Source organism: Cavia porcellus, unplaced genomic scaffold, assembly GCF_034190915.1.
Source record: "Cavia porcellus strain 051 isolate PalLab524CR breed Dunkin Hartley unplaced genomic scaffold, mCavPor4.1 scaffold_22, whole genome shotgun sequence".
NCBI lineage: Eukaryota > Metazoa > Chordata > Mammalia > Rodentia > Caviidae > Cavia > Cavia porcellus.
The window spans coordinates 14,198,763-14,270,851 of record NW_026947505.1 but is presented as its reverse complement, the minus strand read 5'-3'; the positions used below and the strand labels follow the sequence as shown (position 1 = coordinate 14,270,851).

General features: G+C 37.5%; 3 protein-coding genes and 1 pseudogene across 3 annotated transcripts; 3 read left to right on the top strand and 1 right to left on the bottom strand.

Moving 5' to 3' along the window:
- The first annotated feature begins 845 nt into the window (after nucleotides 1–845).
- On the top strand, nucleotides 846–1,917 carry LOC134472190 (trace amine-associated receptor 7a-like; annotated as a pseudogene).
- A 21,847-nt stretch (nucleotides 1,918–23,764) lies between these two features.
- Nucleotides 23,765–24,911, bottom strand: LOC100721461 (trace amine-associated receptor 8-like). The gene has a single exon (XM_013144832.3). It carries the CDS (start codon nucleotides 24,863–24,865, stop codon nucleotides 23,765–23,767), a length of 1,101 nt encoding a protein of 366 aa, XP_013000286.3. The 5' UTR covers nucleotides 24,866–24,911.
- A 16,782-nt stretch (nucleotides 24,912–41,693) lies between these two features.
- On the top strand, nucleotides 41,694–42,759 carry LOC100721742 (trace amine-associated receptor 7c-like). The gene is given in 2 exon segments (XM_013144838.2): nucleotides 41,694–42,062; nucleotides 42,064–42,759. Coding segments are annotated over 2 exon segments (1,032 nt in total). The 5' UTR covers nucleotides 41,694–41,726.
- Nucleotides 42,760–64,659: 21,900 nt separating this feature from the next.
- LOC100719263 (trace amine-associated receptor 7a-like) lies at nucleotides 64,660–65,691 on the top strand. The gene has a single exon (XM_003460827.1). It carries the CDS (start codon nucleotides 64,660–64,662, stop codon nucleotides 65,689–65,691), a length of 1,032 nt encoding a protein of 343 aa, XP_003460875.1.
- The last annotated feature ends 6,398 nt before the right edge of the window (nucleotides 65,692–72,089 follow it).

Below are 72,089 nucleotides of genomic sequence, written 5' to 3'. Positions count from 1 at the left end.
ATCAAAAAGGATCAGGTGACAGGAAATACAGGAGAGAGAGCTGGGAAGGGGAAAAGTGATCAAGATGTGACACTTGTATCACCGATTTCCCTGATGAATGTGTTTATTCTGTATCACAGAATACACTGTATAAATGTATTTAAAAATGCAATCAGTGCTAGAAAGCATGAAGAGCTCATGGAAAGGACTATTAGTGGCAGCATGAGATTCCTTCATAAATATGTCTCGAAAACATAAGGTAATAAAAAAGGGTAATAAAGAATACTTCAGAACAAACAACGTGCTTTCAAATTCTGAGGAATATTGGGACGCATTATTTCCATTTGTGTTGGATGAGCACACCACATGTCATCTGAAAACTGGATGGGCACATACTGGTTTTGGCATTAACATAATAGTTATTTGAAGTGTCTTAATTTCCTCCTTACACTATGGGATTCAGTCTTACCCACACAGGATATTTGCCTTCATTAAGTTACTCTCCTGAGGGAAAAGTCCATTCAGGGCTTCACCTTAGCATTGTTTAATTAAGATAAGACCCCTAATAAAAGGTGGCACTCAGACATGCATCAGGAAGCAGACCATTTCTGTCCCTGAAAATCACTGCACAGGCATGAAAACAGAGGTAAGAAACAGAAAAATTTTTAAATAGCATTGTATGTAATAATGAAATTGGTTATTTGTGAATAAGGAAGGAAATATTTTTATCAGATGAGAACATCAATTAGCTTCTAGATACGGGAATACGTTATAAAGAGGGAACAATTTATGGATATACTTGAAATTACAGACTACTCTATATTTTTTGAGGATTTTTAAAGAAAGGAATTACACAGTGGGCTACTGAAGAGGACAGTTTTCTCAGGCAACAAAAGACAATCATGAGCAGAGATGACCTGACCCCTCCTGGAGCCGTCCAGCTGTGCTATGAAAATGTGAACAGATCCTGTGTCAAGACTCCCTACTCCCCGGGCCCCCGCCTGCTCCTCTATCTGGTCTTTGGCTCTGGGGCTGTGCTGGCTGTCTTGGGAAACCTGCTGGTCATCACTTCCATTCTCCACTTCAAGCAGCTCCACTCCCCAGCTAACTTTCTGATCGCCTCTCTGGCCTGTGCTGACTTCTTGGTGGGGACGACTGTGATGCCCTTCAGCATGGTCAGGTCTGTGGAGAGCTGCTGGTACTTTGGGGACAGTTTCTGTAAACTCCACTCCTGTTTTAATGGCTCCTTTTGTTATTCCTCTATCTTCCACTTGTGCTTTATCTCGATTGATAGATACATCGCTGTCAGTGACCCCCTCATCTACCCAACCCGGTTCACCTCCTCTGTATCTGGCATGTGTATCGCCTTCTCCTGGTTGCTTCCCATTACTTACTGCTTTTCCCTTCTTTACACAAGGGCTAATGAAGCTGGGCTGGAAGGAACTAGTGAGTGCCCTCACCTGTGTGGGAGGCTGTCAGGTTGCAGTCAATCAAAACTGGGTCTTGATAGACTTTCTATTATTTTTCATCCCTACTCTTGTGATGATAAGTGTTTATTCCAAGATTTTCCTTATCGCTAAGCAGCAGGCTAGGAAAATTGAAAGTCTGAGCAATAAGACTGCAACATCATCAGACAGCTACAAAGACAGGGTAGCCAGGAGGGAGAGAAAAGCAGCCACAACCCTGGGCATCGCAGTGATAGCTTTTCTGGTTTCATGGTCGCCGTACTTCATTGATTCTGTCATCGATGCCTTCTTGGGTTTCATCACACCCACGTATGTTTTTGAAATATTAGTTTGGATAGCTTACTACAACTCAGCAATGAATCCCTTGATTTATGCTTTCTTTTACCCTTGGTTTCGAAAAGCTATCAAACTAACTGTCACCGGGAAACTGTTCAGACAGAATTCTTCCACAATAAACTTGTTTCCTGAGTAGGTTCTTGTTTTCAATGAGAGGAAGTGAAAGAGATTCAAAGAGATTTATCAGGGGAAAGCAAATATCATCCACATGCAACTTGATCTCTTAGTGTAAAATAATGGAATTATGTTTCAATTTTACACAAGGGAAACAGGAAAATCAATGAATTTCACCATGTCCTTTCCAAGATGAATAAATTGGTCTCTTTATTTTTGTAAGTATTTAAAAACTTTTATTATAACAGACAGAAACTCCCGCTTTCATAATTCTCTGGAAACAACTCCAAGGTGTCTAGAATGTGAGCCTTTGTTTCAATGAACATTCATGAGCTGATTACGCTCGTTAATTCTGGGGTCCTGGAAACAGAAAATATAGCAAGAAAGATATTTAAATCTTGTAAGCTTTATATGTAAATTTATGAAACATCCATTCCATATATTGGATTGCTTTAGCTATAATAACTCATTTGCTCTATAACAACCTGTGAAGTAGTCAATGTTACTCCTTTTACTGAGAAAACCAAGGGATAAAGAGATGAATTCTCATGTTCAATGTCACTTATTTAGTAATCGGAAATGAATATTCACACCCCAGCAGTCACAGAATGAGTGAGATTCTCCCTAGCTATATTCCCACTTGAAAGGGTGTGGTGTCCAGGCACTGCACATGACTTGCTAAGAGATTTTTTTTCTTTATTGAGACAGGGACTTGCTATGCACTTCAGACTGTCCCTGAGGTCACTCTGTAGCCCAGGCTGGTTTTTGAACCCACAACGATCCTCCTGCCTCAGCCTCCCAAGTTCTGGAATTATAGGCATCATGCCCAGCTTACTAAAGCAAAAACTCTTGTAGAAATTATTTCATAGGAATAGTATGATACTCATAAAGAAAACTTTAAACAAAGTTCTACAAATGTTAACATAAGAGGATATAAGTGTTTTGTTATACATTTTAGCCATATTGAGTCTTGAACCCAGGGTCTATACACTGAACTAGGTCCCCCCAAACCCCCATGCAGTTCCTTCTTTCTTTTTTGTAAATATTCCTTTTGAGACAAAGTCTTGCTAAGTCACTGTTAACCAGGCTGGGATCCCACTTGAAATCTTCCTGACTCAGTCTATCAGAAAGCTATAAGATGTCATCCATCTATACTTCTTCATTAAAACACGTTTTTAAAATAATGTTCTTATTTCACGGGATTTTTTCATCATGAAATTCAAGGGAGAGTCATAAAGTGCAGATAAACTACACTTCAGCTACGGAGGCAGAATTTGTCCACACGTCGAGCAAAACTGTGGTCTTGCTACTTTAAACTAATTGATCATCTGGTTCCACTGAGCTGCTTCATCCCAAGATCGCCACATTCAAAGTCCTTTATGTCCATAAGTATTTTTGAGGTTGAAAATTAAATTTAACTTTCATCTATGAAAACCATATTGTTATTTTGAGTAACAAAGTATTATGTTTATGAATCGTATATACCTTCAGTAGCTGTTTTTAATACCACTTTGGAATTTTTATTTTTCCTTGTATAAAAGTGTGAAACAAAAATATATGGGTTCATTTCTAGTGTCCCTTTTTTTAGGAACCACCTTATTCATCCTATCATATTCGGATCTGCGTTCTGATCGTCCATTTTATATATTTATTTCCTTTAAAAATCCTCCAGAGAATGTCCTTTCTTGTTTATCTTTATGTCTGCTGTAGAAGCCCTCCACTACACATGTAACATTCTTGCCAATAATTGCTTCCTGAATTAAAAGTGTTTTTCTTTTAAATATGGAAGTATTTCAATAAATGTATGTAAGAATATGGATATAGAAATTAAATAATAAGATTCTGTGTAGATCATTATGTTCAAAAATGGTAATCATTATGAAAGTTGAAAAGACTATAGAGGTTAAATTTGCACTATTTTACTGTGAAGAATCATGAAATTGAGCTGATCTTGAACTGTCTTCTGGAAAGAGCCTCCTTCTCTAGGAGTAGGGCATTGTTTATTGAGTTCTGGGACAGAAAAATTCACAATGAATGTTATATTTTCCCACTTCAATTTATCACCCAAACTCACGGTAGACTCACAAAATATTACATGTATTTGTTTCCCATTTGTATTTCTTCATTTGAGAACTGTGTGCTCATCTCAGATGCCCATTTTTGGATTGGGTCTTTGTTTTGGGGGGCATTTTTTTAATCTTTGTATGTTCTACGTAGAAGTTCTTTTATGAGGGACAATTGGCTAATACTTTTCCCAGTTTGAGAGTTTTTTTCACTCTATTGGGGACTTGCTTTGATGTACAAAAACTTTTTAATAAGATGAGATACCATTGCTGATTCTTTCAAGTATTCCCCGTGCAGTTTGGTTTTTGTTCCTGAACTCTCTGCCTACCCCTATGTCTTCACGATTTCTACCTACTTTCTCTTACAGTAGTGTTTCTGTTTTAATATTTAGAGCTTCGATCCATTTTGACTTTATTAAAACCAAAAAGTGCATGATGATAGGTATGGGTCTAGTTTTAGTCTTCAGCAGTGTTTCCTAGCATCATTTAAAGAGGCTATCTTTCATCCAGTGAACATTTTGGCTCCTTTGTCAAAGATAAGAGTATCTTTGTCTGAGTGTGTTTCTAGTTGTGTCTTCATCTAAAGACACAAGTACATCATCAAAAAATCATCCAATAACAAATGCTGGTGGGGCTGTGGGGAAAAGGTAACAATTCTCCACTGTTGTGGAGAGTGTAGTCTGTTGCAACCACTGTGAAAATCAGTGTGGAGATTTATCAAAAAAATACTAGGATTAGAGGTCCCATTCCACTCAGCTATTCCCTTTCTGGGTATTTTCCCAGTATTGAAAACATCATAGCACAGCATTATATGTACACCCATTTTTATAGCAGCACAATTTGCAATTGCTAAATCTTGGAAACAACACGAATTCCCGTCAACCAAGATGTGAATAATAAAAATGTGATTTTTTATAATGGAATACTACTCACCTTTAAAAAAGATAAACTCGAGGCTTTTATAGGTAAAGGGATGCAACTAGAGAGCCTACTCACAAGCAAAATAAATCAGATTTGCATGTGTAAACACTTGTCTCCCTAGTGTGAGAAACTGAAAGAATAAATAAGATCTGAAAGTACAATAGATATCATGAACGGGAAAGAAACTGCTATGATAACTGTACTACTCATTCTATTAGTTCATTGAAAGGAACAATTATTACATATATTATGTGATCAATTTTGCTAGCCTATATATGGTAATCTGAGCAACTATTTTGAAGACAACAATATAATCACCATTGTCACTTTCCTATGACCTTGTTTTAAAATTCTGTATCATTTTTATTGGTTTTTACTTCTCTTAAAATAAAAAAAAATTACATAGAATGATCTGTGCTAGAATGATTTAATCCATCATTTGTAGATGCAGGAAATAGTTTAGTCCATGTAAGACTCTGTAAATATGTGTAGGAGGGTTGGTCACACTTCAGTGGTATCTGGCTATCCACAGTCAAGACAAGCCCTTTCGGGACAGACCAGAAGATCACTCTCACTTTTCTGACAACTGGCCACAAATTAAGCTCTCCTTTCTGGGCTCTACCGGATCTCTTTGCCTTAGATGAGGCTAGTTTGAACCTATAGATTCGTGATGGTCTATTAGCTGTTATTATGATCACACACTGCATTTATTCATATGTTAGTCGTGAAAGATTTCATATTATTTGTATTGTAATATCAGTTATACCTGGGCTTTTCATTCTGTCAAAAAGCCTTTCAAAATTTTAAATCATTTCTCTACTACTTTTCAGGAGCAAGTATACATATGTGAAGTCTGACAAAATATATTACTCATTCTTTTGTTTAGGTTAGCTTGCCTGGGCTACTCTCATTGGAGTTTTTAAAGATTCTCATTTTAAGCTGATTGGAGGACAGTGCTTTAGTTTTTGTTTAATTTATCCTCTATTCCCTAGATAGGCTTTGGATTTGAAGTCTTAAATCAGTGTTATCTCAGTAGAATATTTCTCCAAGATTGCTTTTATTATATTTATCTCTTCTTTCTCACAGATTGCTAATTTTGGAACTCAGAATTTTTCTCTGGTTCTATTAGAGTAGTCCTTCTGTCTGGCCACTTTCTGTGTTGTTGAGATGGTGTGCTTATCTGCTTGGGTTTTTGAATCAGCTTGATATCTTCATCCTTCATATCACCTTTCAGGACATTTCAGTAAAAATTTCAAGAATAAAACTAGGTGCCCTGTTAGATTCATTTTCAGATGGTATACATGGATCAGTGATTTTGACTGCTAAAATATTTAACTGGGAAGTATAGCTTACATTCACTTCTGCCTTCATACCTTTCTAATTGCATTAGGGTACAGAATCTGAAAGGTTCCTAAGTTAGTCATGAAGGATGCAGCTATCTGACAGCCCATGACAAGGCAAAAGAAATCTTTTCAAGGCCATGCAGATAGAGAACCAGGTGGGGGCCTAGGAAGTAGGGAGATTTCACATTTTCGTAGCACATCTGGACAGCTGCAGGACAGGTCAAGTCATCAGCACTCATGACTGTCCTCTGGTGATTGAGAAAACTGTCATCTTCTGTGGCCAATCATGTCATTATAGTCTTCAGAATTCCTCAAAAAATATAAAAAGTATCAATAAGTGTAAGCACATTTTGTCCCTTTCCTTTTTAACTTACTCCATATTACGAACTGATTCATTTCCTCAGCTGATAAAATCATTTCCTTTCTAACATATAACTAATCTTGAGACCACATTTTTAAGGGCAATCAGACACGCATGTTGAAATACCACATTGTTCCTCTTGTGTGAGAAACTGAAAGGGCAAATAAGGACCAAAATGGATCAGAGATATTGAGAAGTAGAAAGAAAATGTTCAAATGGGAAGGAGAACAAGGGGGGAAGAAGGGGAAAGTGAAAGAAGAAAAGAAAAAAAGATGGAAAATAGAAAGAAAAATTGGAAACAAAGCTTTAGTATTTAAGGAGGGGAAGAAAGGTTGAAGGAAGGAGATGGAAATGGGGAAAATACAAGAATCAAGATACATTATGCACAAGTATATATTCCTTGTGATAAATATCATCAATACGTATATCAAAAGCATAACAATAAAATTAAAAATAATATACAACTAGTCAACATTCAATATTAAGTTCAATGCAATGTTAATTACAATGCTATGTATTTCTATTTTTAAAATATTTCTTTTCATTATCTGCTTTTTCACATCTGAGAAGTGTTTGTCTTCAAAAGGAATGGTCTGTCGTCTGATGTATATTTCATTACTTTTTATTAGGGTTCTTATCCTAATTAAAGCTAGGGCAATGTCTAAAGCTCTCTTTTCTCTCAAGAAAGTAATTTAGCTATTGCAAATATTTAAATCCTTTAAGGTTGATTCCCTATAATGCAAAATGAGGCAAGTGATGAGTTTTTATATAACCACTTCAAAAGCAAATTTAAGGCCTTCTAATTTACATAAATTTGATACAAACTTTAGGAGAAATAGAAATTGAAATAATACACATCCTGAGAAACTTTTGCTCAAAATTTAGAAGCCATACTGTTTGTTGTGTGTAGGGAGCCGAGTGACAGGCATTGCTGCCTCGATGTCTCTCTCTCTCTCCTATGGGCATTGCGTCTGCCTACATTAACCATAATCCTCTTCTGCTTACGTCACGTATCCGGATGTGATGGTAACCCTGTTGTATTCATCTGTTTAACCTCTTCCTGTCCCAGCTCCCGCCCTTAGCCTATAAAAGGTGTGATTATTTCCTGAATAAACCGGAAGCTTGATCGGATTACTTCGTCTTGCTTTCGTCTCTCTTTTGTCTCCCCTATGTCTTTTATTTAATCCCCGTTTCCCCTCCAGGAGTTCTGAACTTGTTGATCTGCAGGCCGGATCAAGTGGCGCCCAACGTGGGGCTCCTGGCACGGCGAAGTTAACGAGGGAGCCATTCGAGAGACAGCCGGCTTAAACTGAAAGTGAAAGCAAATTGAACCAGAGACCTTGGCCGAGGAATGAATAAACTGAATCAAGGATTAAAGCTTAAAGCAACAGGACATTAAATCAAGTGCCGAGGGGCTGGGGATTTAGCTCAGCGGCATAAGTACCTGTGTTGCATGCAGGCGGTCGTGAGTTCGATCCCCAGTACCAATAGAAATGAAAAAGACAAAAAAAAAAGAATTATTCTAAATCAAGTGCCGAGACCTGCGCAGACGACTACCCGACGTCCTGCCTGAGTCACGGTGAGTGAACGGCAACCCCATTTCCCTTCCCCGACATGGGTCAAGTATTGAGCGAACACGAAGTGTTTGTCGGAGGCCTTACAAAGGCATGAAAGACAAGAGAGATAAGGGTTGGAACAAAAATTATTGCAGTATTTTCAATTTATTCTAAGGTTTGCCCTAGAGGGTTCTATAGATACCAAGAGGTGGAATACAGTAAGAGATGCTTTAAAAGATTATTATAGAGTTTTCGGTCCAAAAAAGGTTCCTGTGACCACCTTTACATATTGGAATTTAATTTCTGAGCTGCTTGCCCAGAGGCATGCAGACCCTCAGGTTGAGGAGACAGTTGCACTGGGTGAGGCTGCCTTGCGCGACTCCCTTAAATCTACCTCAAAACCGTCCTCAGAAAAATCTGAAGCCTCTGATTTCTCAGATGCAGAGAATGATGGCCTGTTAGAGGTCCTCATACATGGTGATCTGCCACCACTTCCACCTGTTGACATGATCAGCAGGTCCCAGAATGGCAGCCCTCCACTCCCTGTGCCTCCATGGCAAATTGGGGATTCATATAAGCCTTTAGAAACAACCTTAACTCTAAAAAGCTTGCAGCCGCACAACAGCTGGTGCAGGACCAGTTAGATGCAGCCTAACTGCCCTGGAGCAATGGACAGGCAGTCAGAGACGGGCAACTAGGACATGCATGTTAATTCCAATGGCCACCTAAGACAGGCACAGGACCAACTGCTGTTCTGCAAGCCCATGACGGGTAAGGCCTGGTTGGGTTCATGCAATGGGGTCCTTGACCTAAGACAGACTCTGTCCTCACAGGGCCTGCCATACTCTTAATTAAATAATATAAAAAGGGAGGAGATGTAGGGAGCCGAGTGACAGGCATTGCTGCCTCGATGTCTCTCTCTCTCTCCTATGGGCATTGCGTCTGCCTACATTAACCATAATCCTCTTCTGCTTACGTCACGTATCTGGATGTGATGGTAACCCTGTTGTATTCATCTGTTTAACCTCTTCCTGTCCAAGCTCCCGCCCTTAGCCTATAAAAGGTGTGATTATTTCCTGAATAAACTGGAAGCTTGATCGGATTATTTCGTCTTGCTTTCGTCTCTCTTTTGTCTCCCCTATGTCTTTTATTTAATCCCTGTTTCCCCTCCACGAGTTCTGAACTTGTTGATCTGCAGGCCGGATCAGTTGTGGTTAATTATCTGAGATTAGCTTTTCATTGTTTCAAGAACTATTTATTATGAATGACTTTCATGATGACTGTCATTACTATGCCTTCACTTCATGCCTTCTGATATGGTTTTATGTTAATGGAATAGTATACACAGTTTTTTAATAACATCTAGAATACTGTGGGTTTTATTTTAATAGTCCTGATTTACTAAACTAGGAGAGTAGAGTGCAAGTTATTTTCCTATAGAATCAAAGGGAAAGATAAGTTTTCAATGTAAGTAAAATTCACATTACTTTTTTTGTTATTTTGTTTTGTTATTTTGAAGAGAATGAAACCAAATGAGAGAAAATAAATGACGTCAGTCAAAACAAGAGGAAGGACATAATACATGACTTAAAACCAAATTACAACAATGGTTACCATAATGTCTCTTGTTATCTTCAATAGAATTGTCCATATCATCAGGCATAATAAAATTGAACAAAACAGTACAAAACAAAATCAATAAAAACAAAACATTGGAGACATTATAGGATTTCAAAAGAAGATAATAGTCAAACTAGAATGGGAATCATAGTGAATCTTATTGTCTTCAAAGTAGTTGCCTATACTCTCAGACTTGGTATTATCAAACAAAACATATTTGAATAACAGTCAAAAAAAGACAGTAATCAAACAAAACAGATTCAAATAAAATCAGTCAAAACAAGACAGTGAGAGTAATACAGGGCTCCAAATGAAGTTAGTAGGAAGTCAAAAATGGTTATCATAAAAAAATGGTTACCATAGTATATCTTGTTATCTTTGAAATAGCTGTAAAGCCATCAAATCTAGTACAAGTAGACGAACTGGAATGGAATATAACCAAACTAAACAGAGCAATGAAAACAATATGAATTTCAAATCATGACACAAGATTAACAGTGTCCACTGTCTTCCCTTTTTAGACAGTTCCTTCCCTTTCACTTTCACAAGGAGCAATGTAAATTTTGTATCCCACTAACTCCTTTAGTTTTTAGATAAGGGAGGCAACCCACTATTTACTGAAGTGATACTGAACCTTTGTACCCCTGAGCATGATCTCAAGTTGTATCCACTTATCTACAAGAGGCTCAAGTTTTCCTTCCTTATAGCTAAGTAGTTCTCCATTGCATAAGTGTTATGGCTTTTCAACCAATCTGCAGCTGATGGGTGAGGTACTCCCATTTTTTTCCTGGTTCCTTGTCACATACGGCATTATTTTCTCATCTTTGACTGTCAATCTATAAACCCCCTTAACAGGCTAATTATATTTCTTTTATAGAGCATATTGATGGACCCTATCTCTAATCCACTCTGCCTATGTTTTTTTTATTTGTGTATTGAAGCCATGTATAATAGTGATTATAGCAAACCTTCTCTTGCTCATCTCTGACATGCTATTTTTCTGCCTTTGGTTGTCTACTTTTCCCCTCCATTCCACTGCCTGCCCTGTTCAGTGAGCCCCCTCTGCTGCTGTTCCTGAAACCATATTATTTTTTCTTTCTCACTAGAATGTTTGGTATATTTTGTAAGGTTGGATTGGTGGTCATGAACTCCCCCAGTTTCTCTTTGTCATGGAAGCATCTTGTTTCTCTATTAAGTTTCTCAGATACTTTTGCAGGGTACATCAATCTGTGTTCAACATTATTTTCCTTCAGGGCTTGGAATACTTCACTCCAAGCTCTTCTTGATTTGATGGTTTGTGTTGAGAAGTCTGTTGTGATTCTGATGGGTTTTTCCTTTATAGGTAATACGTTTCTTTTCTCTGACAGCTTTTAATATTCTGTTCTTGTGTTGAATTTCTGGAAACTTGATTATTATATGTCTGGGTGTAGATCTATTTTGGTTATACTTGGCTGGAGTTCTGTATGCCTCATATATCTGAATATCATTTCTTTTTCCTATGCTTGGGAAGTTTTCTTTAATTATTTCTGAAAATAGCTTTGTACTTCATTTGTGTTTACCCCTGAAGCTTCACTCACTTTTTTAATTCTTAAGTTATAGATCCTCTTGTCATCTTCCAGCCTTTGTATTGTTACTTCCTGGTTCCTTGTTATTTTTAAGAAATCTTTCCTTTCACAATTGCAAGTTACAAACCTTTCTTCAAGGTTTGATAGTCTATCTTTAGTTTCTTTCAAGCAGTTTTGCGATTTTTCAATGGAGTTTTTAATTTCCTGCTAATCTCTTTGAATCTGTTTCATGTATCATAAATTTTAAAATATTGTTCATTGAAGCTTTCTCTTCTTTTTCTATGCTTTTCTATTCTTCCATCTGTGTCTTCTTGAGAGGTGCTTAGCATTTCTTTTATTATTTTTATTGTATCTACCTTTAATTGTAGTAATATTTCTGTTTTAAGTTCTTTTATAATTTTACAAATATGTTTTTTTTTAATGTCAGATGTTGTTGCTTAAGAAATTGCCAGTGTGAAACTCCTAATCTCTTCTGTGTTTACTTCTCCTGGGTGAGTATTTCTTGGTTGGAAGCCAGAGACTGCCTTTTGTTTCTTTCTCTTGTCATGTTCCTGTTTTCTTCAGAGAAGTCAGTAGTGGGGTCCTGGCACTTCCGGTATTGGTTATAATTACTCTGAAGCATGCTGGCTAGGGATTGCTGCTTTCCTCAAACAGCTGTTGACTTGTGGAGTATAAGCAGGAGCAGGGCAGCTTGTCCCTCCTTTCTGAGCTGGTTAACCACTGGGAGTCTTCACTACATTAGTATTGCTGTTCAGGCAGGGTTGGTTAGGGTTAGTTTTAGGGAAACCTCGGAGTTGGCTTGGATCACACACAGGGGTGAGACTCAGTCCAAGCAATTTTACCAATCTGCTCTGCACTAGCAGTGCCTGAATGAAGCCAGCTCCAGTTCTGGTTCCAGGTTTATACTGCCTTACTCCAAAATGGCGCCTAACCAATCACCCACTACTACAGGAGGACTGAGTCACCCACACTCACCCCAAGCCAGTGTACTTCTCAGGTCCACTGCTCCCCTCTACCACCACATCTTCCCACTGAGGCCTTCATGCTTGCCAACCCCCAGCTACACTGTGACCATGCGTCTCCAGATTCCAGTGGCACTTTTTGCACAGTGAGACCTACTCTGGTGAAAGTATGTCTGGCTACTGCCTTCTGTTACAGTTTTTCTTTTCTTTTCTTTCTTTCTTTTTTTTTTCCCATTCTCTCTGTGGGCTTCAATTTTCACTTTAGTTTCTTCCTGGGATTCAGGGGATCCATTTCTTTCCTTCTGGTCTTCTCCAGAATGCTATATTCCAGCATCTGGCTGTTTGTCTCAGAGAGGCTTTTTACTTTGCTGCTTACTGTTCTGCCATCTTCCCAGAAAGGTCAAATTCATTACTTTTAAGGTTTGCTTGTTATGTGTATTTTTTGACAAGAATTTTCATTGTTTTATTTTGATTGCTTTTATTCTGTTTTGGTTTGTTTGATTTTACTATATATGATAGTAAGGACAGCTATTTTGAAGAAAACAAGAGACATTGTGGTAGCCATTGTTGATTTCCTGTTATCTTGTTTTGAAGTCCTGTATTGCTTTCATTTTTCTATTCTCATTGTCTTTATTTTGTTTAGTTTTATTATCTTTAAAGTAAAAAATATAAAAAAAGAATTTATGGAGTTATTAAAAATGAAATCGTCAAAGAATATTCAGAAGTGGGAACTGAAATATTCCAACATGATTCCATCTGCTTTTAAATTTTTTTTAAATTTTATTTAAGGAAAAAATGAAAAAACAAACAGACAAAGGGTACAAGTTATACAGAATTTCAGAAAAAATAAATAGTAGGAAATCACAAGTTAATAGATTACATATTGTGACCTTAGAAATGTTCAAGTTACAAAATTAAAGCATATAAAGTAGACATTCAAACAGTGAGACTGCAAGTTCTGTTCAATGATCCAACAAAACTTAGTACTATGGTTATCTATCTTATACATTTAAATATACATGCAGTTATATCCTTTAGAGCACTTTGTTTTCCTCTCTTTTATACAATGACAATTACACATTTTGGGTTTTATTACTCCCACAGATCTTATTACCTTTTTTTAAGAGAAAAAAACCAAATGTGAGATAACAAAACACAGTCAGTCAAATCAAAAGGATAGACATAATACATAATGTAAAAAAAAAAAATACAAGGTGATCAACAATGGTTACCCTAATGCCTCTTGCTATCTTCAAAAGAATTGCCTATATCATCAGTTATAATAAAATTGAACAAAACAGTAAAGAACAACACCAATAAAACCAAAACATTGGAGACATTATGGGACTTCAAAAAAAGATAATAGTCAAACCAGAATGGGTGTCATAATGCATCTTATTGTCTTCACAGTTGTTGCCTATACTCTCGAACTTGGTAGTATCAAGCAAGACAGATTAGAGGAAAATCAGTCAAAACAAGATGGTGAGAGCAATACAGGGTTTCAAATCAAGTTAATAGGAAACCAATGTGGGTTACTATAATATATCCTGCTTTTTTATTTCTCCCTTAATTACAAAGATAAAAATAAAAAAGTAAATAATAAAAAAAGGAGAGTGAGATAAAAGAGGACATAACAACAAAACAGCACAGGTCAAAACATAACCATTTAGGCAACATAGTGTTTCACCACCAGATATCCTGACATAAAAGTAGTTACCATAGTGTCTCTTTCCTTAAAATCTTTGGATATAACTTTGTATACTGTAGCATCAAACAAATCAAGACAATGTAAAACCATTCAAGAGAATGACAGTATTACAGGGTATTTAGAACCAACTAACAGAAAATGAACAATGGTTTCTGTATAATCTCCTTGTCTATAAAAGTTTTTGTTTATATTATCACATACACTAAAATCCAGTAAGATACAACATGTTAAGACCGATGGAGACAGAAGAACAAAAGCTTGATGGGACTTCAAAACAAGATGATATTAAATCAGCACTAGCTATTATGATGTCTTGTTTTCTCCAAAATAGCTATTCCTACCATCCAACCTTCTCTGCCTCATTTCTGTTGAGCTCTTTTTCTGTCATTAGTTGTCAGTTTGTCTTCTTCATTTCATTTCTGCTCCATTCATTGTGGCCTCTCAGCCACTGTTTGTGGAACCTTGGTATTTTTCTTTTTTTAGAATGTCCTGTAGTATTCTTTGTAGAGTTGAATTGGTGGTTGCAAATTCCCCTAGTTTCTCTTTATCCTGGAAGCACCTTGGTTTTCCATCAATTTCTAGGGACAGTTGTTCAGGATATATCCATCTTGGCTGGAGGTTATTATCTTTCAAGGCTTGAATTATTTCCCACCATGCTCTTCATGATTTGATGGTTTGTGCTGAGAAGTCTGCTGTAATTCTGATGGGTGTTCGCTTGTAAGTGATCTGTTTCCTGTCTCTGACAGCTTTTAATATTCTGTTCTTATATTGGATTTCTGGAATTTTGAATATTATATGCCTGGGTGTTGTTCTATTTGGGTTGTAGGTGCCTGGGGTCCTGTATGCCTCATACATCTGAGTATCTTTACCTTTTGCTAAATTAGGGAAATTCTCCTGGATTATTTCTGTGAATAGCCTTTGTAGTTCATTTGTTTGTGTCCCTACTTCTTCTTTTACATTCTTAATTCTTAAGTTGATTCTTAATTCTTAATTCTTAAGATGATAAGATCCTCTTATCATCTTCAAGCCTTTGTATTATTGCTGTTTGTTTTCTTGTTATTTTTAAGTTTTTCATTTCATGCTCCCACATTACAAATCTGTCCTCCAGTTCAGATAATCTATCCTTAGTTTCTTTCAAGCTGTTATGACAGCTTTCAATAGAGTTTTTAGTTTCCTGGTAATCTCTTTGAACCTGCTTCACATATTCTATGTTTTCTCTATTTTCTTCATCAAGCAGTTCTCCCCTTTTTTTCTGTTCTTCCACCATCTGTTTTTTCTTGGGCGATGCTTAGCACTTCTCTAACTATTTTACTTATATCTTGCTTTAAGTCATTAAATACTTTACTTTTGAACTCATCTATGAGGCTCCGGAGATATTGCTTTATGTCTATTGGTGCCGTGTCTGATATTGCATGTTTTCTGTCCTCATTCTCCTTTGCATTTACCTTTCCTTGATCAGTGTTCTCAGGATTGGGGGCCAAGGACCCTTTCTTGTTGCCTCCTCTTCCCATACTTTTTGTTCCTTCCATACAAGCATATTTAGGAGGACCAGTTTCTTCTTTTTTGGGTTACAGTTTGTTTGAATCCACTGACTAGGTGTTTCTGCCCACTGCAGTGTACTAGGGAGACACAGACTTGGCAGCCTCTCCAGGGCCCACCCCTCCAGGTCAACCTACTGAAGGCTTCACTGCTAGGGTGCACCACCAGGCACTGGGACCTGGTTTGGGCTAGCCTACTGGGTCTTAATCCATGGCATCACCCAGCCCAAGCACTCTCTACCAATCTCACTTGAGAGGGGAATATGCAACTGAAGTCACTGCAGTGTCCTGTTCCAGCTAGTCTGCCCGATCCCAGAATATCCTCTGTTGGAGCCTCCTAGTATATGGAAGGGTCCCCGTTCCTCTCACTCACTGCAGGTCGATGCAGGGCTCCCTGCCAGTCCTGCTCTGAACTCCATTTGCTGATTCCCACTCTCAGAGCTTTCGTGTCTCTGTCCCTGCCATGCCAATTCAGATGAGGCAGCAGAGGCATAAAATTCAAATCATGGTTTCCAGGGGCACGGTTCTGGCTTCAGCACTGAGATTTTATCTGTTGTGGTTATAGCGCTGGGATTGTATTTTTGGTTGGTTTCTCTCAGCTTAGTTCATTCCTGGGTCAGCAGGGTATCTCCCCTTGCTTAGGACTCCTCACACTGCACCATTCCTGGATTCTAAGCTGGCTATCTCAGAGAGCCTCCATAGCTGCTGTTATCTATCTGCATGCTCTCCTGGAAGTCAACATGATTCCATCTTACCTCTGACAAAATTCCTTTACTCTCAGAAGTCTAAAACTGAACCCATGGTAGTCTTTGATAAGAGTTTTTGATGAATGATTTTTGCATATATTTTAAAACCAGAGAGATAATATTTCTTTGAAAACCTCTTAATTCTGATATTCTGTACTGTATAATATAATGTGAGTTTCACTTTCCTCAACAAATGCAAACATACTCATTCCCGTTAGGATTTGTCAACATTACAAACTTAACTTACACTTTATAAACCACAAAAATAACATGCTCTTATTCACAAGTATGGAAGTGAAAAAAGAATAAACATATTTTCATATTCAGATGAGTAATTTGTTTTTTTCTCTAACAGCAAATTATCTATTAACAGCTTTCTATTTTGTATTTTCAAAAGCATTTTGTCATGTGATTTTGACTGTATGAATTCAAGATGAACAAAATGATGCTTTAAAATATGTACCCAAAGGGTCATTACCTTCTTTTATTAACAATTTCCATTTTCAGGCAATCAGAATTCCTAACATATTTTTTATTATTCTAAATTGTATTGAGACTAACTGTTACCAATAGGTCTCATGTGATTGGTGAGTTTCAGTCCTGTGAAATATGCTGCAGAGTTGTTTACCTATAAGAGCAACACAAATTTCTACAGTGGATAATATTGAATAATCAGCTAAAGGAAATGTGTGAGTGCTAGGAAAGAAAAATTGTGGGTATTTTCCTCATTTGAGTTAATCCTAACATCTGACTAAAGCAATAGCAATCAGAAGAAAGCATCACATCTGACTTTGTCCTTTTCCCTACATCTCGGGTAGCTCTGCTTTGGTTCTGATTCATCTGTGTTCTGCCACATTCTCTTGTCCTTAGCTGAGTGTCCCTCTTGGCCTCCTCTCCCAAGCTCAGGGTAGAAGGACCAATATCCAGACACAGTCTGTATGCTGTACCTGTTCTCATTCCCTCCCAGGTAGTTTACTGAGAACAATTCTGGATAAACAGAAATGATGACTCTAGAATATGCAAAGGAAGCCTAGTGACAGATTTCTCACCTCCCTCATTTCTAGTGTCATCTGAGTTCTGAACTTTTGGCTAGTTCTGCTGTTCTAACTCCTGGTGTTGTGTTAGCTCACCCGTCCCTTCAGTTCCTATGGTCAGGATGAAGCCAGATCACTGTGCTTCACTTGGTTCCACAGTCCCAGGTCTGGAGTGACAGAAACTTCAGCACTGATACTGGACTCTCATCTCTTCTTGCTCTTCCTGCTATTCTGTGTGGAAGCTAACTGAATCCCAAATGTCACACATACTAGTTTTCCCAAGGTCTCTTACACCTAAAATCACAGTACAACCCACGATGGGGGTGATGGCATGTACTAAGCTGATCATCTTGGGAGCTGCCCTTAACCAAAAGATGGTGTGAACTGGCATGTAAATTCTCTTGCTCTGTTCCCAATTAGATGGGACAACTCTAAAGTCTGTGCTGACAGTGGCTGTCAGATTCCCCTGCCAGAGGGCTCTCTCTATGCTGCTGAGGCTCCTCATACTGCCTGATTTCCCTCCCTGGTTTCCCTCCCCCTCCTCTTTCCTTTTCCCCCTGTGTGAGCTTCTTCCATTGGAATTTAGTCTTTGAGTGACCTCCTAGAGGAAATACACTAAGTCATTCTCATTTATGTTCTCTTGGTTGATCACCTGTATCTCAGTATAATGTTTCAATAAATAAAACCTTTAGCCACAAAATTTTATTTAATGTCTCCAACTTTGCTATGGGACACGAACATCAGAACAAATAAAAAGAACCATGTGTTGATTGCTATAGTCGACATATATATGGTTGTAAAGTAAGATCATGATGGATAAATAATTTATCAAGCATACATAGGGAAGTTACCAATAACAGCCCTTCCTGTTGCATATGTTAGCTTGAGGAGAGAGATCAATGGTGAAAGAGAGAAGAGGTCTCCAAAAAGAAAAGTCAGCATGTGCCAAGTATCAGTGATGAGGTAAAATGATTATCTGGCTTGTCAAAATTTTGAGTTTCTCTCACGTGGGCAGGTTGTATGGAAAAGCAGGAGATACATACAAGGTGCTAATACTGATCAACCTACTATGTGAATTGTCAAGGATTCTGAATTCATGCAGAGGTCAGTGTTTTCAGAGATGGAAGGTAAAAATATAGTCCTACTTGTCACAGGTGAAAATGTTCATCAATGCACTCTTAGGTGTGCTACCAATGCAACTGATTTTTTCTGCACTTGCTTAAATTTATACAAAGGGTTGTGTCCGCCAAGAATAGGAAATAAGTTACCTTATGCCAAGTATAAGAAATAAATTTAAGGTTTTTTTTCACCCAGAGTGGCATCCACTTCCTCTTTCTAAGGTCTGCTTATTGGTAGCTACAGATGCTCTCTTTTATTGCCTTATGCAAGGCATTTCTTGAACTCTGAGGAGCAGACATTAGCAGTGTTCTCCCTCCAAGAAAGGGAAGTCTTTCTCCAGCCTGGCTGAGAAGTGAGCCTCCTCTCTTCATACCACAACCTCAGGCTCTGCACCCTGTGTCTGGTGCTGATGGGCTACACTTAGCCTCCTCTTCGTAGCTAAGGAAATAATAAGCAGCAAAAGGATTGCAAGGTCAAAAACTGGGGATCTGAAAACACACTCATTTTCCAGCAGCCAGTGACCCTAAACACTTCATTTTGCTCTCCTTTGTGTTGAAATTTGGCTTTTTAATCACCTCATTTCTGTTTATGTAATGAAAAAACTCTGTCTAGAAGTCTTCTAAACACGGTTCTTCACATTTCTGATATTTCTCAGCTTGGCAGGGGCACTATTTCCATTCTCAACCAGTGTTCTAACCAGGTCCTGGTCAAGATCTTCAATCAGGCTTCAATCAGTCTGGAGTTCAGGTATTTACAGCATGAAGCAGCTGAGAAGACTGGGAAGTTGCTCTTATTTCTATCAGGAAGCTCTGAGCTAATAGAAACTGCCATACATTAATATGAGATTTATTTCCTACAAAAATACTTCATATTCACTCTTCCTTCACTGAACTCTCAAACTTCTATTCCTAAATCTCTTTATTGAGAACACTTCAGTTAATTCTTACTGAGTACAGGAAGGGGAGATGCATCTTGTAAAATGCTGTTGTTCAATAAAAATTTTCAAAGAATTCTTTTTTTTTTTTTTTTTTTTTTTTTTTTTTTTTGGTACTGGATTTGCACTTGCCAGGCAGGTGTTTATGCCACAAAGCTAAATCTCCAGCCCGAAAGCATTCTACCATGTTTCATTACTCAAGCTGTTAATAGATTTCCCAAGTTCTTCACTTTTTCTTGATTTAACTTCTACTTTTGAAGTTTAAACAACATTAAGTTGAATGTAAACATACACAAGGTTTTGTTATGAATTCTACCAATGAATAATTATAAAATCAGTATTTAATTCTAAATTTAAAACATCAGGAAGAAACTGTTCTATTTTCTTGAAAAATATGAAATATTTTACTGAGGAATATGAATACAGTGTTTTCCTAAAAAACCGTATGCCCCATAACCACCTTGGGATAATATAGTCTTTCCTTATAACTTAGCTATAAACATTTTGGATAGTGTTTATTTAAAAAAGAGACAGAAAATTGCACTGTATTATTACAGAAAGTGACAATCAGTTACCACACACTGCAAGAAAAACAATCCCATCTAAAAATAACCACTATTGCAGAAGTTGACCATATGCTCATGGTTAGTCTCACGTTTGCATATCTCCCATCTTACAAAATACATGTGATTCCTGTCCAGACTCTGACATGATTGATGCTGAGGACTCAGAGACCATGTTAAGAGCCCCCAAAAAATGCAACTCAAGGAACAAGCTGCTGAAAATGATAGCACGTAAACCTTACCCCTGGGAAGACATGGGACAAGACATTTAGGGATACAATGAGATTGGAATGTTTGGAAAGAGCTGAAGTTAAGCACCACTGGGAGCTCTTGAAGGAAAAGTACACTTATGATAAAAGAACAGGGAAGAATGAGGAGATTGGGAAATGTAAACTTTGCATCAATAATCATTTAATAAATATATTGCTATCAAATCCCTCAAGATGGTCATTTCATTAAGAACTACCAATCCAAAAGTCATGCTATGCAGCTGAGGTTCCATTTCTCCCATCCGAATATTTCATATTCGTGCACTGTATAATATCTGTCACAATATGCTAAGTTCTCATAATCTCAACAAATTCTTCAATTCCAAATTTAGCCTGACTTAGAAAATAAAATTATGGTTGATGAACTGTCTTTTAGTGCCTGGCCAACCACAGTATGCTTTACTGCTCTCCTAAAACTAGGACAAAATGAAGCATAAGATGAAGAATTTAGAGGTTATTACAGCAGACAACCAATAAAATATCTCATAAACATAGGAAAATGTTATGAAACCCAAAAAATTATTAATGAATGAATTACTCACATATGCTAATCATGAAATAAAAAATATTACACCACTGTAACCTCCAGGTTTTAACTGCATTTCTCTCTTTTAAGTTTCATGTGCTCCTGATAGTAATTCTGTTTTGCTACCTAGAATTTTAATTCTTTTAGCCAGTTTTCTAGTTATTAGAAAATTTTCACTATAAAATTATCAGTGATAGATATTAAATATAATATAAAAATTATAAAGCATAAATTATATTTATGACAGGATGACAACCTCCCATACTGGTAAGTATTGGTTAACTCCTCCAGCTTTTCATCATCCATACCTGTGCTGAACCAGTACTGCAGTCCCCGGGGCAGGAGCAGGGTGACACCAATACTAAGGCCTGCCACAGACACTGTGAACTCAGTGGGGTAGACTAGGAGGTCAGTACCACCCAGATACCTGTCCATGGAAATGAGGCACAGGTGGAAGAGAGAAGAAAAGCAAGATGCCACATAACAGCAACTGTAAAGGGCACAAAATATCATTCCAAAATACCAGCAGCTCTCCATGGACCTGAACATGCTGAAAGGCATCAGAGTCTCTCCCATCAGAGTGTCTCAGCACAGGCCAGAGAGGTGATCAGGAAATTTATTGATGAAACTAATCACTTGAAATGGAAGTTCCCTACCCCTACAGAATTAGCACAGTGTCAAAGAAAAACATCTCAAAGAGAACCAGCCAGAGCCCAAGTGAGCAGGGAGATTTCACAAAGGACCCATTCACGCTCTGGAAGCAGAGCTATGGGCTGTGGTAAGGAAGAGCTGTTTGTATGTGAAGAAGTTCTGTTCTTTTCTAATCACATTATAGAACAGATGTCTTTTTCCAGAGAGGGAGAAGATTCCCTACATTGAATGCTTATGCTATAGTTATTGTGTATTTTCCTTATGCTCTGTCCATCACCATTTCAATTTTTATTTCTGGAACTATGCTTTAATGATCCGTTCAGAATAAATGCTGCATGAATGTTATCATTCGCAATATCATTCTTATTGCTGTGAATAGAACTGAGAAGCAATTTTTTAAGTTCACAAGAATTTAACTTCAAGTACTTCTGCCGCACACTTTGTAGTCTCACCAATGACATCCAATGTTGCAGTTCATTGGTCATCTTTTGCTATCTATTCTGGATTTCTGAGATCTCCCTCTTTGTCAAAATAATAGGATTTGTGATTCACAAATTACCTTTATTACTACGCATACATAAGGCTGCTTGAGAAGTTAATGACAATACCCCGAGAAAATGCCAAATGCCACATTCAAAAGACCTTATAGAGTCTCTGAAGTCCAAAGAGTGAATATGAATAAAGAGAAAAAATACTTATTATGTTGTCTATTTAAATATACTGGTTAGTGCAGAATAGTTTTTGTAACAAAATTTAGCAGGACTATATGAAAAGAAAAATGAAAATACATTGCCACAAATAATACATAAAAATCCTAAACTCATTTTACAAAAAGATGACACATCATAATTGAAGTCTCTATGATGAATTAAATTGTGCTTACCAAAGGAAAACTAATCCATATAAATCATTATTTAACAGACTAAAAACATAACTTTATAATCATCTGGGAAAATGCAGAAAAAATCATTTAATGCAATTTTAAATGTATTCATTTCTGAAAGGAGTCTCTTGGCAAACTGAATACAAGTGTTCTACACATAGAAAGAGCTCCATAAAGAGCAAATCATTCCTGACACAGATACTTACACAAAGAACTCAATATTTCAAAAAAAATTAAGGCTTATTGAAAACCAATAAAAAAAACCCCAATCATTAATTAATGAATCTGCAGATAAATATATGAAAAAAAATATGAAGGTTTATATACCATTACTCCTCTACAATGTGGTTTGTTTATACATGGAACTCTAGATACGAATTTCAAAATATATTTGAATCAATCATGTAAAAAATCCCAGGAGATGAAATATAAAATTATAGCATGCTTTTTTTTACTATTTCTAATGCAATATACTTTATTCGAAGGATTAGCATATAATCCTCAGCCCAGAACTTTCTGAAAAAAATAAAATGCAGAGGTCCTTCCTCCCTCCTCTAGATAATGCTTTCTGCAGGTCAGCTGCTGGTGATAATCAGTCATTTCCATTTTCACTGTATTAAAATGGTCATTGTGACTACACTTTGTCATAGATCTCTCCGCCTGCAAAATTTCTGTAATTAACAGAGGTAGTTAAGGCTGCATTGCTGCTCCCACAATACTTTTTGCACAGCCATCAACATGAGGAGCTTACTCAGTGCCCCACGAATTCCAAGGAGCCACAGACATTGAAGGAAGAGCAGCAAATAAACAGCCTGTTTGGCAGCTTCATCATGACTGAGCTGTTACAGGCTGAGCTGTGGGCTGAGCTGTGTCACTTGAGATTCAAATGAGAAACTCCTAAGCCTCAGCGCTGCAGTCTTTAAAGAGGTAACTAAGTTAAAATGGGATGTGTAGGGTGGGCCCCAATTCAACATGATTGCTGTTCCACAAAGAAGAGATTAGGACTGAGAAACACTCAGATGAAGAGGATGTGAAAAAAGAGCCCCTCAAAACATAACAAAGCTAGGAAACCTTCATCCAGGACATCTAGGTTCTAGAATTCTGAGAATGTTTGAGTCTGTGGTCTGAGCCGCTTGACTGGAGGTAGAGGTTTACAGAAGCCCTAGTAAGCTAACACAGTGTCCCTGGAGACAGAAAAAGAAGAACATTTCAAGGGAAACTAGATGTATCATAAAAGACAACAGGAGATACCACATCTAAAAGTGAGATTTAGAAATCAGCAAATTGGAAGGAAACAAGTGATGTACAAACATTGACACAAGTAACATGCGTAAAGTGCTTTATTCTTGACTAGCAGTGTAGTAAATATCTTTACAATGACTTCATTTTAACATACCCACAACTTTGGTTCTGGCTAATTTTCCAATTTTGAAAGGTGGCATTTCTCTTAGTTCATAAGTTCCTAATTATGAAAATATTCTTTATTTTCTCAACTTAGTGTTTAAACTTATTCTGAAAATAAACTCATTGTTGATGAACTGTCCTTTAAAATTTCCCCACTTAAAATAACTTTTATGGCTTTTCTAAACCAAGGATAAAACAAAGCATAAATCAAGGGATTCATGGCTGAGTTATAATAAGCACACCAGCAGCAAATCTCATAAATATAGGCAGGTGTGATGAACCCCATAAAAGCATCAATCAATGTTTCAATGGTATATGGTAGCCAGGAGATGATAAAAGCTACCACCGTGATGCCCAGAGTTTTGGCAGCTTTTCTTTCTCTCTTGCCTACACGGGCTTTGTAGTTCTCTGAGGCTGATTCTGAGGAAGCACCCACAGTACTCTCAATTTTTATAGCTTGTTGTTTGGCTACCAAAAAAATTTTACTATAAAGGATTATCATAACAAGGGTAGGTATGAAGAATAACAGAAAATCTATCAAAACCCAATCTTGATTGATAACTATTTGACAGCCACCTACACAGTTGAGAGCACTTACTAAACTTTCCATCCCATCATCATTGACACCTGTGTAGATCATGGTCCCAAAGTACACCAGGGGCAGAGTCCAGGAGACAGCAATGCAAATGCCTGACACAGACCCCGTGAACTTGGTGGGGTAGACCAGGGGGTCGGTAACAGCCATGTACCTGTCCACGGAGATGAAGCACAGGTGGAAGAGAGAGGAGTAGCAAAATGCCGCATCACAGCAGCTGTGAAATGTACAGAATTTAGCTCCAAAGTACCAGCAGCTCTCCACGGACCTGACCATGCTGAAGGGCATCACAGTGACTCCCACCAAGAAGTCAGCGCAGGCCAGAGAGGCGATGAGGAAGTTGGCCGGAGAGTGCAGCTGCTTGAAGTGGAAGACTGAGATCATCACCAGGAGGTTTCCAAAGACAGCCAGCACAGCCCCAGAGCCAAAGGCTGCATACAGCACCACCTGGGAGGCAGGAGAGTAGGGAGTCTTCATACAGGACCCGCTCACATTCTCATAGCAAAGCAGCAAAGCAGGGTGGGAGAGGCTGCTGCTCATGGTTCCACTACGTGTGATGCTTGGTGTATTCCTGCCCTCTGCTGCTGGAGGCAATAATAATAAACACATCAGACCGCAGGTCTGGGCAACCACTTTCAAAGACCACCTTATTTTATATACCTTTTCCATTTTAATTATGAAGAAAATAAAAGAAACTTTAAAACTCAGAAAAATCATTTTGTCTTAAAATTGCAAAATTACACATAAACATCTTAGCTAACCCCGTGCTAATCTATGAATTTTTCATCGACCCAGAAATCTCACAATCTGAAGAATTGAAGATAATTTATTTAATACCTGATTTTTTTATTCCTGTGAAGCTCTCTATTGCAAATGATATTTACATATTTGAGAAGTCACCTTTTAAGAGGCTTCCAACTTATAAAATATTTTAGGACACAAGCCAATCAACTTTACTCAGTCTAAACTCCTCATAAGTCCCTACAGTACAAGGTGTGAATCTGGAAAGGAAAATTATAATTGATAGTTGATAATTACAACTAATAAGATCATCTGAGAGACATGTTTTTTTTTTTTTTTTTTTTCTGCTTTGGAGAATCACTTAATTTCCAAAATCAGGAGTTTTAAGTTCAACTATTTTAAAAGAGCCCTAGGGCCCAGCATTGACTCCCTACATAATTTTCAAGGCCCTGAACAATATAAAAATCAACAAAGGAAATGACAGTTTTCCAAAAGTACAGGAAAAATTTGTCATTAAATGTTCTATAGGCTTTAGAAATGCTAAAGTATTTCTGAATATTTTCCTTTTTTTAATGGTCTCCAAGACCTGACACATCTGGCATTTCCTACAGTGTTCCACTTTCTTGGGTACAGAAGTTACTGCAGGGCAAATGAAAACACTGACTGGTGTCTTTATGGTTGATGCCCTCATGGTAGGCCTGCATGTGAACCATCCACTACCAGGTTCCATGCCTATCATCCACCGAACCAAGTATGCCAGGCCTAAGGACAAGGAAGTTCGGGCAGGCATCTGCCTTCCTACACAGTAGCTATCTCAACCAAAGGCATATAGGCAACCCTGGCATGGTTACAACCTCAACACTAGGAGGCACTTGAGATGTGGACTGAGGTGTGCAAATCAGCCCTTGCATTTTTTGTGACTCTATGAGTCTGTGAAGAAGACAATAGTCTGTGGCCAGCCCCAAGGCTGAAAATGGCACCCAACCAACGACTCTCTCCATCCTGCATCCCAGACCTGCACTATAGTGGGAAGAGGATCACAAGTTGGCCAGTGTGGGAGGGAAAGAAAATAGGACCCATACTGGCATGGGTTGGAGAAGCAGGTGGCAAAGAACATATCAGGGAGGAAGAGACTTAGTGTCATGCAGGACTACAAGTGACTCTGGGTTTTAAGTGTCCAGCACACATTCCATTACCCTCTTGATTCATTTAACAGAACACAAGTTCAGAGATAACATCATTAAGAAATTAAGAGATTGTTGGGGCTGGGGATTTAGCTCAGCGGCATAAGCACCTGCTTTGTAAGCAGGCAGTTGTGAGTATGATCCCCGGTACTGATAAAAAAAAAAAAAAAAAAAAAAAAAAAAAAAAGCAATTAAGAGAACCACTACAAGCACCAGGATACAAATCAGCAGTCTATGTGAAGTTAGCAGCCAGAAGCCCATGGAACAATTCTGCCCATTTCACTTCAGATGTGAGTTTATCTTCTCATAACAGGTACTCATTAATGAAGCAAAAAGTAATTGTACAACAGTTGGGTGAGTGTAGGAGCTTCAGGCCAGGTAGTTCTGATAGTTCTCCAGAACTGGTGTTTTGCTTTAACATTATTATCAGGAATTTAGGTAACTGAGAAAAAACATAAAGAACTGAAATAGAGCAGATTTCAGGTCTGGAACAGTATCTAAATTTCATTCTGTAAGGCAATGAACAAGTAGGAGATGATAACGACTTTTGTCTTTCATACCAATATATGTAGGATTTGAGAAACATCATCTGATATTAAGGATTAAGATTTTAAAATATATGAGAATGAATGTAGAAGAGGATGTAAGTATGACACGAAAACAGTCATTCTGTTGATCATGTACCAAATTTTTCTAGTAATGCTTCGTTACCTTCTCTGTTGTTCTAATTCAGTCTTGCTCACTTTCATTCAGTAATCTTGCCTCCCTATTTTCCAAAAATATTATATAGGCAATTTGAAGACTGAAAGCACATAGGCACTTTGACCAACAGAAGGGAAGGCAGGAGTGAGAGGTGATCCTTAGGTATACAACTTATGAAAGGAAAGATAGGTTCCAATGGATTAGGCTTGTAAAGAGTAGAAAAGCAATCCATTTCTGTGTAGCTACTATATTTTTAGCTGATAAAGAAATTAGTTCTGAGACAGGCAATTAAGATTTCTCATGTACTGGTGCTCTTGAAACCATATAAAAGAATGTAATTGCTTTCTGTAACCTGCCATAGAGCCTAGGATATAAAAAATACTTAGTGTGTGTTGGGTGGATTAAACTTTCACATTGAAAATAGAAGGAACTGGAGAAATACTGCATTCAAAATACCATCTGAAAAAGGAAGCATATGAAGAATGAAACAGAAAAACAGCAAAAATAATCCCATAGACCTTGTGGAATTAAAACATGATGCAGTGAATAGCATAAACAAGAGTGTCGAGTGGTACAGAAATGTCAAGTTGAATAAACACTGAGAATTCTTGCTTCACATTAACAAATAGGTTACAAATGGGCATAGTTAAACTTTAGAGGAATGGTGAAGACAAATCTGGATTGTAGTGGCTTCAGATGAATGGGCATGGATAGGGCAGGAAAGTACAATAATGAACAATGCATAACTGTGAGAGGAAGAGAGCTTTATGGGAGATAGCTAGAGACACAGATTTGAGAGCGTCTCTGTTGATTATGTATGTTGCTGAATCCAGATAAAGACTTGTGTGATACTTTATTCAGGGATGCTAAACAAAAATGAACGAAGAATTTGGCACCAAAAATCACACTCTTTTTGAAAAATTTACTGTCAAGCAAGAAAACATTCACACACAGACCAAGGATCTGATGTTAAAAGGAGCAGAAGATGGACAGGTTTCTCACAGTCAGGGGACCATAAACTCCCTGTATTAGGGAAGTGAAGTTTCTTAGCAGTGCTGTTTTCTAGAGAAGGTGGGCTCAATGGTTAGAAAAGCACTGAACCCTGAGGAGATGTCTGAGACACTTGCAGGGCAGCTGCCTTGGGATTATGAATGATTTTTCTTACCTAGTAGTGCTGTACTCAATTATACAGTGCAATGCATATTAAGTAAAATATTCACAGGTTCTGTGGACTATGACTTAATGTATTCAGTGACATTTTTCTGGCTAATCCAAGCATTCACCTGATTCTGCACAATGTAAAGCACATCCCATGGATAACAGAGTCCCATTGCTCAAGTTGCTTTTGCGGTGCACCTGTGCCCAGGCTGTTATATCCTATCTCATATAGAAGATATGAGGAAGAGCATCTTTTATCAGGAAAAACATTAAAAGATAAAACTTTAGATTCTTGCTCCACACCCAGAGTTTAGCAGGAGTGTCAATGATCCCTCACAGAGGAACTCAGCAGGCTGGCAAGTATGTAAGTAAGGCATCCTGCCATCCTGAGGACTTCAGTGTGTCAGTAGGTGTCACTGACACAGTGACACCTCTGCACACACCTAGAGGAGCTCAGTGGCTGGCAGGAGCCTTGGCAATCTCTCCCCCCACCCAGAGGAACTCATCAGCAACTGGGATATCCATAAGACCTTTCCCACATTCAGTACCTTGATGATCCAACAGGCAAACCCTCTCCCCACCTGGAAGAACTCAGCGGACAGGTGAGAGCATGGGTTAGACAGGCAATTAAGAAGCCAGGATTCACCTATCTGACTCCTTGGGAAGAATTCAAATGACTACACTGTGGGACCAGGCATTAACTAGGTTACTAATGAGCATAGTAACTGGGTGAACTTCAGCCACACAGTGAGACCCTCAGACACACATGACAGATGACTCTAATAGGATTGAAAACACTGAAATATAAACAAAGAGGTGTAAATGACAAAACAAAAAAAGCAAAATGCAATCTCAAATGCCCAACCAATCTGGAACAAGTGTGGGAGAAAACAATGTAGAAGACAATGGAAGACACACACTTGAAATTTCTGAAAAGATAGTAAGTGAAGTAAAGAAACAGACCCATGAACCTATAGAAGAAATCAGATCAGAAGTAATATCTTAGATTAAAAAAGAAATGACAAACTTAATTCTTTAATGAAGGAATTGCTTAGCATAGATAGAGAAGACACATATTAAAAAAAAATACAAGACCATAGAAAAATGACAGATACCTGAGTGAACAATGTAGGAGAGAAATAAAAATGCATTAAACAGATTCAAAGAGATATCCAAGAAATTAAAAACTTCATTTAAAGCTGGCAAAACTGCTTGAACAAAACTGAAGACTGGCTTTCAGACCTTGAAGACAGGATCACAGTGAGCAATTACAAAAGGAAAGATCTCTTAAAAATAGCAAGGGACTATGAAATAATAATTCACCAGATCTAAAATGATGCAAAGAAGAATAATGTAAGACTCATAGGTATCAATGAAAATGTAGGAGTCAGGGCAAATGACATAAAAAAAATCTATCTGCAGAAGTAATAGCAGAAAATTTCCCAAGTATGGGAACTGAATCTGATATACAGATAAGGTAGGTATATAGCAGTCCAAACAACCATAACCAAATAAATCTACTCCCAGACATGTTATAATCAAAATCTCAGAAATTCAACACAAGAAGAACCCACAAGATTCAGCACAAGAACAAAATATTAAAAGATGTTAGAGAAAAGAAAAAGATTGTCTATCAAGGAAAGCCAATTAGAATCACAACTGATTTCTCAACACAAGACTTAATGTCAAGAAGAGCTTGGAGTGAAGTATTTCAAGCCCTATAAAAAAAGCTTCCAAACAAACTATCTTTCAAAATTGATGGAGAAATAGGATAATTCCATGACAAAGAACAATTGAAGAAATTCATGTCCACCAAACCAACACTAGAAAGAGAGCTAAAAGATATTCTAGTTGAATACCACAGACATATTTAACTCAAAAAGAAATTCATAGACTGAAAGCCAAAGTATGGAAAACAATATTCCCCAAAAATAACCCCAAAATAGCAGGGATAGCTATTCTCTTTGCAGACAATGTGAACTTCAAATCAAAAATGATCAAAAGAAATAAAGAAGGTCACTACATGCTATAAGGAGAAAATTCAAGAGAAAGAGATAATAATCATTAAATATGTGCACCAAGTATGATAGTACTCTACTATATATGACAAATACTAATAGATATGAAAAATCAACTATGCAGTAACACAGTTGTGATAGGGGACTTTAATACCCCACTGCCATAAAGATATATATCAACTAGACAAAAAGTCAGCAAATAATAGAACTGAACCAAACGTGAACAAATGGACTTAACAAACATTTACAGAGTATTCCCTCAATATCAGAATATATATTTTTCTCAGCTGCACATAGCACATTTTCTAAGATAGAACACATACTAGCCCATAGAACATGCTTAAGTAAATACAAAGCATTTGAAATTATCCCATGCATATTACCTCATTATACTAAACTAAAATTGGGAATTAATGGCAAAAGAAACTGCAAACCTTCATAAATACATGGAAATTAAATAACATCCTCCTGAACAACTAATGGAACACAGCTGAAATTAAAGAAGAAACTGAACAACATCTACAATTAAAATGAAAATGCAGACACAACATACTGGAACTTGTGGAAAACAATGAAAGCAGTCTTAAGAGGGAAACACATAGCAGCGAATTTTCACAACAGGAAATCAGAATAAGTACAAATAAACAACCTAATGCTACCCCTCAATTTCCTAAAAAAACGAGAGCAGGACAAGACCAAAGCTCAAAGAAAGGAGGAAATTACAAGATCAGAGCAAAAACTAATACAATTGAGACTAAGGAAACAATACAAATAATTAAGTAATAGAAGAGTCAGCTCTGTGAAAGAATAAACAAAATTGATAAACTTCTATCTAACCTTATCAAGAAAAAGAAAGAAAAATCTCCAAGCACTGAGGAATGAAAAAGATGAAATCACTAAAGATTCCATGGAAATTCAGCAGATCATCAATATCTATTTTGAAAATCTTTATACATCTAGGCTGGAAAACAGAAAAATTGAGCAGATTTCTAGAAATGTATGAATTAATAACATTAAATCATGAAGATATAAAAATTTTGCATAACCCAATATCAGTTACTTGATATTGCAAACATAACGAAAAACTTACCAACAAAGAAAAGCCCAGGACCTGATGGATTCATGGATTAATTCTACAAGAAATTTAGAGATGATTTAATGCTAATACTCCTCAAAATCTTTAATGAGATTTAAAGGGAAGCAATTCTTCCTAATTCATGCCTGGCGGCAAATATTACTCTAATACCAATACCAGAGAAAGACCCGACTAAGAAGGAAAGTTACAGGCCAATCCCCCTAATGAGCATAGAAACAAAAATTCTCAATAAGATACTAGCAAACAGAATGCAGCAAATCATCAAGAGAATTATACACCATAACCAAGTGGTATTCACCCCAGCGATGCAGGGATGATTCAACATATTCAAATCAATAAACACAATATACATCAATAGAAGCAAAGACAAAAATCATATGGTCATCTCAATAGACGCAGAAAAGCTTTTGATAGAGTCCAGCACTCATTCATGAATTTTAAAAACCCTGCAAAAATTGGAATACATGGTCTCTATCTAATAAAAGCCATCTATGACAAAAAACAGCCAACATCATACTAAAAGTACAAAAACTGAAAGCTTTCATTCTAAAATCAAAAATAAGACAAAGATATCCACTATCATCACTCTTAATTAGTATAGTTCTGGAAATGTTAGTTAGAGCAATTAGATATGAAAAAGAAATAAAAGGAACAAGGATAGGAAAGGAAGAAGTGAAATTATCGTTATTTGCAGATGACATGATACTTTATATAGTAGACCCAAAAACTCCTCCAAAAGACTACTAGAGTTAATAAGCAAATTCAGCAGTATAGTTGGATACAAAGTCAACATTCAAAAATCAATAGCATTCTTGTACATGAACAAAAAACTCACCGAGAGAGAAACAATGGCAGTAACATTCCACAATAGCATCCAAAAAATGAAATACTTAGGAATAATCCAATGAAGGATGTAACAGATCTATATATTGAAAATTACCGATTTGGGCATGGTGGCACACACCTGTAATTCCAGCACTTGGGAGGCAGAGGCAGGAGAATGGTTGCAAGTTCAAGACCAGCCTGGGCTACAAAGTGAGCTCAAGGCCAGACTGAATTGCACAGTGAGACACTGTCTCAAAAAGACAAAAAAAAAATTACAGTACTCTAAAAAAGGAGGTTAAGCAGGATATCAGAAAATGGAAAGATGTCTCTTGCTCTTGGATTGGAACAAGCAACATTGGGAAAATGGCCATACTCCCAAAACTGTTATACAGAATTAATGCAATTCTGAGCAATATACCATTAGCATACCTCACAGATCTAGAGAAAACATTTGTAAAATTCACTTGGAAATAGAAAAGAGTATCAATGAAAATGGGAAACAGTGGAAAGAAGAAGGCATCACAATCCCAGGCTTTAATTTATACTACAAAGCTACTGGCATGCTACTGGCATGCTACTGGCAAAAAAATAAACCATACCTGAGGACCAGTGGAACATATTAAAATATTCAGACAAAACTACTAAGACACCTAGCCACCTTGTCTTTGACAAAGAGATCAAACATGTTCACTGGAAGCAAGATAGCCTCCTTAATAAATGGTGCTGGAGAAACTGGCTTTCCACATGCCAAAGAGTAAAACAAGACAATGTCTATCACCATGCACTAAAATAACGTCAAAATATATCAAAGATCTATATATTAAAACAGAAACACTAAATATACTGGAAGACAAGATAGGTAGAAATTTTGAAAACATAGGAGTAAGCAAAATTTCATGAACAAAACAAAAAACTGCCAAACAATCAACATCTCATCTCAATTAAGATCTCATCTTATTAAAAAGACTTTGCACTTCTAAAAAACAGACCACCAACAGAGTGAAAAGATACCCACAGAATGAGAAAAAAATTTTAGCCAACTGTCCCTTAGACAAAGAATTTCTATCTAGACACATAGAATACTGAAAATAATCAGGCCCCCCAAATTCGAAGACGCAATCCAAAAATGGGCATCTAAAATGAATGTGCACATTTTTGTTAAAGAAATACAAATGGCAAATAAATATATGAAGAAATATTCAACATCACTGGTCACTTGAGAAATGTAAATTCAAATAACTGAGATTACATCTGAGTAAAAAGACATTTAATGAGACATTGAGCATATTTAAGTTTGCACACATAAGAATATGCAAACTTTTTGACAGCAGAAATAATTTACATTAATGAAATATTTGGAGGCAATTAGAAGGCAGTAATTACGTAAAATGACTATGGCAACTAGTAAATGAAGTTTCATGCCATTGCTCAGTGACAGTAGATCTGCCCAGCTGGAGCAGATGTTACAAAGGAATCATACTTGGTCTCTATTTCTAGAAGCCGAAAAAATTAAGTGAAAGATTTGGTTAATAGTACACATAAAAAGATTATGCACACAAACACACACAATAGACAATTATACTACTAATCTCTCATAGTCTCAGAAAGAATCATTTGTGCTTTTATTGTTTGATCATTTTTTCATACCTATATCTTGTAATCTGATCAACTACTTTGAAGATAACAGTATGGAATATATTACCAGTGTTCGTTTCCTCTTATTTTGTTTTGAAATTGTGTCATCATTTTTGTTCTTTTTTTAGTTTTAAAATTTAAAAATACTACCAGTATATAAATATCATATAGATTGCACTATTGCTCAATTACACAGTAAATAATATAATATAAATTCAAAGATAGGTTAAAATTTTTGAAATTTATCACACAGGAAACCACATATATTTGTTATAATCTTAAAATTATGTTTGTTTTCTTTACTGAGTATGTGAAACTTCATAAAAAGGAGAGCAGATACAATATTACAGTTTTCTCTATCTTACTTAAGTATGACTACCCCACATATGCTGATCATAGCTGGCTGGTTACACAAATAATGTTGGTCAGTACCACAGGATAACCTCACTTGCCAAGGTGACAAAATTAGAGTTAGGAACATGTTTCCAAAAAATTTATTTATAGGTTTGGTTAAGTCTATGATATTAGAACTCAGGAGAATATGAACATACACACGAGATCATATTAATTAATATTATTAAAATGAAACTTCATAGATCTAGCCTAAATTTTATTTGTTTTACTTCTAAATTATATTGTTTCCTTAAATAATAAAATATCATGTGTTTACTACCAGTATTTTTAGCAAGGCAAACAGTTCCTCCAAATTGTCTCAGTTTGTGAATTGGAGTTTCAGTTAGTGCAACAATGCTAATTCCTTTATGTACCAGGCACAAATGCAGATTGTCTCTGCCAGAATCTCAAATCATCTGAAACTACTAAATTAATTTTTCAGGTAGAATGTTTTGAAATCTGCAACAAATAACCAGAAATAAAACAGATATGGAAACACTGTAGAAACTAACAAAATACACAAGAAATTATGGGATGCAATATAAGCCACCCTAGGAGGGAAGGTTTTAGCTGTGATGCCCACAGCAGAAAAACAAAAGTAGATCAAATAAACAACTGAATGTTATATCACAAAATCACAGAACAAAAAAAATTGGAATCTAAAAGTAGTACAAGGAAGGCAATTATAAAGCTCAGAGCAAAAGTTAATGAAATTGAGAATAAAAAATCCATATACATGATCAATGAATTGAGGAGCTTGTTCTTCAAAGAACAAACTAAATGGACAAAACCATTGCTAACCTTAACACAAAGGGAAATAAAAAGACCCAAATAATGAAATTATAAATGAAAAAGGTAAAATAATCATAAATGCCACCAGAATCCAGAAGATTATTTGTTAATATTCCCAAGTTCAAAAATTAAAGAATTCACAAATGAATAGATTTATAGATACATATCAAGTACCAAAGTTAAACCAAGAAGTTTTAACTACTCTGACAATACCACTAACAGGCAAATGAAATTGAGGCAGTAATAATAATAACAATAATAATAAAACCTACGAACTAAGAAAAGCACAGGTTCTGATTAATTCACTGCTAAGTTATACTAGGGCTTTAGGGGAGATCTAATACCACTAGGCCTGAAAGCCTTTAATGAAAGGAAGGAGTACCCCAGGAGTCATTCGTGAAAGCTAGCATTATTCTCATTCTAAAACCAAGCAAGGAGGTAAACAAGCAAGAGAGGTATACGCCAGTCTTGTTAATGAACATGGAGGCAAAAACTTGCAATAAGACATTGTCAAGCAGAATCCAAAAAAAACAAAGCTTCTATGTCATAAACAACTAGTCTTCATCCTAGGGATGCAAGGTAGGTTCAACATATGCAAATCAATAATCATATCACATAACCAGAAGTAATGACAAAAATCATATGACTACATCAATAGACACAGAAAGTTTTTTCACAAAATGCAATATTTATTTATGATAAAACACTAGAAAATATATAGAAGGACCTTATTTCAATCTGATGAAAGCTGTTTATGACTAACTTACAGAATCGCATTAAATGAGAAAAAAACTGAAAGCTCCTCCCCGAAACCCAGGAACAAGACAAGGATCTACAGTCTTTCTATTCCTGTTCAATATAGTACTCAAAACTTTAGCCAGAGAAATCAGGCAAGAGAAAGAAATAAAACGGATATGTGTAGGGAAGGGTGAGTCAAACCATTTTGATTCACAAACTACAAGATCACTTAAATAGAAGGCCTAAAAATATTTCACCAAAAGACTCCTAGAGTTAATAACCAAATTCAGCAATGTAACAGGATACAAAATAAATACACGAACATCAATAAGATTCTTGTACATTAATTAATTAACTCACCATGAAATTAGTGAATTATTCCAATAGCATCAAGAAATATTAATACTTAGGAATTAATCTAACCAAGGAAGTGAATGACCTCTACAATGTTCATCAGAGTACTCTGACAAAGGAGGTTGAAAAGGGCATACGATAATGGAAAGACATTCCTTCTTATTTGATAGGCAGATAAAATATAGTCAAATTTGCTATACTTCCAAAACAGATACATAAATTTAACAAAGTGAAATACCCAAAGCATTGCTCAAACAACTAGAGAAAACAACCCCAGAATTCATAAGGAATCATAAGACGCAGAATAGTGAAAGTGATCCTGGCAACAACAACAAAGCAAGAAGCATTACAGCCCAATCTGATACACTGCAGAGCTAGGAGATAAGACACCAGCACAACAGACATGTAGAATAACAGATCAGAATGATGGATGCAGAATCAACACAAGGAGCATTCAGCCATCTGATCTTTGAAAAAGAAACCAAAAGCACACACCAGAGGAAAGATAGCCTCTTTAATAAACAGTGCTGGAAAAACTGACTTTTCACATGCAGAGAATCTATACCAATTGAATCTATATCAATATATCTCACTATATACTAACCTAAAGTAAAAGGGTATCAGAGATCTAGATGTTAACATGGAAGCACTTAATCTTCTGGAAGACAAAATAGACCAATCTTTTAAGACACAGGGATAGGAAAAAAACATTCTTAACAACAACCCAATGGTGCCAAGAAATAGTACCAAAGGTCAACAGTGAGATCATATGAAATTAACATGCATCTACACAGCAAAGGAAGCAACCAACACAGTGAAGAGACAAATCTACACAATGGGGAAAATTTAGTCAAATTCCTCAAACATAGTGCTAAGTCTAGAAATATAAACAGCTCAATTACATTAGACCATATACATTAGACTCAATATGTTAAACTATAGGACACAGTCAAAAAATGAACAACTGAAATGAACAAACACTTCTCAGAAGTAAAAATGAACCATAAATACATCAAAAAATGTTAACATTGTAGGTCATTAGAAACTTCTACAATACTGATATTTCATATACCCAAGTAACAATGGTTATAACCAAGAAATCAAATAATAACAAATTCTGATGAGGCTTTGGGGAAAAAGAAACCCTCATACACTCTTGATTGGAAATGTAAACTAGTACAACTTCTATAAAAATGTTTGTGGGGATTCTTCATAAAACAAACACCAGGAATTGTGTTTAATGCAGCTGTTCCTCTGGGTATTTTACCTAAAGTTTGTAGATACCATACTACAGAGGTACACATATAGCCCTGTTTATAACAGCACAGTTCATAATGATTAAATCTTGGGAGCAAACTATATGTCTATTAGCAGATGAATGAATATGAAAATTTTGGCATTTCTCCTCTACTATGAAGAAAGATAACTTGATTCATTTGTAGGAAAGTGGGCGCACCTGGAGATCCTAATGTTAAGTGAAATAAATCAGATACACAGTCCAAATATCACTTACTTTCTCTTACATGAGAAGCACAAAATATAAATAAAGAGCAGAATCTAAGCTAGATAATGGGAAGCAAGGACATAAATGTTTTCAAATGGGAAAAGGATGAAGAAGTTGGGTATTTGGGAGGGAGTGGAGTGAAAGAGAATGAAAAGAAGACTGGGAAGTGCTATGTACATGTGCCAACCCTTCTCAGGGAATGTAAACATTGTGTAATGCAAACATGTAATAATAAAAAATAAACACTGAAAAAACCTTATTTTAATTATGTTGAAAAGGAGGATAGACTCCAAAACATAAGCAAATACAAGGACACTTCACAGAGAAACAGAACCTACCTAAAGGGATCTCTATAGTGGTGACAGTGTATCTCTACCTTAGCTGATCCATAACCCGCAGTGCAAAAACAATAGATGGAGAAAAAAGCAAGAGAAACACCCTTACAACTCTAATTCCCCAAAAGCTGATCTCATGGACACAAAAGTAGAGAAAGCTACAGAGAAAGAACTCAAAACCTAATGGTCAAAACAGTTGAAGAGATATAAAAGAAACACTTATGCAAATGCAAAATTAACAAGCTCAAATACGATTTAATTAAAGAGATAAGGGTCATACATGTAAAAAGTTCAATGAAATTAAAGAAGAAGCAAACAGTAAATTGAGTTAAGTAAGACAAAAAAAGACATGAATGACCATTTGTAAAAGAATTAGAAAGTATTAAAATAAAAGCAGAGACAGACATGAGAAAATGATTGAGTGTTTTTTCTTAGTACATGATTTCAGTACAAAACATTTACATTGCAAGGCTGGGGTTGGTACCTGTATGTTATGCAGCTTATGCAGCTCTTTTTCATACCCTTTCCCTTCTTCCACCCTCTTCATCTCTTGATTCCCTTAATCAAGAAAGATGTATCTCCTTGTTTCCTATTACCTAGCTTTTATTTTGCTCTTTTTAATAAACTTGTTTTCTATATAACTATTAGAAATCATAGATAGCACATTTAGATTAATGTGACAATAGCTATACTACGGAAATAAAAGACAAGATGAACATAGTAGGGCATAAACAGTAATATCCTAAAGAACACACAATGTGCAATTTCGAGGTAATAGCTACTGAAGACCTAAAAATGACCAAACACAGACTTATAGAAATGATAAAGATGACTCAAAGGTATAAAAAATTATTCATGGAAATCATAAAAAAATGGCCAAGTCCAGGGAAAGGATGCAATATTCGAGTACAGGAGTATCCAGAACCCCAACTAGTTATGACCAGGAAAGACCCACTCCATTCACATTATAACAAAATTTCAACAAAAGGTGACAGTACTAAAATCCTTAAAAGAAAAACAATGTAATTTATAAAGGCAAAGTCATCAGAATAAAGGCCAGCACAAATCTAAAGAAACTAGAGAAGATTATTCAATATTAAAAAGAAAATAATTCCTATCCCAGATCTCTATATCCTGTAAAATTTGCATTCTAAATAATTGAGAAATAAAGATATTTCACAACAAAAAGTAAATTGTAAAAAAATACATGACCACAAATGTTGTGTAACAGAAAATTTTTAACGGAATGTTACACAGAGACAAGCAAGCCACCAAGCCAAAAACCCCAAAATAAGGTACACGTGCACCTGAGAGAGTAGTTAAACAAAAGAAAAAATTAGAAGAATTCACACTAGAAGCATACAATAATAGAATTTAATAAACACCTTACAATAATAATTCTCAGTATCAATAGTCTCAACTCATCAATTAAAAGAGACTGACAGATAGAAACAAAAAACACAATGCAGCACACATTGCCTACCAGAGAACAGGTTAAAAAGAACTACATAGAAACCACTCAGTGTCTCCTGAGATCCAGCCATGTTGGAACTTAGGGCGCTGAGCAAGAAAGCAACACAATCCCCTTCCTGGTAAGCAGCCATGGCATGAGCAAGCAGTGGGCGAGCCAGGAAGAGAATCAGTCAGCATCTCCCATGGGCCTACCGGCACAGAGAAACAAGCATCCCATCCCACCCCTTCCCCCGTTAGCAACTTGGAGCCAGAGATCTGAGCATCTCTTGGGAGGATGACTGTATGCAATATAGCAAATATGGGGTATTTCCTTCTATCTTCTCTTTGAAGGCAAATATTGTTTTCACTCTGTTGCTTTATTCTGATTGTTTTGCTCTGTTCAATATTCTGCTTGGATAGGTTTTATAAAGTTCTGTTTTTGGTTTGATTTTGTTATACCTGATTGAATGGACAACTATTGTGAAGATAACGAGATATACTATGGTACCTGTTACTGTTATCCCTATATCCTGCTGTGAAGTTCTGCATCAATTTCACTGCATTGTCTCGATTGGCTTTGTTGTGTTGTATTTACTACCTTTAAAATAAAAGTGAAAAATAAAAAAAGAACTACATAGACTAAAGATAAAGGCATGGAAAATAATACAAGATTCAACCAGAGCCCCAAAACAGGCAGGAGTAGCTATCATATGTCAGACACAGACAATGTTAAGCTAAAACCTATCAGAAGAAACAAATACTGCCACTCTATAACTGGCAAAAGAAATAATTAAGTAGGAAGAAATAGCAATTATAAATATCTGTTCAATGAATGTCAGCACATGTAATTTCATAAAATAAAAACTTCTGGACTTATTAGGGCAGATAGATTCTGATAGCCAGGAACCTCAATCTCCCCTTAACGAGGTCAACCAGAAAAAAACAAGGAAACACCAGGCTTAAAATACACCATTGAATAAAGACTTAGCAGATATCTATAGAGTTTTTTACCAAACAACAAATAAACACAGATTTTTATCAACAATATCTGGATTTTTCTCTGAATAGATATCTTCAACCATAAAGCATGCTTAAATAAATACAGAACTGAAATAATCACATAAATTGACTGAATAATAATGGAATGAAGTTAGAAACATGCAGCAAAAGAAGCCACAGAAAATATGGAAACACTGGGGTATTAAATAATACATTAGTGAAAAATCAATGGATCACAGCAGATACCAAAGAAGAAATATCAACTTTCTAAAATCAAACAACAAGAGAAGCATGATATGTAAGGGACATAATGAAGCCATTCTCAGAAGGAAGGATATAGGTGTAAAACACACATAAAGAGAACAATAAATAACCTCATGATGCATATCAGGGTTCTAGGAAAACAAGAAAGGCACAAATCTAAAACTAATACAAACATAGAAAAAGAAAGATCAAAGTGGAAATTATTGCAGTCTGGATTAACATACAGAGGATCACTAAAGCTAAAAGTTCATTCTTTGAAAGAACAAGAAAGTCAGGCAAGGGGCTGGGGATTTAGCTCAGCGGCATAAAGTGCCTGCCTTGCAAGCAGGCAGTCCTGAGTTCGATTCCTGGTACAGATAAAAAGGAAAAAGACAAAGACAAAAAAAAAAAAAAAAAAAAAGGGAAAGGAAGGAAAGTCAGGCAAAAGGGAAGAGAAGAGAGTGAGAGGCAAAGGGAAAAGAAAGCCTCAGGATGCGATGTGTGTGCGACACAGTTCCGCAAGATGAACCTGTCTGCTGTGTATCACAAAGACACTAAAGAGATGAAATTTAAAACATACACATCAGTGAGAGACGGGATTAAGAGCTTATCTAAAGGGTTTTAACTGGAGCACCAGATTCATTGATAAATATTTCTAGACATGAAAAAGATGATGTATAATTAATCCGAACAAACAATGTGCTTTCAAATTCCCAGCAGGGGCTTGTCGGGACACAAATTATTTCTGTCTCAAGTGTTTGAAATCACAAAATGCCATCAGCAAATTAGAGGAGATGTATTTGGTTGTGGCATAAGCAGAATATTTCTTTAAAGTGTCTTGCCTCACCTTGCACTGTGGGATTCAGTCTCAGCAGTATTACATATGTGGAATCATTAAGCCACTTTCCTGAGGGGGAAAACATTCAGAACATGACCCTTGTTTTATTTAATTGGGATAAGAATCCTTTTAAAAGGCAGTACTCAGACATATCAGAAAACAGATTCTTCCTTTTGAAGACAAATGCTGCTCAGATATGAAAAAGAGGCAAGAAAGAAAATATTCAAAACAGAGAAAGCAGCATTTTATACGATGATGAAAGTTGATTGCCTGTGTGTCAGGAAGGGAATAATGTTATTAGATGAAGACATCAGTTTCTACAAATTGGAATAAGACACAAGGAAAGGAAATAAATTATTAACTTACAATCATTCCGTATTTTATGTCTTTTGAAAGTTTTTGAAAACAAGAATCACACACTGGAATACTGAAGATTATTCCACTATCAGGTGCCCAGAGGACCATGAGTGGTGACCTGACCCCTCCTGCAGCCGTCCAGCTGTGCTATGAAAATGTGAACAGATCCTGTGTCAAAGCTCCCTACTCCCCGGGCCCCCGCCTGCTCCTCTACCTGGTCTTTGGCTCTGGGGCTGTGCTGGCTGTCTTGGGAAACCTGCTGGTCATCACCTCCATTCTCCACTTCAAGCAGCTCCACTCCCCAGCCAACTTTCTGATCGCCTCTCTGGCCTGTGCTGACTTCATGGTGGGGACGACTGTGATGCCCTTCAGCATGGTCAGGTCTGTGGAGAGCTGCTGGTACTTTGGGGACAGTTTCTGTAAACTCCACTCCTGTTTTGATTGGCTCCTTCTGTTACTGTTCTATTTTCCACTTGTGCTTTATCTCCATCGATAGATACATCGCTGTCACTGACCCTCTGGTCTATCCCACCAGGTTCACTGTTTCTGTGTCTGGCATGTGTATCGCCTTCTCCTGGCTGAGTGCTGTTGTCTTTATTTTTTCCCTTCTTTACACAGGGGCAAACAAAGCTGGGCTGGAGGAACTAGTGAGTGCACTCACCTGTGTGGGAGGCTGTCAGATTGCAGTCAATCAAAACTGGGTTTTGATCGACTTTCTGTTATTTTTCATTCCCGCTCTTGTGATGGTAATTGTTTACTCCAAGATTTTCCTGATAGCTAGGCAACAGGCTAGGAAAATTGAAAGTCTGAGCAATAAGACTGCAAAACCATCAGACAGTTACAAAGACAGGGTAGCCAGGAGGGAGAGAAAAGCAGCCACAACCCTGGGCATCGCAGTGATAGCTTTTCTGATTTCATGGTTGCCGTACTTCATTGATTCCCTCATCGATGCCTTCCTGGGTTTCATCACACCCACATACGTGTATGAAATATTAGTTTGGATCGTTTACTACAACTCGGCAATGAATCCCTTGATTTATGCTTTCTTTTACCCTTGGTTTCGAAAAGCCATCAAATTAATCGTTACAGGAAAAGTGTTCAGAGAGAATTCCTCAGTAATAAAGCTGTTTTCTGAGTAGGTTTTTGTTTTCATGAGGCAACTGAAAAGAATTTTGTGGTAATCACAGTATAGGGGAAAGACATGCTCACCCGTGTTCTGTAGTTCTTAATGTAAAACAATTGCATATGGTTCAGTTCACCGTTGACCCTGGTCAGACCTGGATGACATTCAAGGTCAATGTCTTCTGGTAATCATCACATTAAAAGCCAAATTTAATGAGAGCACGTCACCATGGTGCCAGCTCTGCCACTTATTGCTGTGATCTTGGGCTACAAAGGTTTCCATGAGTTCCTTAAATGTCAGATTCCCTTATTATACTCCTGACAATGTGCAACAGAAAATAGATATTAGATCTATTTAAATACTGAAGCTTGGCTTTTGTTTTAGCCTACTTAAGTTTAATTCCTGGATATATATCTTCCGTATTGTAGCATTTCCTTAATATAATGTAAATTAACTAAAGGAAAGTTAGCAATAACTCATCAGAGGAGCCAAAGTATCTACACAGGTAGTTCAGATTTGTGTACTGATAAATATAGCAGGGTCAGGATTAATAAGTCAGGAGTAATAATATAAGTTTCCATGGTTTCAAAGAAACAGAAAACTCATATCACAAATAACATATTCTAGTGTTCAGTGAGTTTTTTGTTTATAATCACCGCATTCTAAAAAAGTTACATGAAGTTCAGAAAGTTTACAAGTTGTTAGACATTTAAATTAGGAAGCATAAGATTCTTACAACCTAACCACATTTCTAAAAAATGTGTTGCTCACGTTTGAAGTTTTCACAAACATTTATGTAACTTTTAAAGATGCACATGAAAATATAAATCTAAATATATTCAAAGAGAATACTGAGATGGAGTGTACAACGCCACATAGTAACAAAGGCAGATAATATGTTTTAGTAACACAGCTCAAAAACAACATGTATTGTGATTCACACAATACATACACCAGAATTAGGAATGAATTCCTCTTTATATTCAGATTAGGGGGCTTTGTGTTCTATGAATAACATGAAAAACTTCTGGGTTCTATTCTAGTTTCCCTTATTTATTCCCTTATTTATTTATTCATGTTTGTTGTTTTTTCCTGATTGCTAATTTTTTTCTTGGCACATGTTTGTGGCATATGACAAACCCATTCCTCTTGGGAAGTTGGCACAGTACAGGACACACATGCATTCTGCTTTTCACTCTCCTCTGCCCTGTCCCTCCTGCTCTTGGTCCCCTTCCTTTGTCAAAGATCTCTCTCCCTACTTCTATTATTTATGTTTCTCTCTATTAATGGTTCAGTTTGTCATACAAGAGAAACAATGTGATATCTAAGCTTCTTACAAGCACCAAATTTTAAAAAACCTAGCATCATATCTTTGGGGAAAGAATACATTCGAAAATATTCTTAATATTGTCTCTAATTTCATTTGAATCATATACCAATAGTATTTATTATTAGAACACAATTTCTTCTATTATTAAACAATTGCTTTGGATTGCTAAACCTTTCTTCAGATATTGTATTATTTCTGACTGTACTGTATTTTGAGAAACTTAATCTCTCTATGTGATTCACAAGTAATTAAATGTATCCTAGATGTGAGTCATTTACTCACAATTCTATAGTTTCCAGGCTAAATACTGTCAATTGATTTTTATTCCAGTGGTTTAAATTACAATAGCTGTTCCTAAATAAAATCAATTAAAAAACCAACACATAGGCATGCATTCAGCATGTTCCATCTTCTTTTGTTTGTATTTGTTTTCCCAGCATAATTACATTATTTCAAGAAGATTTCTGACACATACAACAAAGTTGGGTAAAGCAGTTCTCACTGTGAAAGTGATGGGTCTGAGAATTGATTCTAGGTTGGTGTTTATATGGAGCAAAGGATTGCAAGAATGCACCACATAGTGCAAAATACAATGGAAAAAGCAGCTACATTTATGGAAACTAACAGGGAATATGTGCTCTGCTGTGCGGGTTTGCACCAACAGAAACAAAAGGTGACACGAAGAGGAAAACACCTGTGCTGTGACCCCTCACCAGGTGACTAAGAGAAGGAGACAATCAGGGGATGAATCTAAAAGCCGTGACCCCTCACCAGGTGCGCCTCTTTGGATCTCCCTGGCTAGGACTTCAGGAAATCATTCCCGGGTGTGCAGTCCTCTCAGGGGCTGCAGGACACGTGGGTCTCCCACAGTTTGCTCTGTTTTGCTCATGTGCATGACCCACGATCGCTACTTAGGAATCTTTCACACACTTCGAGTGGGACAAAGGTTACTGTAGTCCAAGCAGCAGGGTCTCACGCTCCTGCGCTCCAGCCTGCGATCTGAGAGATTTCCTGGGCATTTGTTACTCTTCTTTCTGCTGCTGGCCCTGGAGTGTTGTCCAGTTCAAGTGCACGTGAGGGAATGTTTCCGCAGCCTGAGTTATGCTAACCGTGCTAGAAGAAGTTCATGTTACCTGGATTATAATATTAAATAGAACTAGATGAATAATTCTGTCAAAAATCACTCACAATTGTAAATCATTTCTCTCTAAACTTTCAGGAATATTTTAGCAGGAACTATAAACAATACTTAAGCCACCTTCTTTGGCTCTTGTTGTTTGAATTTTGAGATTTGCTTTCTCCACTAGCTCTGTGTTCTGACTTGGGTTTTGAAGCCTTAGATCTGCCTAACCTCAGAAAAAAATCATTCTGCAGGATTGCTCTGACGGCATTCACTCCTTCTTTCTCTCTAATTGTTATTTCTGGGACTTAGAATTTTTCTCAAGTTCTGCTGCAACGGACTCTTCCCTGTCTGGCTAATTTCCATGTGTGTTGGATGGTGTGTTTGCTTGGTTATTTAAGTTGACTTGATCCCCTCGATTTTTGGATATGTGCTTTGGAATATTTCCGTGAAATTTCAGGAATATTATAACAAAATTATGTGCCTAACTGGCTTGATTTTCATATGGTGTACATCCATTCAGCTATCTCAGCTATTAAAATGATGAAATGCTCATTGGTTATTGAAGATATCTTATAATTCCTCATGCAACCTGAGTTCTTTCTCCAGATCCCTCTAACTGCTTCAGGTTCCAGAATCTATCAGACCCTATACCAAAGCAAAATAAGGCATCTCACGGCCTTGCTTTAGCTTTCAAAATGGTGCTGACACTGGTTCATCATTGCCTGCTATTGTTGTCCTCTACTACTGTAGAATACAGAATCTGAACACTGAAACACTGAAATCAAGTAATCACAACTTGTATACTACTTCAGCAGCAAATCTTGTTATTGATAATATAGACAAAAAAGAAAAACTTAAGAAAACTATGTCTCATAAATAAAGTATTTTTTTTCCCTTTCTATTAAATCAGTGAGATCTCAAAATGTTTGAGAATGTGGTACAGTCTTCAAATTATTAAGAAAAGTGTCAAGTCTACTGTCATGAAATTCATTTTTCCCTCTGACTGCACTGTGAGCCCTGATACATCTGTATACCATTAGCATGGGACAGGCTAAACTTCCACACTTCTCAAACAGTAAATGCCCAAACCATGTCATCTCTCCCTTCATGGAAATCTGCTCTGTTGAGTCTCCCTTTTTCATATATAACTATACTTTGGGATTATTTCTTAGCCTTCACATCAATTTCCTTAACCCCTTCAACATCCATTCTAATTAAGAAGAAAACTTAGAAACCTCACACAGTTTAGCACTCTGTGTTTTCCTGCCAATGCCACGCAGGCTTCAGTACTGGGACCTACATAAAAGTAGGTGTGATCTTAGATTTTAGTCTTCTGTCTACTCTTTTGTTCTCTAAGCCTCACAGCATCCAGAAAAGAACAATAATGGAATAAAGAGACTCTAAAGGGTGGAAAAAGGTTTTTGTCATGTCTAGCAGTGCTACAGCCTTGATGAGCAACATCCCAGTGTGGCAGCTCCCAGTCCTGGGCTCTGGGATGAGGATCATGTATATTCTGTGTGAGAAGCCTGCCCACTGCACAGACCTTGATGCAAGCAAACTGTTCCAGCGGACCCCTTTGCCCTCCCTATCTAAAATCTTTCCCTGAAATGAAACAATATGGAGTGCTATTGTCCAAGGAATTACATATTTGAAGAAGATATGGATGACTCAAAATTTAGCCCCTAATGAATGTCACTACAAAATAATATACCTGCTCTCATTTTAAGTAGAAAAAAGGTACTGTTGGAGAGTATTGTCAGTGGGAAGAGCTTATGATGTCAGTCACACAGACACCAAAGATATGTAAGTCTTTCCCAGCCTAGAAGAGGAGAAGGCAAGACTTGGCTGGTTCCGGGACCGGGCATATAGCTCAGTGGCACAAGCACCTGCCCCTTGAGCACAAGGCCCTGAGTTCAATTCCTGATACCATTAAAAAAAAACTTGGCCCATCCTGCAGGCTGCTCATTAAGGTGCTTTAGAGTCTGTGCTGCCTCACACATGAGTTTAGGAGGAGGTTGCAAAAAATCAAACAACACTTAGTAATCACAGGCTTGCTTCATGTGAGCTGTGAGTGGAGGGTGCTACAGAAATTGCTCCAAGGATTGCTGTCCTCATCAACACCCCTTGTTTTCAATGCAAAGTACTGCAAGGACAATTCCACCAGGTAAGGACTGTGTGAAAACCAATTTGTTTTGAAATTGCTTCCTCTTGTCCTTCTTCCTGTTCTTTTCCCTGTGGAATAGAAATAAAATTGAGGGGAGGATATGCAGTAAAGAAGCAGACATTTTAACTTCCCTAAACCAAGACTTCTAAGCCTACAACTGGCTACTGGGAGTAGTGAGGAGCTCATGGATATTCTCCTAGATAAGGACTGAAGTTGTAAACTGACACTGAACAAAACTGAAATTTTCAACTCTCACTGTGTTTTCATAGTGTGAATTATAATGAGAAGCAACAAAAACATGAAACTACATATGCTACTGTCTTTGTAAGATCAGAGTAAATAAGGTTTCATATTATTTATCAATAAATATTATTTTGTAGACTATTAACTGATTCTCTAAATAGCAATCTCCAAGTGTGAATGAATTATGCACTGAGTACTTTGAGAACTAACCCATTTATTCATCATGTCGCAGAACTGCTTGACTGTTACTCTCCTTGTTTGTGTGTGATAAATGCCTACCAGTCTTCATTTACCTTAACACTTCACCTCATGCTGACTTTGGCTCCCTTCAGCCTCCAATCCAGAGACAAGGTACAAAACATTGCTCTCCCCTTTCTCTTGTTAACTGTTTTGTGAGACTAGGAAGTACCTAGAGCACAGGGCACCATTGTCACATGAGAAATATTCCACATGCTCAGTCACTGGAAAAATGGTCTAATTAGTGGCTCTCACTTTGCAGATGTGTTTGAGCCACTTACTCCTGCAAACTAAAGGTCAGTTGCAGACATGTGTGTTGGGCAGTATGTTTGAATGGCCTTTTAAATTGACTTGTTTCCCTCAATTTTCAGATATTTGTTTTGGGAAATTTCAGGAATATTACAATAAAACTATATGCCCAACTGTCTTGATTTTTCAGATGGTACATAACCATTCATTGCATCTCAACTATCAAAATGGTGAAACACTCAGTAGTTATTGAAGGGTGGCTTATAAGTACCTCATGCCGTCTGGCTTCTTTCTCAATACCTCAGCACCTCCACAACCACTTTAGGATCCAGAATTTGACTGCCCAAAACAAAGCAAAGGAAGGCATCTCAAGGTCTTGGTTTAGCTCTCAAGATAGTGAAAATTCTGATTGGACATTGCCCACATCTTCTACTACTATTGTAGTGCTTGAAAACAGAATCAGAATACTGACTTCAAAGTCAAGTGATCACAACTTGTGTGGTACCTCAATAATACATTTTCTCACTGAGAGCATAGACAAAAAAGAAAAATTTAAGATTATATATCATACTACTAGAATATCATTTATTTACTTTCTAATAATAGGTGATATCTCAAAATGTATGATAGTGTGGTACAAAGTAGCCTTCAAATTATTAAGTCAAGGTTCAGGACCAGAAGTCTAGTGTCAAAAAATTCATTCTTCCCTCTGGCTGTACTGTGAAGCTTGACATGTCATATATACCATTAGCGTGGGATGGACTAACTTCCATACTTCATAAACAGTGCATGGCTGGACCACTTTATCTCTTCCTTCATGTAAATCTGCTCTATTGAGCCTCCCTGTCTCAGATACAGCAACTCTTTGCGAAAATTTCATAGATTTCCCGCAATTTCTATTTAAGATTAAAACACAGAAGTCTTACACAGTTTAGCACTGTATTTTTCCTGCCCATGCCATCCAGGCCTAGGTAATGGGATTTACATAAAGGAGAGGTGTACTATCTTTCATATTTTTCTCACTTCTCTCCCTTTGTTCTCTAGTCCTCGTAGTATCCAGTCCAAAATAGAATACAATAAAGAGAATATAAGTAGGGAAAAAAAGTTTTTGTCATATCAAGCAGTGTCACAGCCTTGATGAGCAACACTCACTTGTGGCAGCCCTCAAACCTGGGTTCAGCGGTGAGAATCATGTATTCTTGGTGAGAAGCCCGCCCCCCTGCACAGACCCTTAATGCGAGTGAGCCGATTCAGTGGACTCCTTTTCACCCCTATCTAAAATGTTTCCATGAAATGAAACAGTGTGGGACTTGTATCTAGGGTGATATTTTCCAAGGGATGATGTCTTTGAAGAAGATATAAATGACTCGTTTTAGGCCTTAATAAACGTCCTTAGGGAATATTCTCATTAAAATGAGAATGTTCTCATTTTAAGTAGAAAAAAGGCAAGAGTGGAGAGTGCCATGAAAGGAGAGCATATTGTTCAGTGGGAAGAGCTTACAGTGTCAATGACACAGACACCAAAGATATATGTCTTTCTCAGCCTAGAGAAGAGGTAAAAGGAAAGACTTGACTGGTCCAGGAGCCGAGCACATAGCTCAGTGGCAAGCACAACGTCCTGAGTTCAATTCCCAGTACAATTAAAAAAATAATAATAACTTGGCCAATCCTACAGGTTCCCATTAAGGGTGCTTCTAGAGTCTGTGTTGCATCAACACAAGTTGGGGAGAAGGTGGGAAAAAGTCAAAACCACATTGAGCAGTCAAACGTTTGCTTCATGTTAGTTGGAAGTGGATGCTGCTACAGAGATTGCTGCAAGGACTGTCCTCATCAGCACCTACTTGTTTCCTATGCCAAGTACTGAAAGGACAATTCCACCAGGCAAGGACTACGTGAAGACCAAATTAGGTTTGAAATTCCTTCCCCCTGTCCTTCTTCCTCTTCCTCTCCCTATGGAATAGAAACAAAATTGAGGGGAGGGTGTGCGGTAAGGAAGCAGACATTTCACCTTTGCTAACCCAAGTCTCCTAAGCCTACAACTCGCTCCTGGAGGTAGTGAGGAGCTCATGGATACTCTCCTAGATAAGGACTTAAGTTGTAAATAGACATTGAACAAAACTGAAATTTTCAACTCTCGCTGTGATTGCAGAGTATAAATTATGGCTGAGAAGCAACAAAAACATGAAGTTATATTTGCTACAGAATCTTTGTAGGTTTAGAGTAAACAAAATTTCATATTCTGTATCACCTAATATTGTACTTTCTAGGCAGTAATTTACATCTGCAAGAAACAATTTTCAATTGCAAGTGAAATATGGACTGAATTGAGAACTACCTGATTTATTCATTACCTTGCAGAACTGCTTGACTTTTACTCAAGTTGATTATGCATGAAAAATGCCCACTGCTCTTAATTTACATTAACACCTCATCCTCTATTCTGCTTTAGCTCCCATCAGGCTCTACTCCACAAGACAAGGTGTAAAACTCTACTCCCCCTTTCTCTTACTATCTGTCTTCTAAACCTGGGAACTGCCTAGAGCACAGAGCATCCTTATCACATGAGCAGTCTTCCACACGCTCAGTCACCGGAGAGATGGTCCAGTTAGTGGAATGTCATTGTACATTCGTCTTCAAGTCACTCACTTTTGCAAATTGAAGGTGAAATACAGAAAAGACTCAAACACCTTCAGCTGACGCAAGAACAAATGTTGGCTTGTAAATCCTCTTCGAGTTATCAGAATCATAGCATAAGTTTTCCTAGGTTCCTCCGTCAAAATTTGATTCAAGTACTTGAAATCCCACAAACTTTGAAGCAGCATTTTGTTTAATCCAGTTTTAGGAGATCCTTTTCTGATGATCGTTCTTGTGCTTTTGAACCAACATGAGCATTGTCTTCCTCCCCTTATGCTTATGGGAATCTGAAGTCACAGATCCATTTCTCCACACACTTGGGTCAAGATTGTTTTCCTGTCAAAATCTCAAGCATCATGAAAATAGATTATGATACTAACATGAAGCAACTGGATATGATTGGCATTGATAATTCTAAGAATTAATAAATCTTAGACTGATGAAGGGAAATACACAGGTGAGGAAAGTCCTGTTTTTATGTTTGACAAGGGGAATTTACTTTGTAAGTTAATTATAAAATTCAAATGTTTGTGGTAATATTACATTAAAATTTATAGTATATTTTAAATATCTTCATTCTCAGTAGATAATAAATTTAGCTTTGTTTCCTTAAACACATTTTTCTTATAATCTGTTTTACACAGTGAGTTAAAACTGTAGCAGTATTGGTATATACTGGAAATGTTAACTTAGAGTGATTAAACTGAATGGTACATCTTACTGCTTTTGAAGTATTTTGATCTTGTTTTGCTGCAGGATTTTAAGATTCTCCAACTTTTTCATTCTTGTATATTAATTATGTGCAGTATTCAGAGACTGTAGAAGCTGCCAACAGTATTTCCTGAGATCCAGTTCCCTTCCTGTACCCAGCAAGTATTAACTCAAGTATTTCTTTTTCTTTTTCTTTTTCTTTTTTTTAGGTTAAATGTCACTATGTAGGTTACATTGGCCTTGAGCCCATTAATTCTCCTACATCATCCTCCCAAGTTCTGGCCTGTGCCATCACTTCAAGTTCAAGTATTTCTTACAAGAGGAATGAGCTCTAAGAATAGAAGTTTGACAGTTCAGTGAGCAAAGAGTGGATAAGAAATATTTCTGTAGAAAGTAAATCTAATATTAATGTGTGGCAGTTGCAGTTAGCACAGAGCCTTGGGATGTGACCTGAGAGCTTCCTGTCTAGGATTCCAGTGGTTCCCCTGTCTCCTCAGAGGCCTCATGCTGTGGAGACCTGAACTCCAGGGTGATTGAGTCCTACTCAGACGGACCTGGCCGTGACTTGGTTGAAACGGGTCCTGAGGACAGGTGGAGAGTGACAGTGATGTGTCCTCTTGTGTCAGCATCAACTTCAGAAATATCAGAGAATCGTGGAGAGTGTTTGGAAGAGAAATGAGGTGCTTGGCAAAAGAAATTTAAAAGGAGGGGCTGGGGATTTAGCTCAGCGGCATAAGCACCTGCCTTGCAAGCAGGCAGTTGTGAGTTCGGTCCCCGGTACCGATAAAAATGAAAAAGACCAAAAAAAAAAAAAAAAAAAAAAAAAAAAAAAAAAAAGGAAATTTAAAAGGAGACATAAGCAAAGTGAGGTGTTTGGGGCTTCTTTCTGCTGGGAAAGGCATTAGAAAGCCAAGCAGCACATATTTCAGATCCCCAGTCTCTGACCTTAGGGTTCTTTTCAGTTTACTCTTTCCCTAGCTATAGAGAGGAGGCTGAGCACAAAACCTCAGCTCTAGCCACAGGGTGCAGAGACATGTGGCTGGGGCATGAACTCCAAGAGAGGAGGCTCACTTCTCACAAGGCTGCAAGGGGGTTTGGGGAGGGAGAAGGAGACCTGGGAGGGGAAGCAGGCAGTGTGCTGGGCTACAGTAGCGTGGAGAGGATACTCTGGCAGGGACCCTGACGCAGACCTTAGAGTTGTCCCCTCTAATTGGGAACAGACCAAGAGAATTTACATGTCAGTTCACACCATCCACTGGGTAAGGGCAGCTGCCAAGATGATCAACTCTGCACATGTCACCATGGGTTGTACTGTGGGTTTCAATTTAAGAGATCTCAGGAAAACCATTACATGTGTCATTTATAAGTCCGCCAGGCTGCCCTGCCCTGAAGCTGGAAGAACAAGAGAAGGAGAGAGTCCAGTATCATTGCAGAAGCGTCTGTCACCAGATTCCTGAGGCTGTGGAGTCAAGTGAGCCACGCTGAGCTGGCTCCACACTGACCATGGGGACTGAAGAGACAGGTGAGCTAACATGTGGAAAATGCAGTTTTTCTCCTGGGAAGGAGTGGGCACATGTGCAGTGAACAACCTGTGTCTGGATACTGGTCCTTCTACCTTGAGTTTAGCAGAGGAGGACCAGAGGGACACTCAGCTCAGGACAAGAGAATGTGACAGAACACAGATGGACCAAAACCAAATCAGAGCTGCCCGGGGCTTAGGGAAAAGTGCTAAGTCAGGCCGTTGCTTTCCTCTGATTGCTGTTGCTTTAGTCAGCTGGTAGGATTAATTCAAATGAGGAAGATGCCCACAATTTTCCTTTCCAGCACTAACTCATTTCCTTTAGCTGATTATTCAATATACTCCACTGTAGAAATTTGTGTTGCTTTTGTAGGTAAACAGCCCTGCAGTGTCTTTTGCAAGACTGAAAGGAACCAGTAACATGAGATGTATTCATAGAAGCGAAGTTCGTAAGTACCACGTGGACAAGCATTCAAGGTGCCAAGTTTCACAACAGAGCTGTGTAAGAATCACAGGTGTCCTGTTTAAAAGAGTCACTGTTTTGGATTACAGATGAATCCAGTTTGCGTACATTCTCCCAGAACAGAAATCAATTGTAAATTGGGGCCTTACTGTACAAATATAACTTAAAAATACAAGTGGACATTAAATATTCTGGTCACAAAGAAATGGAAAATATTAACTAGGGAAGGTAACGAGTATACTAAATTATTACTTATAAGAGTCACTTTGGATATATATTTTAGAGCATCGTTTTATACATCTTGAATTTACAAATAAAAACAATTGACAAAGTGTTTCGCAAAATGCAAAATAGAAAGCCATTGATAAAATAGAGAGTTTGGAATTAGATAAAAACATATTACAAATACGACTAAGAAAATGTATTAATTTTTTTGCCTTTCCATAAATGAGAATCAAAACATATCACTTTCTTGTGATTCACAAAATGGCAAATATTAAAAATATACCAATATGCTATATTGATAAAAGGGAATGATATGCTTGAAAGTTACATTATCCAGTGTCTGGCATTAAAGGTGAACTCTTTCAAGGTAGAAATAATCTCTCAATTTTAAAAAGCTGACTTTAAATTATATCCAGCAATCATTCATCAGAAAAATTTTATGGAAGTCTAAAATGAGTTTTTCCTAGAGTTCTAAGGGGTAAAGGAAATTTGTCAAACTTAAAGTAGTCACATATTAGAAATTCTGAAGATTCCAATTCTGATAATTGTTTACACATTTCCTTGAGTGTTTCCTATGATTACTAATGAAAACAAACAAAGCAAAAACCCTTAAAACGATCAAACTTTATTTTTGCTTAATTTCCTGTTAGAGTCCATGAAGAAAACACCTTGTAGTCTACTCTCATAGTTTACTGAATCAGAAGTATAAACTGAAACCTGCAATATTCTAGATATTGCAACATGACTGCATTTTATTCCTTTAACACAAACAATTTTGAAAGTGCAAAACACTAAAGGCTGGTCACTGAAAGTCATTAAGAAAGCCATTACTGAACAATTCTCAAGAATGAGAACAAGAAATATCACTTTCAAATTCTGAGCAAAGGTTGTGCAGAATAGCTATTATTTCAGTTACTGTATTGTGGAACGTTAAGTGTCAACAGCAACTTAGCAGAGCATAAACTGCTTGTTGTGTAAACACAAGGGTTATAGACAAGCTCCTCACTCACCTCAGCTGGCACTCCAGGGATTGGATCTTAAAAGCTTCGCATACTTGCAAAAACTAACCGCTTTCCTAAGGGAAACAAAGCATTTGGGGCATTGTCCTAGTTTTGTTTAATTAGGATTAAAAACCCTAATAAAAGAGAGCAATCAAACATGCATCAGAAACAGATCATTCCTTTTGAAGACAAATATGGCTCAGATGTGGTGAAGTAGATAATGAGCACAAATATTTTGAAAAGAGAAATGCACAGCATTGTCCTTGGTATTACATGTGGATTAGTTGTATACTATGAAGGAAGTCATTTTAATGGGATGAGGACATTAATTAACTCTTAAATATAGGAATAGGGTACAAAGGAAAAGGAAAAACTCTATTTGCGATTACTGAGTATTTCACATAAGAAGATAACTGAAGATGGGAATTACACAATTGGCCACAGAAACTGACAATTTTCTCAGGCACCAAAAGACAATCATGAGTGCTTGTGACCTGACCCTTCCTGCAGCCATCCAGCTGTGCTATGAAAATGTGAACAGATCCTGTGTCAAGACTCCCCACTCCCCAGGCCCCCGCCTGCTCCTCTACCTGGTCTTCGGCTCTGGGGCTGTAGTGGCTGTCTGGGGAAACCTACTGGTCATCATTTCCATTCTCCACTTCAAGCAGCTCCACTCCCCAGCCAACTTTCTGGTCGCCTCCCTGGCCTGCGTTGACTTCTTGGTGGGGACGACCGTGATGTCCTTCAGCATGGTCAGGTCTGTGGAGAGCCTTACTGACTCCATTTTGTCCTTGATACATCAGGTTGACAGTGTCTTGGTAGAAAGTGCAACCCTTGAAACATACCCTTAAAAAAAGAGCATGAAGTCCAATAAGAAAAAGAAGCAAACAAGTTATATAATCCAAACGTTAACCATATGAGTTTCTTTATTCTTTATCTCAATAAAAGCTGGTTGCTTATGCTCGCCAGACAGTAGCCATCTTGCTGACTCTTGGTGTGTATGTCCTTTTATTTTCTCTTTGTTTACAGAAACACTACACTGTCATTTCTTTGCTTGTAAGTTTTAAAATTCCATCTTCAATGTCACTGCCTCATATAGGTTATTTAGAATTCATTTAGAATCTCTTGATTCATCTCTGACAATTCATATGCATATAGGAATCTGTCCATTTCTTCTGTGTTTTCCATTTTATTGGAATACAGGTTCTTGAAGTAGATGTTGATGATCTTCTGGATTTCTGCAGGACTTCATATTGATTTAGCCATTCTTGTTCCAAATTGCATGAATCTTAGTCTTTTCTTTAACAATTTGATAAGGTTGAATAGGGTTTGTCAATTTTATTTAATCTTTTGAAGAATCAACTTTTTAAAATTAATTCATATGTTTTTTCTGCATTAATTTGTGCTCAATCTTTATAATTTTTTCCCGGATAAGAGGTTTGGGTCTGACTTGTCGTTCTTTTTCTAAAAAATTGAGATTCAACATTAAGTTGTTTATTTGTGCTAGGTCTTTTTTCCTGTTATGTGTATTACCAATTAAACTTCTGTCATAGGACTGCTTTAATTGTGTTCCATAAGTTCCAGTATATTGTGTTGGCATTATCATTTAATTTTAGAAACTGTCTAATTTCTATTTTAATTTATTCTGTGATCAATAGATTGCTCAGAAGAATGTTATTTAATTTCTGTGTGTTTATAAAATTCTTGTGGTTCTTTTGTCAGTGATTTCAAATTTCATGGCACAAATTTTTGATAGTATGTATGGGATACTTCCAATTCCCTTGCACTTATTTAAGCATGTTCTATGAGATAGTATGTGGTCTATTTTGGAGAACATCCATGTGCAGCTCTGAAGAATATATATTCCAGAGCTGTGTGGTGGAACTCTTTTTAGATGTCTATTTGTTCACAGGTTTGGATCAGGTGTTGTATTTCATTGTTGATTTTTTTGTCTTGTTTATCTGTCTGATTGTGACAGTGGGGGTTTTGAGGTCCCCCAATACAACTGTATTAATTACTATTTATTTGTTGTTCCATGTCCTTTAATAATTTATACAATTGGTACACTGGTATTTGGTACATGTATATTTATGATTTTTATTTCTTCCTCTTGGATTTTTCCTTTTACAAGGATATAGTGAACTTCTCTGGCTCTCTCAGTCAGTCTTGATTTGAAATTCACTTTGTCTGCAAGTAGAATGGTTGCCCTTACTTATTTCTGGGATCCTGAGTCATGCAATATCATTTTCCATCTTTTGACTTTTAATCTATGAATTTTGTTTTGGATCAAATGTATTTCTTGTATATTGCACATTGTTGAATCTTGCTTCTTGATTTATTGTACTGTTTCTTTTGTTTGAATTGAGACCAATAACATTGGTGGTTAAAACTAATATGTATTGACACATTCTTGTTATTTTACCTTCCTGTTGTTGGCTCCCTCCCCCACTGACCTTTTAATTGTTTACCTTGTCTGGTGAATTTATTCCATTGGTGTTCATGGAGTTGTAATCCTTGTTATCTCTTTCTTTTAGAGTATTCTTCAGAACATTTTGGAGTGCTAGTTTGATGTTCATGAATTTCCTCAGGTGTTCTTTATTATGGAAGTATCTTACTTCCTTATCAATTTTAGGTATACATCAATCTGGTTTGGGGTTGTTTTGATTTAGGGTTTGAATACCTGAATCCAAGGTCTCCTTGACTTCAGGGTTTGTGTTGAGAAATCTGCTGTGATTCTGATGGATTTTCCTTTATAGGTCCTTTTTTTATGCCTTTGCTGATTTGGAAGTCTGGGGTTACATTTTAAGTGTCTTCTCACTTTCTATTTTTAAAAATTTAAGCCATGGGGGATGTTTGTAAATTGCTTATGGTGAGCAGCTTTATTACTAATGTTTAGAACTCTTAGGATATGACTACTTTACAGAGAAGTCTTCCAGGTTAGGCTCTGTTTGGACTTTGAGTCCATTGCAAGATCATACCTCTTTAATACATTGGAGATGAGAAGTTGCTTCCTACCTGAACCAGCCACTGGTTCTTTGACATTGGCCTATGTAGTATTGTTTATGAACCTTCAGCAATCTCAGTCTTGGTATACCAGGAAAAACATCTGATTACAATTATGTAGCCTTGGCAAACTGGGTATAAACAGCAATAATACTCACATCTAACACAGCCTACAAAATGACAAATGGTGATAAATATTAATTTTCCACCCTTAACTGTATGGAATAGATTTGTGGTTGTATAACAAAATGTAAAATGAACTATAAAATTGTATGCGATAAATAAACCTTCAAAATGACTGTTGACTCTAAAGAAAAAATTGTAAAAGTGCCACAGGGAAAAAATAGAGAAATACCAGAAAAGAAGGAGATTAAAATCAAGGCAAGAGGACAAAGAAAGATCATGGAAACCTTGGGCAAGTAGCAAAAAGCTAAGAGGGAAAGGGGAAAGGAAGAAATAAAAGAAAAAACAGAACAAAACAACAAAAAAGATCTAGAAACCATGTTCACACTTATATAAAAAGAACAATGAATAAAAAAAAAAAAAGGAAAAGACAAAGAAAAGAAAAAAATAAAATGTCGACTTCAAGGTATGTCCTTGCTGTCACTGCTAGATAAAGTGGGAAGGCAGAGTCCAGATCTGAACTTATTAATCCCACAAAGTTTGGTCATACCTTTATGACAGAGTAGTAGGTAATCCCCACAAGCCTGAACATTTAATTCCATTGCAATTCAGGCTGATGTCTAGCTGTGAGCATGAACAAGCTGTGTTCAGCCTACAACAGTCCATATGCCTCCTGCTGACTTGAATCCAGCACCTTGTCATTGTGAACCTGCCTCCCTGACGCTGTCACCAAGACTCACTTGATTGAGCTGGCCTGAAGTTGCTCTGAGTTCTGAGCTCAGTTGGTCCATTGCCTAGATTACCACTATCCAATCACCTTCTCCTGGTGGACATCTGAACCTGAATAATTCACCGGACACTGTACTTCACTGCATTGACTGTGCCGTTCCTCTGGTGTGCTTTTGCATACAAGGGAATGGGTTTGCCAGTTTTCACCGTCTTTCTGCAGGTTCAAGCCCCTCCTTCCATGCAGTGAGCATGGAATTAGACAGAGTGCCACCTGCCACCTCCTTCTTCTTCATTGAAGTCTTTGTCTTTTTTCCTGGGCAGTTTCTAAGAGTATAAAAATGTAAGGTATAATTTTATATTTTACTTTCTGGAATATTTGATACTGTTGATTCAGTAAAATCATGTTGGTGGTTTTTTTATTTTTAATTTTAAAGATAATAAAACAAAAGAGAACAGAACAAAGCAAATCAGAACAGAATAATGCAAGCAACACAGCATTTCACAATCAGACAACCGGACATCAACAGTAGCTACCATAATGTCTCTTTTCTTCAAAATAGTTGAGCATACCTTTACACACATTAATATCAAACATAAAAATATATCATAAACCCATTCAAAAGAAAGTGTTACAGGACTTCAAAACCAAATAACAGGATATAAACAATGGCTACTAAAATATCTCATTTTTGTCAAACGACTTATATATACCATCACACATAATAAAATCAAATAAACCACAACAGGATAGAACTAATCAAAATAGAAGAACAAAAGCATGGGAGGACTTCAAAACAAGATGATAGTAAATCAGCAATGACTACCATAATTTCTTTTTTTCTTCAAAATAGCTGTTCATACCTTTAAACATAGTAAAATCAAGCAAACAATAAAACCAATCAAACTAATAAGTGAAAGAATTATAAGATTTCAAAGCAATATAATAGGAAACCATGATTACCAAAATGCATTCCATTGTATTCAAAATATCTGCCCCTACAGTCTGACAGCATAGAATCTAACAAAACAAGACAGAACAAAGCCAAACCTAACAAAATTGTGTAAACAATGCAAGAGTTCAAAATAAGACAATAAGAAATTGACAGTAGTTTTCACCTTTCCCTCCCAGGTATTTCTTTCTCTTTGCTCTTACATGAACTATTTTGCTTTTGAATTCAATTAACACCTTCTGTTTCTTATGCTAGGGTTCACAAGTATGAGTTTGAACTGTTTCAACCATGAACATGATCTCCAGTTGCATCCATTTACCAACAGAAGCCTTGATATTATTCTACTTTATAGTTGGGTAGCTTTCCCCTGCAAGAAAATACCATATCTTTCTTATTATCCATTCCGTGGTTGATGAACAAGTTACTCTTGCTTCTTTTTTTTTTTTTTTTTTTTTTTTTTTGGGTGTCCTGTCACATAAAACAATTGTTTTCTCTCCTTTGATTTTCAGTCCATGAATTTTCTTTCCGATTAAATGTGTTTCTTGTGAACACTGTATTGATGGATCTTGTTTCTTGATCCACTCTCCCTGTGTTTTTTTTTATTGCTGACCTGAGGCCATCTACATTAATGGCTACAACCAGCATACCTTGGCTTGTCTCTGCCTTACTATCCTCCTTTTGTTGGTCCTCCACTTTTCCCCTTCATTCAATTGCCTGTCTTGTGTGGTAACCATCTTCTGCTGCTGTTCCTGGAACCATGGTCAGCTTTATCTCTCTTTAGAATAACTTTTAGCACTATCGTTAGGGTTGGTTTGGTAGTCATGAATTCCTTCAGTTGTTCTTTTTCGTGGAAGTATCTTATTTTTTCCATCAATTTTAAAAGATAATTTTGCAGGGTAGATCAATCTGGGTTGAAAGTTGTTGTCTTTCAGAGTTTGAAACACCTCACTCCAAACTCTTCTTAATTTGACGATTTGTGTTGATAGATCTACTGTGATTCTGATTGTTCTTCCTCTATAGGTGATCTATCTCTTTTCTATAAAAGCTTTTAATATTCTATTTTTGTGCTGAATTCCTGAGATCTTGATATGTATATGTCGGGGTGTAAATTTCCTTTGGTATGGCTAGTTGGAGTCCTATATGCCTCATTTATCTGCATGCCAGATCCATTTCCCATGTTTGGGAAGTTTTCTTCTATTACATCTGTAAATAGCCTTTTAATTTCATTTGTGTTATCCCTACTTCTTTACCTACACCTATCACTTTTAAATTGCGCTTCTTTGCATCATCTTGCAGCTGTTGAGTTGTTATTTCCTGATTGTTAGTTTTAAGAGATCTTTCCTTTCATGATAACTAGCTGAAATCCTGTTTTCAAGATTTGAAAGTCTTATCTTCAGTCTTTTTCAAGTGGTTTTCCCAGCTTTCAATTGAATTTTTAATTTCTTGCATCTCCCTGAATCTGTTTCATGCATGTAATTCTTTTCCACATTCATTCAAGCTTTCCATCATTTTGCTATGGTCCTCTTTACTGTCTCTATCTTCTTTAGACTGCTGAACAATTCTTTCAGTATGTTTGTGATTTCATCTTTTTTCTGAGACATTATTTCTGATTTGACTTCTTTTACAATCTCATGAAATTTTCATTACGTCAGTTGCTATCCTCTCAGAGATTTCAGGTGTGTGACTTCTGTTTTCTTCCATGACTGTATCTCCCACACTTATTCTATGTGGGCTAGAGGTCTCAGTTTGTCTTTTGTTCCTTCACCTTGACATTCTCCTGGCTTCCTCCCTTCCAGCTGGTTGTGGGGTGTGAGCTACCCCTAGGCACTGTAGGGAAATGAGACAGGCACGTGGATTCCTCTAATTCCAGATTAACAGGGAGATAGCAGGGCATGGAACAGGCATCTCTAGACCTGTGCAGCTACACTGAGACTTTGCTGATGATCAGGGGTGCATGGAGGTGGGGCTGCTTCTCTCAGCCTGTGTGTCTACACTGGTACTCCCATGTGGCAGACACATAGGAGTGTGTTTGTCTGATTCTGTTAGTAGGTGATGGTGGCCTGAGGGAACCAAGGGTTTCCAATGGTGGCCTATGCTTACCTGGCTGTGTGTCCCTGCTCCTGCTGGCTGCCTGCAGGAAAAAGTCCTCTACTGGCAGCTCCCTGAGGTTGAAGGCAGATCTGCTGGTTCTCCCTGCCCATGCTAACCACCTGCAGGACATGGCTTTTGGTGTCGGTGCACAGCAGGCAGAGGTGGATATGTCTGTCTCCCTTGACCTGCACTGGGCACATGGAAGAAGGGTGTTTCTATTGGCGGCACTTGGCAGGCAGAGGCCGATCTCCTGGTTCTCTCAGCCTGCATTCATTCAAATCATTTTGGAACTCATATAGAATATTCTGTGAATGCAACTAAATAGCATTGGAATAATGTTGAATATGCCTATTTCTTATGTTTACATGTGTATTCACTAGTCAAAATTATGCAAATCTTACTGGTTTCTAATAAAGTTTTTAATTCTTTTGTAACAAATATTGAGGATAATTTTGTGTATCAGCAAGAGCTAAGGAAAATGGTCATGTATTGTTTTCATAAAAAAACCAATTTTATAGGTAACATGGTTGACATATTTCAAATTGTATTGTCAAGGTCAAAAATGTAGAGGGATGGCAGATGAGAAAGACAAAGAGTATGAGATAGTCCAGTATCAATACTGGCAGCTTCTGTTACCAGGATTGCAGAGCTGCATAAGCTAAGGAACCACATGGACAAGGCTCTCTACACTGGGGACTGAAGGCAAAGGTGAGCTAACACAAAACACCAGCAGTCAGCACAGCAGAACTTGCCAGTGGTTCAGAACATGAGTGACACTAGAAACAGGAACTGGCAAACTCCCTCAGTCTTCACTAGGTTTCCTATGCACGCGGTTTCTGGAACCAGCCTTTCCCTTTGTCCAGATCTGTTCTTGATAAATGACCTTCTTATTTACTTCGACTCCCAGGTTCTGTTTCTGTAGTCAGAAGTGTGAGAGGCTGACAGGAAAATCTGTTCCAGCTGTGTTTCTTCTCCTGAAGAGGAGTGACAGGTTGTTACAGAGCCCATCTGGACACTAGTCCACAGGTCTGAGTCTGGAAGAAGAGGACAAGAGGGACATTCCACTCAAGATAAAGAAGAAAATGTGCAATGGACACAGAATGAACCAGCACATAGCTCAAGTCCCTTGTGGAACTTGGGAAACAGTAAAAGAGTGACGCGCCAGGTGGGAGGACAAGAAACAGATGCCAGGGCTCCATGTCAGCCCAGCAGGGTGGGTATGGGGAGGCTTCGAATTCAGGATCTGTGAGGAGCCAGAAGGGAGGGCTGGGGGTCTTAGGAAACTGACACCAGTGAAACTTAGTCCAGGAGGGTTCTGGACAGTAAGTGGGGGCTTCTGAGGAGAGTCCAGGTAAATGAGGCAGATTTTAATTAGGGTCCTCCTGGCTCCAAATTACTATTGCTTTAGTTTACTGAGAGGATCGATTGCACTGACTAGAAACTTCAATTTTTTTATTACTTTACAAATACTCATCATCTTTAGCTATTTAGTATCGTTTCCTTTAGTATCATTTCCTTTTGTGCTGCATTTGGTTGTATGCAGATTTAGTAACCTCACTTACAGAGTTAAAATACAACACAACATGGAAAAATATTTGCTACATCATCCAAAGATTTATTAGCACTTTAAAAATGAAAGTAGGTCATAGATACTCTAGTCCCTGAGAAAGGAGGCATTAACTAAGGAAGGTGATGATACAGGAAACAACTTGTAGGAATCACTACACTTTGGATATGGATATTAAACCATCAAGTTTTATATCTTAAATTCAGACAATAAAAAATGGATTAATAAATTAAATCTTGAAAATCCAAGATAAAAAGAAAACATCTCTCATACTAAAGTGGAAAATTTACAAATAAATGAGGAATAGAAAATCACTGGTGTGACTATGAAAATGTATTTATTTCCTTTGTAGTTCCATAAATGTATTTCAATATGTTACATTTTTAGCTCTTTAAAGTTGTAAAGTGTTAAAATACTGCATGTTGCATTGACTAAACTGAAAAGAATCACCATGTTCATTTGACAAAAATGAAAATAATTTTATATCCTACAGTATAGAATATTAAAATTAGGAATTTTAATTTAATAAATTTTATCCTGATATCCAAAAGTCAAATTATAGAAAATTTCCAGCCAGGAAACAAAATTTAGATATTACTTCCATTTCCAAATTCTTCTTTCTTTTAGCTCCATGAGGAAACATGTTCATTCTCTCACTCTTTAAACCTGGAATTAGGATTAATCAGAAATACCAGGTATTACTACATGACTTCGTTGTAGTTCTGTAACACAGATCAGAGCAGGAAGAAATGTCCAACTTCCATGCAAGAGTATTAGTGACCACTGGTAAGAGAATATTAAATAATTCTCACAGTATGAAAAGATGATCTCCAAAAAAATAATAAGCTTGAACACTTTGGTCTTGAGATTATTAGACAAAGGTTTATGATGACAGATAGTATTTCCAATTTCAACTTACAAAAATGACAGGTGGCATCAGCAGATATCAGGGACATAGACTGGGCTGTGGCATAAACAGCAGTTATGTAAAAGTTCTTTACTTATCTCTCACTGCACTATGGGATTCAATCTTAGCAACTTAGGAATTGGTAGTAATTACACTACTTACTTCCCTGAGGAAACAGAGTGTTTAGGGCAGTCATCTGCTTTGTTAATTAGGATAAGAATGCTAATAAAAGCTCCCTCAGAAAGGACACCATTGCATTTGAAGACACTTCTCAGGTACAATGATGGGGAAATGTTTTTTAGTTTATTTGTTTGCTTGTTTTGTTTTGTTTTGCTTTTTGTACTGGAGATTGAACTTGCGATTTCGTGTTGAGAAATGCTTTTAAAATAGATATGCATATATGAATATTATTTAACATAATCTTGAAAAACTTGGGTATATATTAGAAATGCAATAGTTTAACTACATGAGAATATTAAAAATATGTTCTAAATATGAGAATAAGGATTTATGGATATAAAGAACAAAGGTCAACTACACTCATAATAACTGACCTAAATTTTTCATCATCTTTTGAAGGTTTTCAAAACAGTAATCGCATACTAAGCCAAAGAGACAACAATATTCCCAGGTATCAAAACAGATTCATGATCAGTGACCTGAACCCTTCTGCAGCCATCCAGCTGTGCTATGAAAATGTGAACGGATCCTGTGTCAAAGCTCCCTACTCCCCGGGCCCCCGCCTGCTCCTCTACCTGGTCTTTGGCTCTGGGGCTGTGCTGGCTGTCTTGGGAAACCTGCTGGTCATGACTTCCATTCTCCACTTCAAGCAGCTCCACTCCCCAGCTAACTTTCTGATCGCCTCTCTGGCCTGTGCTGACTTCTTGGTGGGGACGACTGTGATGCCCTTCAGCATGGTCAGGTCTGTGGAGAGCTGCTGGTACTTTGGGGCCAGTTTCTGTAAATTTCACACTTGTTTCGATGGCACTTTCTGTTACTGCTCTATCTTCCACTTGTGCTTTATCTCGATTGATAGATACATCGCTGTCACTGACCCTCTGGTCTATCCCACCAGGTTCACTGTTTCTGTGTCTGGCATGTGTATCGCCTTCTCCTGGCTGCTTGCTGTTGTCTATAGCTTTTCTGTTTTTTACACAGGGGCCGCTGAAGTTGGGCTGGAGGAATTAGTGAGTGCCCTCACCTGTGTGGGAGGCTGTCAGATGGCAGTCAATCAAAACTGGGTCTTGGTCAATTTTCTACTATTTTTCATTCCTACACTTGTGATGATAAGTGTTTATTCCAAGATCTTCCTTATAGCTAAGCAACAGGCTAGAAAAATTGAACATCTGAGCAATAAGACTGCAACATCTTCAGACAGCTACAAAGACAGGGTAGCCAGGAGGGAGAGAAAAGCAGCCACAACCCTGGGCATCGCAGTGATAGCTTTTCTGATTTCATGGCTGCCGTACTTCATTGATTCCCTCATCGATGCCTTCCTGGGTTTCATCACACCCACATACGTGTATGAAGTATTAGTTTGGATCGCTTACTACAACTCGGCTATGAATCCCTTGATTTATGCTTTCTTTTATCCTTGGTTTCGAAAAGCCATCAAACTAACAGTCACTGGGAAACTGTTTGGAGGGAATTCCTCCACAATAAACTTGTATCATGAGTAGGTTGTTGTTTTAGATTGGGGAATGAAAAGGTTCACAGTTGACCCATTGTGGACAGAGGAAAATTTCATCAGCATGCAAGATCCTAATGTAAGATAGTTGAATCCATTTCAATTGTGACCCAGATCTAATCCAGCATACACTCAGGTGCAAAGTTCTGTAATAAACCTACCATTCAAATCTCATCATAAATTGCCTCCCAGGCTTTTGGCTGAATTCAAGTTAAATCTCATTGTAATGAAGCAACACGCCTTAGAGCTATTTTTTCCTGTGACCTTGGGCTTGGTATTCTCTGCCCTATGCTATATTTACCTGGTTGGGAACACTTTCCTAGTAGAATCCTATAAGGAAAATTTAAGTAAACACATGTAAAGGACCCAAGATAGTAAATTCTGTGGTCTTTGAGTTTTATGTTCACCCCCTGGACGTATCATCTTTTTATTCTTCTTGTTACATATTCCTAATAGCATGTGGTACACTGAGGAAAAATTTCATTATGTCTTGTCTCTTGCTCAGTGAAGCCATGAGGAGTCTACACAGGGATTAAATTTGTGGCTGCAAAAGGAATTTCAGAACTTTGAAAAAGAAATTAAGAAATAGAAATAGTTCATTTGCAAAGGGAAAAAATTAGCATTGTGAGTAAATTCAGCCTGTCATACTTTTGTAGTCATCCGTGAATGTGTAGACCATGGGATTCAGAGACTGAGTGAGGTACCCTAAAATACTTCTCCACTCACGGAGGAGAATGAATTCAGCTCTGAAGTCAGCTTGTTTCAAGTTATTGGGGAACAAAGGTTTTTAATGAACTATTTCAGAAGAACAATGTGATTCACATTTAAAAAGTATAAACAAAGCTTTGTAGAAACATAGATTTTGGAAGAAATAATTGATATATTGTAATTCAACAATTTGATCTACAAAATTCCACTTATTTATACTACATTAAAATTAGTGTTTGTATAAATCTTTTCTCCTTAAGAGAGAAAGGAAGGCCATTCACAAAAACATATTTTTTAAGTAGCAAGGCAGGATATGTCCTCAGACAAAGCAAAAAAAAAATAATTGTTATTTTATACAAATAATTATTTGATTCTTTTGCACCTTTTATCCTCAGGTGAGACTGTTATATTCAAATAACTCATACCTCTAAACATTGTTAAGATTACAGATTGCATGTAACTTTTTCATATGCATGTCACTTAATTTTTATGGATCAATGTGTGATATGCTTCATACTGTTACTTACCCTTACTAGCTCACTTATGTAAAAGCATATTGGAAATTTTCTCTTTTTTTGCACGTATAAAATTACAAAACAAAAGATCTTGGATACTTAATACTTTTAGGAGCCCGGTGATTCTTCTTATCTACCACATTACTTCCTGCATTCTAATGATCTGTTTGACATATTTGTCCCCAAAATAACTTTTTCAGAATGAAGTCATTTCTTGTTTTTGTTCCGCTAACAGTCACCGTCACTACAGAAGGGCCATGGTGGTTAGTTAATAAAGGTAGAATAATTACGTGTGTGTGTGCTTCCTTTAACCATAGAACGTTTTAAGGAGTTTGTATGAAGATGTGTGTGCCTGCATTAGGTAAACTTGATCCTGCATGGGTTATTCTGGCTCCAGGTTGTTATCAGATGATGTTGAAAGCATCAACCATGCTCATTCTGTATTTTGAGTATGAACATTCACAGACATGACTTTTATTTGAACTGCCTTCTGGAAAGAGCCATGTTGTTAGATTTTGAAATTTAGGATGGTAGATTTTGAATTCGAGGGATGGAAACTTTGCAAACGAAGAGCATTATTTTCCCCACATTCTTTTGACCCTAAATGACCATACTATGGAAACAGACAGACAAAATACTGGAATGAAAAGATATTTCTGGAATGAGTTCAAGCATTTTTTGTAGATGCAGGATGTAACTTCAGCTATGTGAGTCAGGATTGTGAAGACAAGAGGTAGCTCCTGTGGTCCTTGGATGTCCGTGGAGCTAGGATTGAGCCGGAAGGTAACCCTCATCTGCTCCAACAAGTGGTCATGGTACAAGCTGGCCTTTGTGAGCTTTGCCTCAATTGTCCTCCCTTGGACCAGGCTGGCTCTAGTGCAACTGTGCATCTTAATTTCTGAATTCATTGTGATGGATCCTATGCCCCACTTGGGTGCTGCAGTCAAGGATAGCCCTGTGCTCTTCTGAACATTTGGGCAGCAAGCAGGCCCTCTGCTGCCTGTCACCTTGCTGAGATCTGCTTTTATTACTTTCATTCCTTTTTTCTGGTGGCACATTCAGGGACACTGAATTTTTCCCGACTCAGTAGACTCGCTCTTACCTTTCTGGCCACCTTGGGCTGTGGCTCTATGTGATGGGTTGTGTGATTTCCTCCTGAGGATTTGAACAAATTGGATCCCATCTGCCTCTACCATTCACATGGATTTCAGGCACATTTCAAGTGAATTTCAGGAGGCATGCAAGTGAAACTAAGGGCACAGTTAGCCTACAGGGCGGATGATCAGGTTATATGTAACTACTCCCTCATCCCAAATGATCAGGGTTGAGCTGCTTAAACACGCATTTGTGGAGTAAGTATAAATGCTTTCTCCCTACACATCTACTACTATGAGTCACTACAGGAGTCCTCACTGCTCTCTTCCCATCCTGGCTTCTCCCTCTGCATCTCCCAAGCTTCTTCATGATCCGAATGTTGAAAGGCCAGTGCGAGGCTAAGGGAGGATCTCCAGGGGGTTTGGCCTCTCAGATCATCGAGCTTCCCTCCATCCTTCCCTCCATCTAGGTAGGAATTGTGGTTCATTGAAATCTCTGGTTATGGGATACTTTGTACATCACCCACATACAGTGGTTTTAGTGTTATCTCAACTTTAGCATGGAAGCCTGCTTTATCTGTCCTCTTTTCCTTATTTTTATAATAATCCAAGCATCTAAGCACATGTCACAGCTTTCCACTCAACTTCCATATTTAAAGCCTACTCAAAAATCAACTCTAACTGTGACCATTATTCTAAAATCATCTCTCTTCTCATTTTCCTTGGACTGGGCCCATCCAGATTTAGCCTATAGGACTTATAGAAAGGAAAGATACTGTGGTAGTCAGGGTTTATAAGGGAAGGGAATACAGGACACATCATTTATAGGATTATTTTATAATATTTACCCAAAAAGTCAAATGCAAAAGAATGCAGGGATCTGTCCACACTCTAGAAATCCAAAAAATCTGGCTGAGGGCCTGGATCCTATGACAACGTCCTGCACAAGTCCAGCTGCAGAACAAGAACCCATCACAATGTCTAATGCAAGTCTGTGTCAAGAACCTGTACTGAGAGGACCCAAAGATCATTGGTGGAAGTCAGAAAGTCTGTGCCAAAGGGATGAAGAATCTGTGCCAGCAGACTTAGGGATCTGCACTGGAGCCAGTAAGTGATGCTCGAGGTAAGGGTCAGAGCTCCCCAATGGAAAGAACTGCAGACCTCCTCAGCAACAGCGGGGTCCCCAGCTCTTCCAATGATGAGAGCAACCAAGTTCATATCAGGAAAACCACAAGACAAGTTTCTCTACGATAATCAACAGATCCATGTCTCTCCCCCACCCCACCCCACCCCGGCCCAGTTCTCTTTTTATGCTGTGAGCAACAATCTTTAGATGGGCTTTCCACAACAAGTACCATGCTGATTCAGTTAAACTAAGTGCTACAAGATGACAAGCAATTAACCCACGAAAGATACCACCCATCTTTTCCCTGCTCTTTCCCCTATCCTCTGCTTCATGTAATCCAGCTCCTCTAGAATACCACAGGAATAGAAGGAAGAGAACACTGAGAGCTTTTTTCATGATCAGTCTTGAAGGAGGCTCCATGGCAGTTCTCTGTGACAGCCTTACAGATGAAGGCTGGGTGATGAGGTGGGTGTCACTCCTCTGGAGAAAGCATACTCACCATATAGACTGTGGTGAATGTGGGAGAGCCACTCCAGCTACTCACTTATGTTCCTGGTTAGAGTCTCTGTGCATGGGAGGAAACAACAAGGGCTTTTTGCATCTGATGTCACTGCATCCAGTGTACCATTCTATTGAAGAAAGTAATGGTAGGAAGTTCCTGTGTATTTTCCATGCAGATTTCCTTCCTCAGTAGTCTTGGGAACCTACCCTGTGTTCATCTGGAGCAGATGGAAGGTAGAAATGGGGAGACTGCGAGAGCAAGAGTGGCCCGATGGGAGCAGGGGAAGGAAACCTGTGCTGACATCCAGTAAACAAAGGTGCTGTTCCATGTGGCCTAGAGGACAGGTGGGAGGCTATCATGTTCAGCCCACTCTGCAGATACCCCAGCTCAAGTTACATTAAGTGTCTTCCTCCCATGGGAAATGAGGAAGCTGTTCAAGGAGTGCAGACCAAACTAATCACAATCTTCAGGCTCCTGGAGATGGGGGTGGGTCCTGCAAAGATTACAGAAAGATTCATCTTTGCGGTGAGTGGACCAGCGTGATTCAGATTTTTAACACACAGAGGCCATGTCTGCCAAGTAAAAGTTACAGGATATTGCAGAACAAATTCATTTAGAATTATTTGGCTCTTTTTTCCTTAATTGTTCTCTTTCCACATTCAATAGAAGCAGAAAAGAAGAGTTAAATAAAATTAAAAAGAATACACAGCACGTTATTTCCTTCAAGTTAAACCTTTTAAGATTATAATTACTCCTCCTCATAGGCACAAAAGACAGGCAGAAAGAATAATCACACAGGAATAGATTAACGTTTTAACCTAGAGGAAACTGTGATTAAAATTTTTAACTTTTCAATTCATAGACTTGCATCTTTCTACTTACTGGACAAGTCTGAATTTTTCATGATGTGTAAGTAGGAGATGAATGAGCATGTAAAGATTTGGTAAAGGTGAGAATTGGAAAAAGATGATTTCTCAGCGTGTCTCCTCATACTTGAAGTACTCAAAAAGCAGTTCATGCATTAAATACTGTCACACCAAAATGGGTTAAGTAGAGAATCAAGTTGATACAAGAGACATTAATTGTTGAGCTGCTAAGACTATTGCACAGAAAAATGGATCATGTATAATCAATGCCCACTGCCTATCATTTACAGTTTTAACACTTCGGCCCTACTTTTTGAGTTACCACTTAGTTTCCAGTCCTTAGAGATAAGAGAAAGAAACCCTTCTCTCCCCTACTTCTCATTAACTGCATGGGTGTCATTATGGCATCTTTCTTCTCTTGGTCATAATGGGAAGTGGTTCACACTCTCAGTCACTGGGGAGATGGTCTAGTTAGTGGGCTTTTACTTTAGAAATATCTTTGGGAGTTACATCAACTTTCAAATTAAAGCTCAAGCGTAGAAATAAAGCAAAACTTTCTCTGATGCAAGAACCAGAAGTTTACCAGTGAACCTCCTCTGGATGATAGCATTGTCAACCTCTGGGCAACATAACCTCTGCCTAATATCTGTGGTGATGTGTTGCAAAATCAGTTAATGAGTATGGCCACATGGACAATGTTGGAAGAGGTTTAAACCAAGAGGTTTTGAGCCTTGGTAGGAATCTCTAATTGTATTCAACTCAGCACTGGGCAAGGTACTCTCTACTGATGAAGTACAAACATTTAAATATAGAAATTAACTTAGATTGCTCCATTAAACTTACAGGGTAGAGTGAAACAATAAAGCACTTAAAATTTTACAGATATCAAAGCAGCATTTTTGTTTAATCCTGTCTGGAAGCTTTTTTGTCTGGAGTCTCCATCACTATGCTTACTAAGCTATCACACACACTATATTTTGCATTTCCAGAGCTGACCAAGCATTTGAGTTTTTGCATCCATTTCTCGACTTGCTTGTTTCAGGTTTGTTTGTTGTATCTGTCAGCTTTCTCGTAACTGAAACACAGTACTCAACATCCGTGACTTAAAAGACGAGCAGTTTAATTTTCTCATAGTTTCACTCTCTGATGCCTGGGTCAAAGGCAGCAACGTCAGGGAAGAAAGTCACTATGGACTGGCAAAGTTGCTCAGTTCATGGTGACTGAGAAATAGCCAGTGAAGAGGGCCAGAGCAGAAAGGGGGAGGGACCAGATGTAAATCCCAAAGCCAGGACTCACCCAGACCGAACTTACATATGTGCCCCACCAAGCTCTGAGATAGACTCTACAGCAGATCAAATTAACTACAACATTCAAACCTTTATCAACTTGATACTGAAACACACCCATGACACTGTTATTAACCTCCAAATAAAGACAATAGCAAGTTGATAATTTTTCTGAACAATACAACTATCTCATGAATAAACAGAAAACCAACTTCCCCTCCTCGAAGATGCAGCAGTTCCAGCATTTCAAGAATATTCTTATCTGAGAAACTCTGTAAAAATAAAAGAACAAG

Bases quoted from the DNA above. Each gene is read 5' to 3' on its own strand.
- LOC100719263 (XM_003460827.1), top strand. From the start codon at position 64,660: ATGATCAGTGACCTGAACCCTTCTGCAGCCATCCAGCTGTGCTATGAA.
- LOC100721461 (XM_013144832.3), bottom strand. From the start codon at position 24,865: ATGTGTTTATTATTATTGCCTCCAGCAGCAGAGGGCAGGAATACACCA.